Source organism: Gymnogyps californianus, chromosome 2 (genome assembly GCF_018139145.2).
Source record: "Gymnogyps californianus isolate 813 chromosome 2, ASM1813914v2, whole genome shotgun sequence".
Taxonomy (NCBI): Eukaryota; Metazoa; Chordata; class Aves; order Accipitriformes; family Cathartidae; genus Gymnogyps; species Gymnogyps californianus.
The window spans coordinates 33,750,557-33,822,645 of record NC_059472.1 but is presented as its reverse complement, the minus strand read 5'-3'; positions in this window follow the sequence as shown (position 1 = coordinate 33,822,645).

Sequence of the window (72,089 nt, the reverse complement as noted above, 5' to 3'; positions counted from 1 at the left end):
TATCAATCTGTACAAATATAGAAAGAGGACTCAAACCCTAGCTTACATTCTGAAGTTTATCCAAATGAAGGTAGCATATTTCAGACATATGACACTGTCTATGGCCAAGCAAATTTTCACATTTCTTTTTAAATATTACTTTACCCCTGGGTAACTATCAAAGAAAGAGTTTATGACACTTTTGCACTAAAAACTGGTCTGAATACACAGGAGGAGTGAATGCTGTTTGTAATATGCAAACTGTAAAAAGAGAGATGAAGGAAATAATCAGACTTAAAGCTATTTGAGATAAAGTTGTGTGCTAAGAAAAAGTACAGGAAACATTGGAACTTGAAAATTTGGAACAGATGATACAAAATCAAAGAGTAATTCAGGAGATGACTGTGGAATGGGCACCACTTTTTTTTTGTAGTACAGACAGAAAAGAAAACCATCAAGACTGCAAAAAGTGACAAAACTTGGCATCAGTAGACAGTTCAGTGAAAAGCAAGTTTCAAGCCTCACGTAAGAGGAGCATTTTGCCGTTGCTGGTCATAATGTCATCAGGAAAGGGATCAAAAAGCTTTAGGAAAAGAATTAAGGGAATACCACATTGAGATTGCAATAACGACAAATGAGAAATTGTTATGAACTCACTGGGAGTTATGTAAAACAAGGACTGGAGAAAAGTTAAGAACAGCCAAAACATCTGGGAATCATGAACACAGAACCCAACAAAGAATAGTTCAGTGATGACACTAGGGAGAAAAAAAGAGCATAGTGCAAAGAGATAGAGCAAAAAAAGAAAAAACAGAAGTACTGCTAAAATTGAAAATAAACAACTAGTTTGTTGGTTAGATGGGAAGAAGTTAGCATAAACATGAAATTTTGGAAAATAAATGAAATAAAGGAACTGTACAGAAGTAACATTGTCTAGAACAATAGAGTTTTTTTAAACTTTAGCTGCAAAAAATGTAGATAATATGGAAAGAGTAAATCAACTGGCAAGGAATCAAACACAGAGAAATAAAGACCTGAATGCAGAGCTTAACAATAGTTAAAAGTGAAGAATAAAATCAAAAAGTATATAGTTAGAAAATAGGACCACCACTTGTGGTGGAGAAAGAGTAGGGTGATTCTGAGAGGGTATGTTTAAGAAGTTTGGTTTAATGGTTGGTACAAAGCATCAAGGAGATGTATATATGAGGAAAGATGTGGAAAAAAGTGAGAACAAATTGGATAATTTTTACTAAAAGATGTCATATATCCATCATGAGGAATCTGGCAAGACCTTATAGGAACTGAATGTAGAAATAAGACCAAATTGCTTCCTTTCTGTTGTGAAGGAAAGCAGATTGTCATGGTCTTTTTGCATAGAAGCAGAGTAAGAATGGGATTAAAAAAGAAGCAGAAGCAAGATCAGGGTTTGGGATTAGGGAGCTGCATTAGGACTACCTCAAGGTACTGTCATTGGAAGGATTGCCAGGAGAGAAAGTATCTTTTTAGAAGAAGGTGTCTATTAAGTAAAATAATATTTAAAAGTCAGTCTAGCATTTCCTATGAACTTTTACAATTCTTTTGACACTCATTGTTGTGGTTTAACCCCAGCCGGCAGCTAAGCACCACGCAGCCGCTCGCTCACTGCCCCCCCACCCCTGGGATGGGGGAGAGAATCAGGAAAAAAACCCTCATGAGTTGAGATAAAGACAGTTTAATAGGACAGAAAAGAATGAAAAACAATGATAATAATAATAATATGACAATAGTAATACTAAAAGAATTAAACTATACAAAGCAAGTGGTGCACAATGCAATTGCTCACCACTCGTTGACCGATGCCCAGTTAGTTCCCAAGCCGTGATCCCCCCTCCCAGCCAGCTCCCCCAGTTTATATACTGGGCATGATGTCATATGGTATGGAATAGCTCTTTGGCCAGTTTGGGTCAGCTGTCCTGGCTGTGTCCCCTCCCAGCTTCTTGTGCCCCTCCAGCCTTCTTGCTGGCTGGGCATGAGAAGCTGAAAAATCCTTGACTTAGTATAAACACTACTTAGCAACAGCTAAAAACATCAGTGTGTTATCAACATTATTTTCCTACTAAATCCAAAACACAGCACTATACCAGCTACTAGGAAGAAAATTAACTCTGTCCTAGCCAAAACCAGGACACTCATACATGTTTTTCAAAACCTGTTCCAACTTCATAGTTTTTAAAGCTTGCTGAAGTGTTCAGTAGTTTTTGTCCACTTTGTTTTTCTAGTCTTTATATGACAGTCTCCATACATTTCCCATTGCATGAACATTGCAATTGGGTCTGTGAAGATTTGTACTGACCTCATTGTGTCATCAGCTTGACATTATAATTTCATCTCCAGAGAAACATTGAAACACTTTTCATCATAATTTGATATTGTAAATGTGGTGACCATAGATAGTAATAAAAATTCCTTGCAATTGCATTTTGACATCATAATGTAATCTCCATAGTCTTCACTTGACATTGTGATGAGATTGTGGCAATGCTAACTTTGTATGAATGAAGCTGGGGCCATAGATTGAAGAATTTAAAGTACTGTTTTGTGCATGGTGAGCAAAAGGCTATGAATATATATATATATTATCACAATTAAATTTTTGTTAAAAATTAGAACACTCTATCCATCTGAGGAACGGAGATCTAGAACAGTCCTTTAAGTGGAAAGATGAGAAGACTAATCACTTTTCAGATACAGCATTAACAACTCATGCAAGAGAAAATATACCATAGTTTGTGCCATAGCAAAGGCTTGGAATCTATGATTGGAAAGTTCTTTCCAGTTCCATTATCTTCTGAGACATATGCTTCTGCCTTAGTCCTTGAGTAGTATAGGTGTAGGAGCCAAACTTAATATGTTTATAAAGAACTTTTCTATCTAGAAGCTGATGAATTTTCAATTTTAAACGCATCATTGAAAGTATCATGCATGTTTCTTACAACATGGATCTCATGTACATCAGCTATTGTGTAAAAAAGAAAGGCATCCCTTGGAATAAAAAGTCTGGTGCAGGCCTGTTTGATTCTTTAACTTCAGTTTTAGAGTTGTTAAATGTAGTGACAGACTGATTTAAACAGTGACTTTCATGCTCCTAAATTAGTCATTAGTCTAATATGAACTGGAATGACATTTTTTAAAAGTCAAAGCATTGCTGATTTTTGGTGGAATCTGAATTGATGACCTCCTGGTAAAATACATTTATCTTATTATTAGGCCTTTGAGACACTACATCACTTTTAACCTTTACTTAAAGCATTTTCTTGCAGATATCCGTCTGATTTTTGCAATACAGGCAACAGCAAATATTTAAAAAGAAATAAAAGATAATATCCCAAGATTATAACCATGGTACTAGACAGACTGACACCTTGGAGTTTTGATCTTCTTTGTTTATGGACAAGAATGTACCTCTTTGCTAGAGTTTAATTGGTGGAACTTAAATAAGGTATAGATACAACTCCCTATCTTTCACAGCCTGCCTTATTTTTGTATGTTTACTTCACTTGTCTGTTTTTCTTGTAAAGACAGTGTTTGGGCCCTCTTCTTTTCTCTTAGGTGTTAATAGATAATATATTTTAAGTGTAAAAATATGTAAAGCTGTGGTCAGATGAGTAAAGCATGTGCTTAGAACTGTGCAGTTTTAAAGTCTAGTCCTAGCTCTTGAAAGAAATCAACTTTCTGTGCAGTTTTAGATGGCAAAGCTTGTTTTTAGATGGCAAAGCTTGCTTGACCTGCTGGCAAAAGCACACAAAACAGCTGGGCTATTTTATTTGAAAAAAGTTTTAAAAATTATTAAAAAAAAAAAAAATGAACTGTTTTGATCAATAGTCAATAGCCATGATAATGACCTTTTATTCAATAAATCAGGTAAGGTTTTTTTTTTTTATTTCACCTCTGTCTGTGAAACAACTGTTTCAGTCCTCTTCTGTGTTTTATAAGTATAGTCAAGATAATAAGGTTTTCAAATATCATGGTTATCAAGGGTATGAAAATACATGATTACACTGATTTGTTTACAAAGGTGTTAACTGAAGATTATCTTTCTCATGAGGAAAATAATTATTTACCTTTGCAAGACATTTAAAACATAATAGTGTACAGGACAGGCTTAGAACCTTTCAAAAAGTCGACTAGAATAGCATAAATGTATTAAATGTATAAAAATGTATTTAAAAAAATATTAAATGTATTTAAAAAATATTTTAGGATGTAGTTTTGCCATTGAGTCACATTGCTATAGAAAAATCATAAAAAAGAAAAAATGTAGAGTAACATTCGACACTTTTTGAGCAAAAGTGTTTACATTCCATTTTCAGAGGAGGTGAAACTAATTGTGCATAGATTCTGTATATATACGGTAGCTAAATAAAAAAATCTTTTTTCCTAAATGACATAAGAATGATTTTTTTTTAATAATTGTATTTCTCTGAAGAGGTTGTGGGTTTTTATGTTAAAGTGAAATATACTGAGGTTCAAAGCAGAAAGTTGAAATGAGCATAAAGAATGTGTGAGTAAACACTAACTTTGGAGAGAAACTGTAAATTTCCTAGGAACTATTTCTAATTATTTTGATGAAGTTCAGAAAATCAGCTGACAAACTAGCAGATACGTTTTTTCATTTGGACTTACTTTCATGAATAAGGAACATTGTAACACAGGATAGCACCAATACAAGTATACTCTGAGAACTTTTTCTTGCACTATGGAAGGTTAAAATTCTCTTCAAAATTAAGTTGTTTTACTTTTATTAGAAAATAAATTTACTTAAATTGGAAATAAAAGATTATTAGGATGTTGATGACTTAAACAGCCATGATATGAAGTATGGAAATAAACAGCTGATATATCAAAATACAATTTTATTTTAACTTTGAATGCATCATCAGTCTTTTTTTTTTTTACTATTGAAGAATGAAGTGATGATATAATTTTTTTATTATTATTTTGAGTTAGTATTTAATAATTTTGAAGACATGTGTGTAAATATGAACTGTTAATCAAAACCACGTGGTTAGCATTGACTTGAACGCTTAAAAAATCCTATTTAATTCTCATGCAATTACATACAAAAATTGTGGTATATTCTTTGCCCTGAATGAGTAGTAAAGAATTTGGATTTTCAAAATGGAGAGAGAACTTGTCTTCTGAAGAGGAAATGAAATTTTTCAGAAGAACAATTTTAGGCCTTAAGATATTACCTGAATATGCCTCATTTCTTCAGGTAGAGTGTATAATCTATCCAGACCAATTATAGCAACTGGGCTGATGGGTCCTCTGAAAAGTGATCCGTGCTTTTCCCTAATCCCTTTACTGGGGCACAGCTTCTTCACTAGTGGTCTGACAGGTAGTCTGCCAAAAGGAAAGCATTTTTAAATGGCCATTAATTCCAAAATGCTTATCTCCAATGGACAGACATTCTTTCTGCAGTCAGCTGGGAAAAGGGATTGAAGTCTGCTGGACTGAACATTTCTACCTCAGGAATCCCCATTGCACTGATACTGGGTTGAATCCCTCTCATTATTACTTCACAATTGAGATGTGGGCCCAGAAGAGTCCTTGCCAAGATAAATATTTACCTTAACAAAAGTACTAGTGGCTACGAAGTCTATCTGCCACTTCCATCTAGACTGTAGACCTCACAGATGAATGGAGGATGTGGTTAGACTTGAACCAAGCAGAGGGGGGAAATTCTACGGGCAAGTAGTATGTCAGCTCTGGAGTATTATTCCTTCTCATGTTATGCAGTGTGCTGACCTTGTTTCAATAGACCACATACAATTCCATCAGTAAAAATGAAAATTGTCAGACTTTAGTTTGGAAAAATCTTGTGGAGTACCTACAAAATTGTATATGAAGTTGCTTTTACATGATTTCCACGTAAGATGATGATAGTTGATAACGTGCACTGTGATCACGAAGAGTCCAGGCAATAATAGAATTGCTGTTGCAAGTATTTAACGCTGGTATGCTGAGTTTTTATTTTTTTTTAAATATCCTTTCATTTTCTGTGGGATTTGTTATTTTAAATCCAGAATTCTTTTAATAGAGACTGAGAATCAGTTTACATGTGTGATGAAAAAAATATTTGTGCCTGTCAGAATTTGTATACAGTAAACATACTCAGATTTGCAGATCTCAATTTTCTGATTTTTTAGGATAATTTTTTAATTACTAAAATAGTTTAAGACTTACTTCAGTGCTCATACTGCCTTTAATTCAGTACACAAGTAGGGCAATTGATGTGAATCCCAACATCTGGCAATCAGAGTGCTTTAATGAGTTACTTTTTAAAGAAATGTCTGTCTGCCGGAGGGGTCTATAATGCAATTAGACACATTAGCACTTTCTCAGTCATTCAGGGGTATTTTTCATGAGAAAATGTGATTGGTGCAAGCTGTAAAATGTTTGCACTTTTGGAAGATGAAAAGTCATAATATATTTGCATTTCAGCTTTATAAGGAGGATTTTGTTAGAATGATGTTATGTAATACATTTGTTGCAATTTCTTAGTATCTGTTTGCAAGATGTAAGAATTTAGTCTCAAGTGCTAATCTATGATAGTGTACAGAGTTACAGGCTTCTTTGGCCAAAATTTTGTTTTCAGCTGCAAAGTCAGGCAAAAGGTTGTGATTAATAGAATAAACAATTTTGAATATATAAGCTGCTAATGAATTCTTTAAAATTAAAGTCAACTATCCAAATTTAAATAAATTCTTGAGAAATATGGAAACATTTGCATATCATTCTTTGTAACCAGTAATACAATTTGGAAAAGATTCAATTATTTTTATTTTTAAGGTTCTTTTTTCCATTGGTTTTGTTATCTTAGACATATTTTATTGGATTTGTTAACGTACTTATTAATTTCATTCTTAGAGTTACAGTACATAAGTAAAATTTCAGGACTTTTAAATTAAACATATTACTACACAGCATTAATTTAGCAGTTTCATATTTGTATCCACATCCTAAATCTCCTGAATATTCAGTAGTAGGAGCAAAAAGTAATCCTCTTGTTTCACTAGAAATAGTGCTGGTATTAATGCTGAAAATTCTGCACTCATGCTGTGTCTTTTGAGAACACCTAACTTTTGAGAAAATTAGCTTTAGTGGTTAGGAATTAAATGCTTATAACAGTTAAGTTTAAAGATGTACATTTATACATTAACTATATGCATTTTATGCATATTGTAATTTTATATATATATGTACACGAGACAAATATGTACAAGGCTATGATTGTGTGAATAAAGCTTTTGACCTGTAACACAAAGGAAGAAAATTAAGCTTAAAAACTATATTGAATATTTGCATAACGTGGCAACATATAGAAACCTACTTGCAATTATTCCATTAAGAGGTAAAACTATTGTCTTCAGAAATTACATAATTTAAACTTGTGTTACAGAGGAGTTTGTCACAGCATTTTAAAATAAACTCAGTTGTGTGAATAAAATGGAAATTTGATTGTAAATATTTTTTTGCAGTTGAGTTTTTGAAGTGTTAGGGCAGGTTCTAATTGAAACACTGAACTTCATGTGCTTTTTGCCAACAGCCTATGAATATAATTTCTGCTGATTTAAGAATCTGATGTCAGGGCAGTAAGTACGCAATTAGCTTTAGTTTAAGTGATAGCAACATGCTGTAAATAAGATTCTTAATTGTGTTTGCAAGATTAAAATTCAGTCTCATTGTTTTTTTCCCTTACTTCTTTGGTGGCTTTGTGGTATATTCGCATTGCTACCTCTAAATGAATGTCAACTTGTTTTACCTCGACTGCAGCCAATCGATACTTCATTAGGCTGAATTGTCTTGTGCCCATGCAACCTTGAAGCTGTGGCTTAATTACCACCCGTATTATGCAGTGGCTCAGAGAGCTGTGCTCAGCTGTGTCAGTTTTGAACAAAAGCCATGCTGTTGCCTGTATTTAGGAAAAATGGACTTTTGAACTAAAGAACTATAATATTTTCTAAGTTAACAATTCATGATGATAATCTTTTTTATAATGTGTATTGCAGTTTTCAGTAAGTTTACATTTGAATAGATTTCTACATATTGCAAAACTTTAAAAGACAAATACCTTTGCTTTTCATGTTCAACCCATCGTTGATTTAAGATAATTTTAAATTAATGGCAAAGTAACATTCATCTGAAAGAGAAGACAGGAGAAAGTGCAGTCAAATGGCAATCATGACAAATGACATCTCTTGTCTGAGAGTCATTTTTCCTCACTAGACTGATTTGTCATCCCCACTTTTGACATTTTTCATCCTGCTATGAAATCACATTGACAGAATAAGATATTTCTACACTTAACAGTGGGCCATAGAAGATGGTTCTCTGCCTTCATTTATTTTTTGTATTACATATAACAGTTTGTAAAATTTGTAAGCAACTAAATTCTGAAGACAAATTTCATTTGCTTTATAAAATATAAAGTTCACACTACCTTATAATCATAAAGTAAATTTTGTTGTTTCATTTGTGTCAGGTCATTATACAACCTAGAGGAAAACAAACCTCTCTATGAAGAAAATTTTCCACTTGGGAGTATTGTCTTGTTCTACGTGAGGATTATCAAAGCCAGCTGTAACAATGAGTATAAACTACCTAACTTTAATATATTGTGCCCATTGCCTCGGACATGTCTAAAGACTTGTGGATAGTATTTGCAATTTCTTACTTCTGAACTAAAAAATAAGGCTCATCCATTGTGGAATACCTTATGTCCATACAAATAGGTATAATTAGCTTTTACCTCCATATAATACAAACTATACAGAGGTCATCAGCATTTTCTCTTAAGTTATGAACGAGGATAGGCTCAAATACAGTCCAGAACAGCAATTCTCAAAGATTGCATAAATGCAATGGGAAATGTAGTGGTTTGTACACGTGGCACAGACTGTGATTCTTCTTTTTGTTGTTTGCTTGTTTTGTTTGTTTGGTTTGGTTTTTGCTTTTATCAACTGTCTCATGATTATTCTTCTGTAGACAAAAGCATACATAACTACTAGCCTCTGTGCCTAATACCTTAATGAAGGTGAGGCATGCTGATCACAAAATAGGAAGGCCATTGTCTCAAACACAGTTGTGTTTGGATGCTCAGAGCCTGACACTCCCCTTTAAACCTCTTTTACAAAAACCCAGTAAAGGAAAATGAAAGACTACTTTTTGAGAAAATATTTTTTTGATTTGTCTGATTGTTGTGCTTTATGAATCAGATTTGTGGCTAGATATCACTGTTAGTGCAGTGTCTTCCAGCGTTCACATCAGACAATCAACGACTAGTAACCTCTAACGCTGTTTCTAATTATCAGCATGTTGAGAATTTTCACACCCTTTATAACATGTAAATGTTACTTGTTATACATTCCTTCTGTGTACAGTCTAGTATACATCAATTGCAGATCAGGCCTATAAAACATGCCAGAATTTGTACCAATAGTGTGAACCTGCAACTTCATGTCAATATTCATGTATATTCTGTTGTATATTTGCATGTGCTGTCTCTTCTATCATAGCAACAAACAACTTTCAGTTAATTAATTAGCAAAGCTTGTACAATGCATCAGGTGGTTTTAATTATTATTTTCCTTTTTGAATGAAAAGAGGTGGCCACCTTTGGGATTCATGTTTGTTGGAGACTTCAGCTGGCGCTGTTCTTATTCTTCACCCACATTTTTCTCCTAATAGATTTCAGGCAAGGTTCAAATCATCATCTTGTGAGAATGAAGATGACATCTCTGCAGAATTGGTGCCTGTCTTAGGGAATGCAAACACAAAACATGTAGCCTATAAAAATACTTCCTACCTATTATATAGAAAGAAACAAAAAAAAACCCCGGTCCAGTACCATGCATCTGAAGTGCCTATGGGTGAAAGTTTTTATCTTATTTGACGAAAATTTAGAACTGTTAGCATATATACAGAGGTTTGACTAAGTAAAAGGGGACAGTGTTCCTTTCTGCCTCTAGACCTTTCTTAAAGTTGGAAAGAGTTTATCTGGCTTCTGTTAAAACAACTTCTTATTCGAGTTCACATCTCTACAGGTGAATCTGGCCAATCAAAAAGCAGGATAGAAGAAAGGCGCAGTTCACCATTTTAGTCTAAATGAAACAAAGTAAATCTGGGAAATTTCTGTTTGTGCTTAGTGCTTCACAGAGTTGTTCCTCCACATCAATTCTTCTGTCAGTTCTGTTCTACTGAATGTATGCGGGATACAAAGACATTGTAATGAGCATGACTGATTCCATCAAATCTAAAGCAAGGTGTATTGGAATCTGTATAATGAATTACATCTGTTCATAAGAATCTTTTGAGCAACTTTCTTAATATCAAAATGGTTATTATTTACTTGCAAGATTTCAGGAAATGAGTTTCCTACATAACCACACTGCTGTATAACATTATACAGCCACAAGCAATCAGGAATACAACATATAGTAAGTTCACTCTTCTGTCACGCTTTCTGATGATCTCTCTTTACTCTCATAGAGTTTCCTCCAGTGGCAGACCGACTTAAAATGGTAAAACTTTTCCCCAATACATTGTAGGTATATTGATAGCACCTGTCATTCATTATATACTAAGAGGGACGAAAATTTATGCTGTAATATGAAGAAATATGGTGTTCTGTACTGAAATAATGTGTACATCTCAGCATTAATCCAAGTTCAATCTGGTAGGAGGAGCTATGAACTTTTTTTTTTTTTTTAATGATTCAATAATTGGAGGCAACAAAGTACCTGGTCCTGTTTACTAGAACAGTAAACCACATGGGACACAACATTGAAGACCAAAAATGAGTGTTTAGGGACATGTTTTACCAATACTAAAGTTACTGTCAAGGTAGATTTTTTTTTTTGTGTCAGCTGCATTATGTCTTCAAAATCAGTTCCTGAAAAGGTAATGTTATATTGATCAATATTTACCTGGAAAAATGTATGTTTTACAAGGATGAAATAATGAAAAGCTCTGGATTTATGCATTTTCCTTGACAGAGGACAGAGATTAGTAGCGGGCTTTGATGACTAAAACATGAGCAGTAAATGATAAGTTGTCTCTTGATTTTGTGACATCAATATGTGTATATGGGCTGTAACAGTTAATCAGAGCACAAAGGGCCAAACTGAACTGGAGACAAGTGATCTGCTAAGATTGGATGATATGGGGCAAAATTCACCCTTGTTTACTTAATGGAAAAAAGGTGGCCAAAAAACATATAAATTCTAACAAATTACCTGTAACTTCTATTGTTTTCCCACATTTCTTTCCTTGCTAACAAGACAAAATAGAAGAGTTATGACCCATTTTGCTTTTACTGATCATCTTCCTCATCAGAGATGAGAGTGAATTCCGTGAACTATGATTCAACAGGAATGCACATCACTCTCATGAACGTCAGATGTGGCCTCATGTGATCCTTGGAATGTAAAAGCAGGGCAGCAGGGACGAGGGAAGAGATTTCCTTATGTATACGATCATGATGAGAGAGATATAAAATATGTTATCTCAGGGGAATGTCTGCAATTTAAAATTATTAGAGTGGGAGAAAGAACCTTAAAATATTTTTAGAGTAGGAGAAAATATTTTTGAGGGAATAAATAAAGCATTAAATTTGCTTTGTTTCTGGAAAAAAAGATAATAGGGAAAGGATGCCATCATACTTTATAAACACTTGAATGTGTATTTATAAACTTTAATCTAGAGAAAATCCATAAGAAGAAATGAACATCCATAAATTGAAATAAAGCAAATTAGAACTAGAAACTGTGAACTTTATCTAAAAATATTTCTGTGGCAAAACTGAAGCTGTAATTTAAACTAATCCAGGTTATTGATGTCAAGATATGGTTAACTGGGTGAAAACTAAAAGGCCGTCATGTACCTTAGGTCAGACTAGATAATTTTAATGGTTCTTTCTGAATTTAAGGTATATGAATATATGAATCCAACACTCCACATTAATTCTTTTAAATAACACACAAGGCCTCATCGTTGGCAATGATAAACTAAACTCACAACCAAGTACATTGAAATATCTTCCTGAATATCTCACTTTAAACCTCTTCCACTCAAAAACCAAAATAAAATAAAAAATAGTTATCTAGTTGCAAGTTGATCTCAGGATATAAGCCTAGACATATGAACTTTCATTATGAATTTTTTTTATTACATAACTGGCAGTAAACTACAGGAATAGACAATAGTCAGGAGTAAACAGTGCAAACTGAGACAATATAATAGGGTTATTTCATCGCACCTGTCAGACAGGAATGTTTTTATTATTGCAAAAGAAGAATATTCAAGAACTTGTTAAAACATTAGAATTATTTGGGGTACTTAAGAAATCTTGGTAAACAGAAAAACTGTATTCAGAATGTATGTTAGCTACAGTACATCTTCAGTTAAATCATTGAGCAGATTTGAATGAAAAGTCAACATGTAATTTCTAAGTGAAAGAATGCAAATTTTTACCTTTGAAAGCAAAAATGTGTTTAAATCATATAAAACTGTTTTTAAAATATATAAGTGACATAATTTGCAACCAAACTTTAAATTACAAGGACATTGATAATTTTTTTCAATATTAAGTATACCTTAAACAGGCAGTTTATTCATTGATATTAAAACTCAGTTTAATATAAAGTTTGCTGTCATTTTACAGGGCTATTTATTTGTTTTCTTTAAAAAAAGTAGCAATGAAGTGTCGAGCAATTATTATTATATTTAATAATTTATAACATTACAGTTAGAGAGGGGTGAACAAGGCTGTATATAATAAAAACTCTCATTGTTTCATACAGTTTAAGGCCAGAAGGTTCAATAGATCATCTAATCTGACCTCTTGTATATCACCTGAGATAAATCCCCAGTGAATCCTAGCTCAATCATTACAAACTGTGCACTAAACCTACTTTCATTTTCAGTGGCTTAACTGAGTAATTTTCATTTAACTACGTAATTATTTCCAATTAACTAAATAATTTTCTTTGTCTCTAGAACTTCTGATTCTGTTATAGCTGGAGGTGGACCCACTGTGAAGGTGGTTCTTCCTGAATGAAGTCTTATGTTTTAAGAAAACTGGAATATGACATTTTTTTCCAACGCAGGGGCAGGATATGAAGCCACTGTGGAATCTCATTATAAGCACTATTCCAACCAGTTTTGATCATATACTATGTTTCATCTTTTTTGAGTTGTAGAGCTAATGGATCACAGTGCCCATTCCCATGACACATTATGGCAGAAAGGCTATGTGCTTCGGCAATTTTGCAATCTGTGGATGGACTGTAGAGCCTCCTTCCTTGTGGGGTTTTCATAATACACTGAGCCTATAGTTGGACCTTAGTACCCTCATCAAATTTCATCCATTGCAAAGAAACTTTTCCAGACCAATTTTGCAACCTCTAGTTGTTTGGCGTCTTGGCATTCAGGTGGTGTTAAGCTCCTAAAAAGTCACAAAACAGAAAAGGTTTTGGAATGGAGTTCTGGATGTGTTCAGATGAGGAGTAAGGAAGCATTTGATACTGAAAAAGACACTAAATGATGAAGTCAGAAGAAATTTAGGGAAAACTGTCTGTCAGAATAGTTTTGTATGTTTCCAAACCTTTTTTGATGTCCAACTTACCTGAGCAAAATTGCATTTCTCCTGTTTTGTGTGGGTTTGTGACAGATGATAAGGTATTTGTTACTGGTGCTGTTACTGGTATATATACATAATCAATGTTATGTATTGATACCCCCTCACACATGCACCTAAGATTATAGGGGGAAAATTACAAAAATATGAACAAGGCTTTAATCAGAAAAAGGCCATCTTCAACTTTTGAAAGATTTTTCTTTTTAAGGATGTGTTCTTTAAATAATTGTTGTAGTGTAAGCACCTATGGACTACGGAACTTGCTGAGGTTGAATATGTGGTCTTTATGATCTGTCATTTTCATCTTTCCTGCTATTCCTTGACTTATTTTGTTTTCTCTAGTATATAAACCAGCTTTAAAAACAATTTTAAAGAATTGCAAATAGATTTGTCTTTTAAGGTCTTTCTTTTAAAGTTACCTGTGAACTGTTGCATTTAATTGGTGTGCAACTAAATCTGTACAGAGACAGTAGAGTGTACAGACTCATTGGCTCCCTTTATAGTGTATTTCATCGTCAATATTTTTCTTTCCTGTTTTTAAACTAGAGTTGAGTGACTATAAATCTGATGGACTATATTCTAAAAATGGAGAGTAAGAAGATTGGTAAGCAGTGTTCAACACATTAATTCTAGGATAATCATGTGTAAGGAAGGAATATGTAAATATAGTGATGATATACCAAAATGAGTAGTATATGTTGTAATTCAGTTTGTCATATGGTGCTAGAGTCAAGAAAATAAGGAAACCATCATTTAGATATTTAGGGCTAAATTCTGCTTTTGGTTTAAGCAGCTGGATTTAAGCGACTTATTTATACAAAGGCATTATTAGACACTTTGAGTGGCTTAGTGCATTGAAAACCATAGGGAATAAAACACCATATGAAATTTGATCATCATGCAGGCAGTAGATTTTTCTGCAAAAAATATGGAAATAATTAAAAGGTTTAACTTATCATGCAGTATCATGTGAAGCAGATTCTGAATTGGAGTGTTAGACTGGAAGAACTGCCTTAGAGAAATAAAGAAAAGATGTACAACATCAAGAAGTTCGTGCTGATTCTCATTCATTGATGGCAAGCGTGTTAGACTTAATCATTTAAAATAATAATCTTATTTTAATCTTAATTTGTGTATCTAGGCAAGTTGACACTATTTACTGTAGACATTCGACTTGGATGTCTAAGCTATGAGCTTTCTCTCCTAAAGTTCTGTACAAAGGTAATGGAGACAGCCATCTCCAGAAGATCAGAATAGAAGCCTATCTTTATACTCCTTAGATCACTTTCTGGATGAGTCTTTCTCTCCCATCGACTGTACAGAAAACTTAGATGCCTGAAATAGGTGCAATTATTACACCTGGAAAAGCTAACATTATTATTGTTGTATATTATAATTTCATCAAAGATGGAAATGATCAGTAATGGTCATATACATTCTCAGACAGGAGAACACAGATGATGGTCAAAACTTGCTGATCTTCAAAATAATTGTACACTGTTCACTAGTAAGAATGTAGGAATTGGTTATTTAGGTTGGATGAGCTTGGCGACTTTGTGAGGTTTAATTTTTAATAGACTAGCACAAAATTAAAATTGAAATAAAGTTTAATATGAAGTTCTAAGATAGTTTAAAATTAAGAAGTGCTACTGATGACTGTGAACAACTCCGAAGAAACTTACTTCTATTGTTTTATTCCCTTCAATTGTAGAAAACCCAAAGCCTAACAAAGTTTGCAAGCAATAATTCAAGGTATAAAGTAAGTTCCTTTGCTAACATTCTTATTACTTCAGTGTCAGCTTGACAGCTGACCCTCAAACTAGAAACCTATGTAACCATGTCAGTGTCTAAAGAAATAATAACACACATAAAAAATAGTGTCTTTGTCTTGATTTCTAGCACAATATACCACAAACATACAGTACATAACTTCTGTATTTCTTCTATCCGAGGCTCTTAAAGAGTTTGAGGGGTAGTAGACATGCTTTAACATCCAAGTCTACTTGCCTGGGTAAGTGAACTGAAATGCTTCCTTAAATCTTACTTCTGAAACTTTCTTATCATCAGGAAAGGTGTCTTCTATATATCCAGTTTACAGATGGAATTCCCATAAGGTTGAATGCACCCCAAGACAGAAAGGAACTTGAGCCCTTATTATGACAAATCTAAAGTGCTTGCTGACCCTGCCTTTCTCTACATTTTAGATAAAACAGGCAAAATTCTGTACTTTTTTAAAGAATGTTTGTGAGAGTATCACTACTACTGTTTTTCTGGTAGCTAGATGATGCACAGAAGTGGATGGATCTGTAACCGCTTCAGTAGTAATTTCCATTTCTTTTTATCCCATGGGTGATGAGCTGATGTTTTTAACTCCAGAGTCCCAGGCTTGGTCCCTGTATATGACCTAAACTGGCTTGCCTTCTTGGCTTGGAAATGGTGTTACCAACAGTCTTGGGCTCATTCACAAGTCATTGCATAATGCAGTGACAGAGACAGTGTTTTCCCTCCGTAGGCTGCACCTCAAAAAATACAACAATGTATTTCCCCGTAGAATTTACTTCCATAGCTGAAGTGTTAGAGGTCTATAATCTGACACTTATGGGTACAGCTTACTTGAGAATCACTTAGGAAAATGTGAATAAATTAAGATGAGAACCCAGGAAAAGTTTGTGCAATAACTTGACACTACAAAATGTACTTATGGGCACATTTACTGTGTACATATTAGTTCTAGTGCTGACTTTTAACAGTCCTACTTGGTAACAACTGTCTCTTTAAGAATTTGGCATTGTATAATTTGGGACTGAAGTTGATAAAGACATGTGTGAGAGATGTTACTTGTTTGTGTGGTTAAGTGGACTGTGCTTCTGTAAGCTTCAAAAGGTCAGAACTTGATTTAATAAACTTATCTTCCCAGAAAACAAGCTTTCTTCTTGAATGTGTAGCATTGTTAGAGAACTACATGTCTAGAGACATTGCTAATAAGCTTGTGAGACCATGTATGCAATGCTGTCTTTAATACTCATACCTGAGTTTGAATAAGCCAATATCCTTAAAATGTTATTGCCCAATCTATAGGCTTTAGATCACGTCTGCCTTATGCAGTACCACTTATGAAGGTGCAAACCTAGGATTTCCATATATTCCATATGCCTTTATGCTCCACTCTAGCATATCCTTTTATCACTGCTCTAGTAGTGCCCTTGTTGGTTGGCACTAATAATACCTTACAATCCCTCTTCCATTTCTTGCTCACTACCCACCAGTACTGTAGTGTTACTGATACAAATGTCCTTAACCCCTCTGTATCATTTCTGCTTTTGCCACATAGTAATTTTTCAGCCTATGCTGGCTACATGACAGCACAAAACATCCTACTCAGGGTGCTCCTGATGTTTTCCTCAGGTCATGATGCCTCTGAGGCAGTGATTGTTGTCCACTGGAATATATTATTCTCAAATCCTTGGATGACCAATAGGACTTAAAGAATTTTCTGATATGAAGCTCACCTTTGATGTTCTCTGATAAAACACCTACCTTCTTGCTTATTGGACTCTTGCCACTCTCAGCTTCTGTGGCTTCATAGGCAATATACTTGGGATGAGAAATCATTGCTGGAGTAGTAACCACAGGCACAATACTATACTGCAGGCATCATCAGGGGGTCTACATCATATGATCCTTAATTTTGCTGGTATAATGCCTAATTCAGAGGCATGTGACACTAGCAAAGGATATTTCTTTTTCTGCCTGCTCTAGCAGGCTTCAAAAGATGATCATGGGTGCTCAAACCAGTTACGTTGTCTAAATAAGTGATGGCCACATATTCAGGATCTCTAGATTGTTTTTCAATTAGCTTAAAAAGAATCCTTTCCTCCTGAAGCAAGGAGTTTCTAGGGCGTATGGATGGATATTGCCTACAAAGATCATGAGACCACGAATATTTCTACTTTATAACATGCACTTAGATCTAGCAAACTAGTACTTTAAATGTTTTCTAGACTTCTGCTGCTTTAGCTGTGATGTGTGTACTTGGCAAATGCTATGCCTTGCTGCAGCCTCTGTAACCCTTGTTGGGTCAAAGTAGAGGCCTTTTTATAAAAACTGTTTATAACCTAACCTAGGAAGCCATTCCAGGACATCTTCACGACACTTAATGATGGTTTTGGATTCCAGAAGAGAAGACTAGTGAACAAAGACATATTGATCTATCTCAGTATCAAAGTGTTAATCATATCTAAATGAAAACATTATGGTCATCATGCCGATGTGCATTGTTGCCTTACATACTTTCCTCTTGCTTGTTCCCATCTTCCTCCAGACTGGTGACCAAGACAATGACTATCTGAACCATCAAAGAAAGTTCAGAAGAGGGTACTGGAAAAGTGGGCAAGAGGAGGAGAGAAAGCTAGATCTAGTCTGTTTCTACTGTGTGGTTAGGTCCCAGTGAATATGTCCTGATGTTTCACATTCTGCTGGTTCAAAGTCCTCCTTCAGACAGATATAGACATATGAGAAGTCAATTATTTTTCATGTGTAGTACTTGGGGCCAAAATACGTCCATCCCAGATTAGGTTAGCCTGGAGTGCAATAGGCCCTAGTCTGGATCTGTTTCCTGTTTCAGCGTGTTCATTGATTTGCAGATGATAGGACGGTTTGAGGAAGTGTTATGCACTTAGAAGAACTCTGCTAGAGCTGAAAAAACAACCTCTCAGCTTGACCCATCATGAACTGCTGCTCTTAACTAATTTATGAAGCTGCTCATATCCCACATATGGAACAGGGAGAAGGAACTGAGGTTAAGGAGAGGTATTACATATCAAACTCTCCATAGTGTAAGTTTTCAATAACACTTCCAAGATGCCTACATGATTATGAACTGGAGAGGGACTGTAAATAGATTGGGGGATACTCTTGCATATGGCTAAATAGGTAGATATTTTTCTGGGACAAATCCTGTGACAATGGACAGGTCCATGGAGTGTTTTTGAATACCACATTTAAGATTAAGAGTCAAAAGCAGGTATGTCCAGATGTGAGCAGGGAGAAGACCAGAGTTACAACTGGCAGAACCACAAATTTTGAGAGCCTTCACAGGAAGGTACAGGACTGTAGTGAATAATTTTTTGCATAGTATATATCAGTATACCAGATCTTGAATTCCACAAAGTGATCCTGCACTGAGACGGATTCTGATGGTAGCCCCCAAAACTTTAATTGCCTATTAGGCTGGTTGGAGCATGAGTTCTGGTGCCAGCAAGCTGTGTCTACTGAGACAGAAATTAATTCATTAAATTATGTAAAATATCACACAAAGAACTGAGTAAAATGTAGCAGTTTAGGCATTCTGACAGCTACGACATCATTTCAATAGAGATAGTCCTGCTACTGTCCTGGAAGTCCTGTGGACCCCATTGGATTCAGTTATCATTTTTGCATGATGTTATCATGAGGAATTTAAGTCAGATAGGGGAAATAATTATTTTTAGAGCTTATAAGTTAGCTTTACTTGCATAGGTTTTCCTTGGGTAAACACCTTGACTAAATTTCAAAGGCTAGCTTCAAACAGTGAGCTATATTAGAGCTTAAAAATATACCTAGGTGTCTCATATGCTAGGAACTGTTAACAGTCGTAAGATACTGCCTGCTACTCTATAATAATAAAATAAAAGCATTGAATAACTATAACCTAAATATCACTAAGGAAATTACATTTCATCGAGGGTAGCTCTTATACTATGTGTTCCTTTGCTGAATGGAAGACAAAACCAGGGAATAGTCATTGTTAAAAATGGACAGTTTTATAAAGATTTAAGAGAACTGGAAGCAAGAGTGACACTCTTGGTCTAAAGAAAGATTTGGCTACAACTGGAGTATGTGGATTCAAGAGAAATGGAGATGGAACTTAGTCATTTGCTCAGGACAATGTTAGCAAAATATAAACAAGATGGTGAAAATAAAATTAAAAATAGAATTTGTTATAGGCTAACTAACGTAAAGTGTTACCATCTATGAGGAATTCTGTAGTGTAAAATGACAACAGCAAAAACATATTGCTCAAATGATATGTTGGGAAGATTTCACACCACCAAATCAGACTGAAAAAAGAAGGGAGAATGATTAAAGTAAACCAGTTTTAATTGAAAAGTGCAAAGTGAATATCTCTATTATATAAATGTTCTGCTAGCATACAAAAATTCAGACAAAATATGGAGCAAGGGCTTCCGTATTCTAAATAGATTTGATTTTGGGTTTTGACAAGAGAAAAGAAAAAGGAAAATATGACAGACTGACTGTTTGCTAGTTTATAATCAACATATATAATTTTCTTGCAGAATGTAAATATCAGGAAACTGGAGCAAAGGTGATAACGAGGGAAAGAATTATGTAAAGTTTGAAATTGTTTGGCAACAGCTTGTACAAATCAAAAGATTCCCAAGACCAAGTATGGGTTCATGCCTTTTCCCTGTGTGAAGTCCTAAGCACTTCCATGATGCACTAGATCTATTAATTTTTCAAAAAAAGAAAGGAAATTTGACAGTAAACCCTTTATAACTTGCCAACTAATTTCATAAGGTCACTTGAATAAGCCTACGTTGAACTGGCTTGAGTCATCACTCAAGCCATCAAATCATTTGACTTGTATCATGGCCCAGTGGAGCCAAAAGAGACTAAAAGAGACAAGGAGAAGTATTTAGAGGGGAACTTTACCTGCAAAAGAGTTGGAGTAAAACAACTGTATGTATCCCGATTAAAATTTGTTGCGATCCAGCTATGATGATTCATGTTAATAAAAGACTTATCTGTCATTAGGGTTATGTGGCCATGTAGAATAAACTCAGGATTCATCCCTAAGAGACGGAAAGGCTGATAGTGGAGCTACACAATGGACAGCAAACATGGATTATTTCTAGGGAAGAGCAGTATAGAAAAAAGTCAAGAGTCTTCATAAAAGAAGATATATCTATACATATATAGTTTGGGGGTTGGACTAGGTGACCTTTAAAGGTCCCTTCTAACCCAAACTATTCTATGATTCTATAATTCTATGATTCTATGATATTAGGGCATTTGATGGTTAACTTCATATACTGAACAAAATAAATCTCCAAGGAGGGCACAAAGTAGGTTAAACAAAGGATTTAAACAAGAATCAGCAATTCTCTAAGTAAAAAGTGGTGATGCAGGTCTGTTTTTAGGTGGCCTGGACAGCGAGGTCAAAGGAAAGAAAGTTTTGGACTTTGCTTGAAGTCCTTGAGGGTCAATTTAGGCTTCAGATATACCATGTGGTCGTGTGATCACACAAACAGCTTAATTTACTCCTGCTACAATGAGTATTACATTTTGCTGAGAAAAACCACAGTCAATAAAAAGACAGAGATATCAAATTCAAAGTGCTTTCTTTAGAAAATATGCAAATATGTGGGTCTGGCAATTTAATGCAGCTAAGGAATACGGGGTTTCATTACTTGAGTTCATTCAAAGCTGTAATTCAGTTTTTAACTAACAAGATATACAAACAAAAAAGCCTGGTAAATACTGGAAAATGTGGCTGTTACAGAACTTAGATGATGGAAGCAATTCAAATATTAAGTTTATTTGGTGAAAATGAAGCATTGCAATATTTTCTTCATACTACTGGGAAAAAAATGAAGTTACACTAGTGAGAAATATGTTTTTCTTTTTGTCCTCGCCATCACAAACATGAAGAAGATAATGACAAACAAAGAATAAGTAGTCTAAGAATTTGTCTCATCTTGTGCTAGACCTCAGCATGTCAGCTGGTCATCCTAGGATCCCTCTGTAGTCAGGAGTTAGGGGATGATTTGTCTCATATACTTTAGACATTTACTATAGGGATGAAATGGATAGCAACCCGAAAGTGTCTCTCTCCATTTACAGGACAACCCAGACATAGATGACTATATTCTCAGATTGTATATTTTTTGGATCCCAGTTCATCAGTCTCTTATGCTTATGTCTATACCACGAGTATTGCTTCAGCTCCCACATATTTAATGGCATTTCTGCAGTATAAATATGTACCCCAGGAGGGCAGAATCAGGTGCTTTCTGATAATGGTGAGATTTTCCTTCTAATTTTTTCTTGTAAATTGTCTAGTAATTTTCTAGTAGAAGTATCTAATTTTAGATACAGGACAATTTGAACATTATTCTTTGAAGCTGAGAATGAAAATTAGTGTAGTAGTATATGTAGTGTACTCACACTGTACTTATATAGAAGCTGTCTGGGAATGCTGAAGGGCTCCAGTCAAAATACAAAACATAAAGTGATGAATTCAACAAAACAAAATAGAAAAGGGAAAATGCTTTCAGTAAGTTTCAGCTTTCTTGTGAATATAAGTCCTTATAGATTTTGTGAAACTCCATAAACTTTGAAACAGAGGCCACCAGCAATATCAATTTTGGATGGGCTTGAGCAGAAATAATTAATATAAATCAAGAATATACATATATATGTGTAGAGAGAGAAAGAAAGACAGTCAGGAGATGCAGAAGAGTGAAAACTGTCTAGTAAAGAAATAAAATATTTTAGTTATTTAAATAAATCAAACCAGCTCTACTCAGGGGGAAGGATATGAGAAAGGTACTAGAAGCACACGAAGAAGTTGAATATAGACTTATTGAGGTATCCCAAGCAGAACCCTGATTTTTTATTACCTGTAAGTATAAAACTTGAATTGGATCTTGGAACAGTGGTATTGGGCTGAATATGAATATTGCCAAACAGTATGAGGTATGTCAAAAGCAAGAAAAAAGGAACTTGAACTCTAGCTGAAAAAGTACCAGGTATTGCAGGAATGTAGAGATATTCGGGGGCAGGGGGTGGCGGGTGGCTTGTTATACATAGTCATTCTCTGGGATATATTGTGAGGGAGAACACTGAAACCACAAATAAGAATTATTTAGGCTGTAAGTTCTTTGGGGCAAGGGCTGGTTCTTCTTGTGTGTTTGCACAGTGCCTTGACTAATAGACACTTATCGTGGTACACAAATAATAGCAGGATTTCTTTACAGAGTTATATGCATATACATGTATATAAATATATACACATATATATTTATGTAACTGTTTTAAATAAAAAAAGAAAAGAATGACTGATAAATTGGACAATTTAGATAGGATTCCAGGCTTTACTACCTCCTTACTCGCTCACAGTTCCTGGAGGATATAACATACTCTCTTATTCACTTGCAGTTTCTGCACAATATAACAAGGCATTTGTGGTAAGATACATATCTCAAAAGGTTTGGCATTTGGGAATAGATTCAAACTATTCAGATTGTGTTGGTCTGTAAAATTGGTTAGAAATCTCATGAGAACAATGTTCTCACATGAGATTTCTGGTATTTTCTTCTCTGAGTCAGATCATAAATACTGGAAGAACAATTTTTTTTCAGAAGTATTTCTGCAGTTCTGTTCTCAGACGGAAATTAGAAGTATGGAGGTGCATGAAAATGAATAATAATGGAGATATAAAGTTACCCAAACATTTGAGAAAGTTTTTAAAGATCAGTTTTAAATTTTGGTAAAGACTCAAAGACTTTCTGATTTTTTCCAGTGCCACTTGCTCATTGGAAGTAATGCACTCTCATTTTTATTCATACTTCACATGTATTGCAGTAGATCACTAATACTCCATCTATATGTATATGTTATCAGTTTATTAAGGTTTTAATTATATAACTTTTCATGTTTGGCTTGTGATCATCTCTTCGTGCCTTTCAAAATGGTTCTATTCAACAGCTTTTGATCTGCTAGAAGCTTAAGGACTGAGTTGCCACTGATGCTGTTTGCCAGCAGCAAAGGGAGCTTGGATATGGCATGACTTTAACTCCTGACCATGGAGACTGATAGGCCATAAGATATTAAGCTCCCGCCAATTTCTATTTTCTCTTTCAAAGATTGCTAACCTCATCTCCCCAGGGTCTGCAACTCCTGCCAGCCTTTAAACCAGCAGGAGTAATATCTGTCTCTAATAAGTAATTACTAGGGCTCCGTCACAATGAGCTGGATCAAGCATTGTTGGTGCTCGCCTTTATTTAATTAGTGAGTATGTGCATTTGTAGTGGTGAGAAGTACAACTAGGTGGAAACATAACCTCATTGCTTTAAAGTTATTTTTCCATTTCTCTTTTTCATGTGTCTTTCAGTTGCTATATCCATAATATACAGCAGATCATTATCTGTAACGTTAATAACATTCAATGCTGTGCATATTTTTCAACAAAATTTGTATTGCGAAAGAAACAAGGATAGCACCTTGTAGAATTGAAACAGACAGTCTGCTCCTGAATTCTTACCTCTTCCCTGTGCCTACTCCCTATTATTAATGTATATTATTACTTCAAGTATGTCAGAAAAAGAGACAAACAGTCAGAGGCAGAAATTTCTCCCTAATTCACTCTGCCTAGCCAGCAAAATGTAACACAAAATTATTCAGGGGAAAAATACAATTTTCTGTCATCTCTGCCATACACTGATAACAAAGCTACAGGCTAATATGTTTTGATATTTTTGTCACTCGTTTATCATGTGACCTTTCATGCTATCATTAATACAGCTGAGGGACAGAGCAGATACACTGAAATAAGGGTGTGGAGAAGTCAGATTGCTTCTCTAACAACTAACGGTCAGTCACAGCAATTTATGCTTTTCTTCAGTATAGCACTGACTGAAGAAGAGAAATTGTTATTAAAATTTGATATTACTGTCTAGGCTCTGCCATATAGAATTTGCAACTTTTAGCTATGATGGGAATACTGGGAGGGGGAGGTTTAATAAATTTCCCTTTGAATTATGATATTAATACAATACAACATGCTTGCTCAGATATTCAAAGGATATACATGGGGAAAAATCATATTCAGGACACTCCAACACTGGATATTAGTCATAGTCCAGAATTGTTATAGCCAAGAAAAGTATTTTAATAACATGGGTACAATCACCTTGCATCGGCTCAGTTAAAACAGTTGGATTTTGTGGGGGTTTTTTTTGTCTACAAAATTCCGGCTACTAATAGTGTTGTGTACAATTCAGCAATATTTTTAGGACATCCAAGAAAGTGTAATGTGTCTTTTTTAATGTGTGTATATCTTTTATGATAAATGATACCTGCTTTAAATTTGCATTCGGCTTTACACCATTTCTGACAATGGTCTAGCTTTTTATGTTGCCTGTATAGTCTGGTTTGTTAAAATTCCAATATAAAACTAATTTATATTTGACATTAATGAGTTAAGAAATGTTTTATACAGTACATCAGAGCTGAGAGAGAACTTTACAGCATTCTAGTAAAAGCAAATTACTTCTGAGTACAACCATTATGAAAAAAATGAAAAATCTTTCACTAACCTAAGCTACTTGTCCTTTCAAAATCCTGTGATTTTTAATGTTTATATTAAGAAAGGATTGAAAATTTAACAAAGCCATTTTTTCTCTTTTACGTTCTATTGGGGGATTGCAATTTAACTACTTGGAAGAGATCTTTTTCTTCAGTGTGCATGTCTGTGCCAGGTCAGAGTAAATCATTATATTCATTGATAAAACATTATTAAAATAATTTAATTATTTAAAACATTAAATATGCTGCAAACTAATGTATTTAAGAATTAAATAACATTTTTCTTGAGCATGACTTCTTTGGGGAGTGTTTTTTTTAAGTGCACTAGAAAATGACCTTTACATGTGAAAGAAAATAAGTAAGGATGAGTTTTAAATAGGAGGATTTTTAAATAGGTCCCAGAGAGAGGCTTGTACACTTGAAATGAATCTTTTTGCATTAACTCTGATAGCAAAGTGAAAGTTTAAATTTCTTGTTTCAAATGTAAGGACCTGATTTCTGGAAAGCGTATGCAAATGAATAATTGAAATTGCCAAAATATCAGTTGATGTAAATTTGACTATTTCTGTGAGTAAATTCACATGCATTTGCAGAATTGAACCCTAAATATATTCATGAAAACAGTGGATATATTATCACTACTTAGAAATACAATTTGCTGATTGCATTACTTAATATTTTGTAATAAACCCATAACATGTGTTAACATTTTTAGCACGTATATTCAAATTGACTGTATACTGTATGCATGTAAATGTTTATATAGATATATGCATATATATAAAGTGAATTAATCTATTTGCATTCTTAGTATCTGATTGTGTGTATGGACAGTAGTGTTAGATAAAAAATGAAAAGCCTGTTAAAGTCATGCAAACTTTAGAACATTCTATAGCAATACTTTTATAGGAGGTAAAGGATTTTTACCTTCTAGTATTTCTGTAACAATGTTCTTAATAGTGTTCTTACTGCATTAATATCACTTTGTTGGTAATTAATAATAGTGATTTCTGAAGTAATTAATGAGAAAGAATGCAAGGAGGAATAATCTTGTTAATACAGAGAATTCAAAATCGTGTAAACTCGTCATAAAGTAATTATTAATATTGTTAAGACACCTGTAAAAATGCTAGTTAAGTACAAAATAAATACTCAAAAATACTTTCCTGTGCTGATGTTGCCCATTAAATTAAAAGCATATTGTATGCTATTCATATATAAGAAAATTAATTCTCCCTTTTTCTCAAATAATAGCCTTAGAAATGGAATATCATTAAGTGCTTGCTTTCGTTGGTGCACACTTTGTTATAGTGTAAGCAAGACATTAGCTAAGAGGACTTCCCTTTTACCTCTCTATCACTAACAACAGTCCTGACCTGGAGATGCAGCCTCTTTCAGGATAAGAAGAAAATATGTCCATGCATGCTTAGTCTATGCCACTCTTGAACAGATTATGTATTAAACCGAATTATACTTAGTCCTTTTTCCTTTTTTTTTTTTTTTTTATAAGGAGAAAGTAACTGTAGTGGAGGCTTTGGGGAGGTGTGGTTTTGGCTATTATCAACAAAGAATTCAGCTGGACAGAGAATTTCCAACCTGTTTAATACGATGCTGAAGGGAAGATTTGGAACCTTAATCTTAGAATGATGCAGCCTCCACACTTATATATTTTATAATTTATATTTCGCTCAGTCTACTCCTTAATATCAAAATGACAAAGGAAAGAAAAAAGTGGAAGATGAACGAAATGCTGTTTTATGAATAGCTTCCTATTGAAGCATGTTAAAACAACATGATTTTTTCCCTGCAAGCTGGGATCAATTATAAAACATTATCGTTTGCTGTAAGCACAGCTTAATAGCACAAATGGCAGAATTTTGTTGATCTTTCTAACTTTGTCCAAAGTGTATGTGCATGTGTTAAAGTGGAATCACTTATTACTTTAATATTTGTAACAAATTGATTGCAGAACTATGAAATAAAAGTCTTTCATTTCCCACTCTCCTAACATAATGTTCAACAAAAACATACAAATGGACAAAAAAGGAAGAGGGATTTTAAGGCTGACATTCATGTTTGCATGTAAATAAAGCAAGAGCCACAAACAAAGCCAGCAATCTCACATACTTGCCTTCAGTGGTAAAGGATGGAAAGGCTGCCTGCTACCAATCAGCAAGTGGTTGCTATGGTTACAAGGTCAGGAAATATGCCTTTTCCCCAGTTGTCCAAGGCTTGCACATGTCACTTCTGAAACTATGAATTTTATATACAGGTCAGGAGATGCATACCAAAGAAATAAACAGTGAACTGGACCATAATGACAGCTAACGTTCAAACGTCCTTGAATTTTTTAAATTTCTATCCAAACACATTTTGTCATTTTGAATGGGTTGGGGTTTTTTGTATAAAATTGGAGCAATTCTTTCCTGTAATGAAATTTTGCAAAGTAGGTACAAACTATGCCTCATTATTATAAGCTGCATCAATAACTTGCCTCAGAAAGATACTTATGTTCTTTCCCTTTATTTTTTTTAAACTCTTTAAATTACAGCTTTGGAATATTATAAGAATATAATTTGATGCAACTTAAGAACTCAGAGTAATAACTACTTTCTGAAAAACAGATTTAATAATGCTGTATTTATCTGTAGACAAGATGGTGGTTAAGCTGTTAATGAAATGCAGATGGTCCTGTTTTAAAGTACAAATGCTTCTTTACTCAATATGCTAAGCTTTAGGGTAGTTTTAATATAATCTCTAAAGGTTGAAAATGATATAGTATTTGTAAAATGAGTGAATTGTGAAAGAACCTTGATTGTTTATGTGTCGTTGAAGAATTTACTAGGAAAATTAGTCAAAGGCCTCTCGGGGGACTTAGCATTTTGCTACAGATAAGGTAGGTCAAGTAAATTTAGTGATGGCTATTAAAGGGTCTGTATTATTTTTGCTTTGTATTCCATAGTGGTACCTAATAATCTTTTCTTTATTTCAAATCTGTTTAAAATCTAGATTTTGTTTTATTAATATTTAAGAACCGTGATAATTGTTTCTAAACTTTCAACTAGGAACTGCTTAATGGACTTAACAAACAAAAAGTGTACAACAATTTTGAAGTGATATTTATACAATTGCAGTTTGAATATTAAGTTATGTTGCTTCTCTCCAAATCTGTATTATATAGATGTTATAGCTATGTAATTACATCTTGTTTTGTATAGAGTCATTATTTCTTTAATAACTGGGGAATGTACAGTAGAAGTAATGTGCAGCGTTTTAATAACACAATATGTAGCACAGAGAGTTCAGAGCACTTGCAATGTTTTTATTTTTTCTCTATATGCTGTATGTAAATGACATTAAAAGTTAAATTAATAGTTCTTTTTCCTAAAGATTCCATCCCACTTTATTTTTCAAAAAGTTCTTAATACTCTATGTCTGTTGTTTTTATCATGCTTTTTTCCCTTGCTACTTGCTGTGGATCTCAAATTTCATTCATTGATGTGAAAAGCCTAAAATAGACCAAAATAGGCAAGCAACACAAAGAGAATATGTTCTTTCCCTTTTCTTTTGGATTATACTTTTTGTTAAACTGAATATTTTTATTCTTTTTTCTTTTGGTTGTGGGTGGGTTGGGGATTTTTTTTTTGCTTCTTAGGGATTTTTTTGTTTGTTTTTGGTTAGGAAAGCTTAGTCTATCTTGATAGCAATCCTTTCCTTTTCTTTCTTTTTTACCCCTATTTTTCCCTCTTTTTCTTTTTTAGCAGAAAGCAGCATTCAAATGAGAAACTAAGTACATTTCTTTTCAACAGGCAATTTACCCCATGATGAGATATGCTTTCACTTATTTTTCTTTGACATTCTAGCATCTAGCAGCACAGTAGGTATCCAAAGGTTAGGCTTCAAATAAAGGATAACTACATTCTTACATTAATAGATGCCATTGTATGAATATGTCATATTATGCCAGCATTTAGTTCCTTTAATTGTTTTTCTAAAATTATACATAATAACAAAGATATAGACAAAGTGAGAAAGATTTCAAAATTTATTCCTTTATCATTATTGTTTTATTTGTGCAGGTTAGCTTTCTCTGTAGTATTTTTTATATATATATACATGCAATACGGTTTGAAATTAAGAAATTATTTGAGAAATTCTGCTAACGTTTATAGAATCTGCAAGAAGCATATTTTAATTATCTGCTTGCTACTTGAACTGCAAATAATATATTCTGATGTTCTACCTGTAAGATTGAAAACTATTCTAAGCAGTCTGTAATATAATACTGTCCTGGGGAAACTGTAAATATAGGTTTTATAGATGTGACTGAGGAATACAAATCTGTGTTACTAAGAACAGACTGTAGTTAATACACTTTTAAACAGTAAGATTAACGACATATTTCCATTCTTACATAGTTTTACCACGAGACCATATTGTACTGTCTTACGTACTTTTTTCTCCTTCTGTGACCTTTTTGTATGGCCAAATGAGTCTAGGTTATGTGTCTTGTGGCCTGTGAGCAACCTTGCCCATTAGCCAGTCCCCAAACCTTTGATGTGAACCATCAGCACTACGATTTCTGTGGTTCATTCATTTTTGTGGTTCTCTAACGATCTCTGCCCTAGCTCTGAATCCTGCCTTTATTGTAGACAGAGCTGACAACAGGCAGCCTTGTCTTTCATTTCCTTGATGTACTTTGTACTGCAGTATGGCTTTTGTTAGTATTGATGCAAACATTACCATAAACCACCACCTAGGGACTAGAAACAATTGACTAACTGTTTTCAAATCCAATACACTTAAGTTGATCAGACACAAAGTTTAAGTACAGTTAGCTATAACAGCACCAAAGCTATGTGGTTTCAGCCTCTATAGACTGAAAAATAAAGGTCAGTGGAACGAGGATGCTTGTGTCAAGACAAACTGCAATGAAATTTATTCAGGAGGTGAATATTGGACCAAGAACTCATTCCTCCACTTGTTTAACAGGAGAAATATCAGTTTTACTATCAGGATGGTTTGAAATTATATCCTTTTTATCTAATTTAAAAGTTCATTCTTAGCAAGAAAAAAATGGGATTATGTGGAGAGAGCAACCATTTTAGGAGCGAGTTCAGATTGTGATGAGATGTACATTTCAAATTGGCTAATGTTAAAATTTCTCAGTTACGTTCTAAACAGCAGGCTAACAATCACTGAACTCATTATATCTGAGTATTTCTCCGCATATGGAAAAATTTCAAAGTTAGCGATACTGTAGATGCAAAACTGTGCCTGACCCTTTTTGTGTAAGGAGCAGTGGCAGGGTCATTTGCTTTTTGAGCTTCGTTAGATCCTGGATTCAAGCCTTTGTAAAAAGGGCTATTCAGATTCAGTTTCCGTATGATTCTTCAAAGATGTCAGTTGCATCTTTGAAGTTTCTTCCTAAATTAAGCAGTTGAGAACTTAAGAAAGTGAAACAAAAAGACTGAGAAAATGAAGTGGATTCAAGGATCCATGAATATTTCAACTGTCATAAAAAGCTTCATATTGAGCATACAGTAATATGATTATTAACCTCCTGATTTTTTTGAGTATGAATATGTTAAGCTATAGTATTTAAACAGTGAATGCAAATGCGTTAAGTAGAAGCTGAAATAATTTGGGCTTTTAGGGGAAAGAAGGGAGCAGGAAAATAAGAAAGCAAATATTGATGCTTTGATTTTTTCCAAAGTTTTGATGCAGCCATTCATCAGTTATAACTGATTCATTAGTAGCTGTTCTAAATTAGTGTACATTGCCACAAAAAAAGTTGTGTGATACCTTTATAAAAATCTGACTTCAGAGTTAATGTAATTATTTCACAGCAAGCCTCTTTTAATATTAAAATTTACAAGCTGAATTTCTCTATATTTGTTATTTTATATAAATGGCAGTAAAGCTTTTTGCAGCAATATTAATCTAGAAATGAATTGTTGGCATTGTCTCAAAATTGCTTATATTTATATGCTTAGATTATGGTTTTAATTGTCCTGTTTCTTTTACTATGAGTAAGCTCTCTGGGGCAGAGACTGTTTTTCTCCTCTGTTTCTGTAAAACCCGCAAACTACCTTTGAAAACTGTAATAGCAATAATAAGACTATGTGGTTGGTTGGTTGGGGTTTTTTTTTTCGTTTTTTATATTTTTCAGCAATATTAATTATGTAAAACAATGAACAGTAGAAAAATTAATTTCCTTTTTTTTTTTTCAATATGGACAGAGAGGCAGGGGACAACTTATCCCTGAGAGTCTCCAAGGAGAGAGGAGAAGAGACCTGCTTTCTTTTCCAAGTCCTTCAGCATTTCTTCCTTCTCCAAACAACATGATTTTGAGGGAGAGTAGGCATTACTCTACCTCATTTTGCTTCATATTGAATGTCAAAGGAGATTTGAATGGACTTCCTGGCTACATTTCTGTTTCCTTTCACTATTAAAGTCTTCTTCAGTATCTCACAACCAGGTTGTCACTGTGGACACTCCATCCTTTTCCTTCCACTTGTAAATCTGACGTATTGTCAAGTCCTGTTTTCTGGATTTGGTGGTCTAGCCACCACACCCATTGGAAGGAAAAGAAATATTTTTGGTTTTGGGTTTTTTTTTTCCTCCCCCAGGGGACACTATTTTTAAGTTAAAAAGGAATGAGATGTTTGAAAATAAGAAATATTCATTCCTGTTGTGACTTATTATCAGTGTCCGGCACTGACTAAATCTGAAAGGGTCAGCTCTTAGAGGAAAACATGATTAATAATCTCAACATTTCGATAGTGGAACTTTTAGCCCATAAAGAGAAAGAGGGACTATAAGTCTTTGCAGACTAAGAAACATCTCATCTCTGCTTACAGAAAAAAACCCAAGATGATTCAGAGGTGGGCTGAGACCTGAAGATTAGGCTGAATAGAGCCAACTCTGATTTATTGTTTATATCAGATGATGCCATTTAACCCTGTGCTGGACCTAATACAGAGCTTGATATTTTGGGGTGAGGGGAGAAAGGAGGATTGTACTTCCCAGCAATTCACTGTCTAATCCCTCCATGTTTAATAAAGTAACAGCTTTAAATCTATGTGTATCTGTATTTCTTGTGCCTTGTGCATTTTGAACAAAATCTCTTTGTTTCCTCATTACTGTTACAGCCTATATTTAATGATGTGGAAATAAGACAACACGAACACATGCATTGACAAATTTCATAACTTTGACTCTTAAATAAGATACTTTCTGAGGAAAATGTTCTGGCCTTTCATCTATGCACATTGTTTTGATATTTAATATGCTGTAACTTAATTCTGAAACATTTAATACAGCAATGCACTGTTCAAAGGTCTTTACCAAGGCAAAATCATTATTGATGCCAATTATTACACTTTGGTTCAGTGTTTCAATAATTGCAATATGTACTACAGTCATTTTATTGCTGAAAAGATTATCAGTGATAATTGACTGTGAGTCCTGAACAGGCAGCTTATCCAAGTTCAGTTCAGACAACAAAGGTGCAGAAGAGCCAAAGTGATTTAAGTCCTCAGTTCAATGTGTCATACCCTCCCTGACATCACTTTATTTTTTAACCATCATCCAATGGACCGTATAAGATATATAGGGGTTGATGGCTTTGGCTGCTGAATTTATGAGTAGAATCTCTTGCTGAATTGTCCCATAATTGGGTTCTTAAAATAGATTTTCTAAGATAAGTGCAGTTGTAGTTGTGTATTGTAGCCAAGTTCAGAATTTTTTTCGTAAATGTGAACCAGCCATAGGAATTTATAGGGAAAAGTATAATGGCCAGTGATTAATAATGATCATATAGATTAAATGTCATAATTAGACTGGCAAGAAGACTAATAGACCAAGAAGGAAATAGAATTTTATGAAATTTCATTAATACTAGATTTAAGCCTTGCATTCCAGCATACAAGCTGTTTGTAGTTAGAAATGTTGCAGGATTAATTAATTTATTTCAATTTTTTTGCAAAGAGATGAAAGACTGTAGTTTAATACTGCAGCTGATATTTTTGTTTAATGTATGATTAATGAGTAATTGTATTATTAGAATAACCCAGTTCTACTTAAAACATGTATGTACCTAATTCATACCTGCATTTTCGTAATGACCTGGTAATGCTTGCTTAGAGTTTAGATTTTATTTTCCTACTATTGGATGTAAACTGGGTGGGGTTTTCACTTGTTTTGTTTTGGTTTTGATTGTTTGTTTGTTTAATTCTACACATAATTCTTTCAGAATTTATTTTTAGGGAAAATAAATATGTTGAAATATTTTACTAATTATGGTTAAGTAAAGATATTGCTGAAAGCAATTCAAGTAAAAAGTAGAAATGATATGCAAAAAAATAAAACACAAAGAACTGAAATGTTGCACATTTTGTCACAGATATTCAAATAAAGCAGGACAAAAATATCTACTCTGGTTGTGGCAGTTACCAAAGTCCTTGAAGTAATCTGATATACCTGAAGTCATGCTGAAAAGCATTACCAGTGTATTTGGTACCAGTCAAAAGTATCTGGTAATGTTAGTTTCTTTCATTCATTTAGTAATAGCTCATCTGCATTCAGTGTGACTTCTACAAGGTGAAACAGGAAAAAATACACCGAAGTATAACAAGAGGAGGAGTTAAGAGAACAGAGCTAGGGGAAAAAAAGGCTTTCTGAGTGTGAAGTGGACTTGATCTCTCTCAGGGATACTCCTCTCAACCCACTTTGTGTCAAGCAACTAGCATGGGTGAAGTTCTCAAGTTCTGCAGACAAATGCATCACACTCACATCCACAAGCCCTATAGTGACATTCAATTGGTGCACCTGTATTTGATTTTTTCCCCTCAAACTACCTGAAATAGACTAAGTAGAAGCTTCCCCCCCCGCCCCCATTTGTCTTTTAATGGGAGTACAGAGAGGGAAGAGGAGGGAGGAAGAGAGGTGACAACAGTAGGAGGGGGTTGCAGACTCTGTAGGATTGGCAGCAAAGGTTCATTCACATACGTTTATTCCACACAAAAAAGAGAGTATTCAGCCACTTTGAATAGATCATCATAACTGCTTGTCTGGTCAGCTTTCTCCTTAGAGTTTCAAGTTATAGGGGTCGATGTGTAATCTAGGGGTCTTGTCTAGCTGCCTCTATTAAAAAGTGAGGCACTCAATACCAGCTGCACTAAGCAGGGTGCCTCTATCTGTAATAGTGCCATCAACAATTCTGAAGATGTACTTTGAGTGCACACGGGATAGACAGACAGTCTGTTGCAGCACTGAAATTTCCAGAGCTGGCCACAGCTGATTTTATGCTAAATACACTAATCTTTTACATCAGCTCTAGTCCTTTAATCAGGAAGATATTCATTCATTGATATGCTCCTAGTTGAAACAAATTAAGTTTGCTTTGATAGTCCTTTTCCCCCTTCTGAAATAATTAGGAAACAATCCAGAGTTTAACTCACACAGCAGTGCCAAAGGGTATTTTGGGGGTAGGGTGTGTTCTGTCAGTAGTTGGTTGGATTGTTTTCATTGTTTCTCTTTTTCTCCCTCTATTTTTCTAAAAACATTTATTAATTGTATTTCATCTGGTGATTAAATAAAAGAAATTCATTAATGGCTCTGCTTCTTTATCTTTTTCTTTTTTTTTCTCAGTAGGATGTGCAGGAAAAGAAGACTCATGTTAGAAACTGCATTCCCTGTCTTAAAAGAGGGGAATTCTCTCTCTGTTTTGAAACAGGGAGGAACACAAGGAAGTGGGCAGAATCTGAAGCCCTAGGAAGCTGAGTCTAGGTGTCTGAGGATCTGGAGGCATTCCTTTTAAAGCAATAAATGTTGCTCTCCTTTGTCAGCGTAGTTTCCTAGACACATTTGTTACTGCTGGCCCCTATGCCCTTCTCATCTGCTCACCTGAATAAATCTAAAAAGAATGGAGGAAACTAATTGCTCCTTGAATCAAAAAGTCTCATGTAAATTTACTCTTTTTGATATATACTATAGACACAGAATACACTGTGCCCCCCTCTTTTCACATACCTTGCATCTAGACACAATGTGCATTATTTACTTAATCATCCAGTGAAAAGCTGCCAAGGACAGATGTAAAAAAGGGAGAAAGACAATCACAGTTTTTCCTTTCCAGACTCTCAGTCCCATTTCTGTTTGCTTTTGCTCCTCTCTCTTAAGGCTTAAGACTGTAAGCATCAGACCCATGTTATAAAAGCTCTCAAGCTTGGAGGCTGAGAAGAATGTGGAAACTAATAATGACATGGCCTTCAGTGCTTTGTTTGCAATGAACAGCAACAACAAAAGATTCCTCCAATGATCTAAGCCTGCTGGAAACACAGTGCCATTTCTTCCCTTGAGATGTGAAGCAAGGAGTGTAGCAAGAGTAAGTTCTTCCTTTTTAGATTAAGGTGTTTGAATTCTAGGACAATTTTAAACATGAGAGACTACAGCATCTCATCCAGATCCACATAAATTTGGCTCTGCCCTCCCTCTCCCATCCAGGCATGCACACTGGAGATAAGGACTAGCAGAATGGCAGTGCTACAGCTAATAGCAGCAACCAAATACTACCTGCCTTTACTTTTCATTTTGATCTGAATGAACTTGCAAGGCCAAGGTTTTGTTTTTTTAAGGAACAACATCAGACTAAAACCATGAAGTTTATTCTCTATGACATAATAGTGAATTTTGAGCTTTAAAGGATCAGGAACAGGACCCTTAAGAATATTTTCTGCAGAGGAAAGCTTTCCATCTGATTTCAAGGTGGCATATGTCGTCAAACTGGTCAGCTCCACTGCTAGTCCCCAGTGTGTGTTAGGAGCAGAGCCAAGGTTTGGAATAATATTGTTGGCACTCTGTTTGTTCCTTTCTGCCATGGTTCACAGAGAACTAGGGGAAGCAGAATATAGGTTGCAGTAGCTTTGAAACTTGCTCAAATGCTTGCTTATGCCTGTCTGCTAGGTTTTCTCTTTGTTTCGCTTAAGTTCTCCTCTCTGTTCTATGCAACTGTGTGCTTTTTGAAGGATAAAGAAGAGAAAGCTTCTTGTCCTTGCTATTAAGAACTTGCATAAATCTGTCTTCCTTTTTACCTACTTGGTTTTTTTACTGGATAGCTCTCTAACACTTTTGCTCTGCTACATTTGTCTGCTTTGATATTCTATTTCCTTGTTTGTCTTCCCCAAACTACTGCTCTGTTTGCTTCATTATCATTCACAAGACTAGAACATTCTACCTGAAACTAGTCTATCTGAAAGTGGCGTACATTTTACTGGCTGCTGCAAATGTTTGCCCTGTCTTTCCATCTCTGTTGCATTTCACTGTTTTATTACGTGGGCTCTGGCTCTATTCTTCCCCAAATTAGGGTCTGAACTAATAAACAAATGTCTGTGCAATGCTGAGTGGCCAAACGGATGAATCTGAATGTAGGACTAGAGCCTTCACTGGAGTCCTACTTAGCCAGGTGGCCAATATTGTAGGTTCTGCAAAATAAGTAAAGACAGAAAAAAAACCAAAAAAGAGCAACAGCTTAAAAAGTGGCCCGCCTTACGTACCACTTGGAAAGCTGTAGGAAAATCTCCTTTTTCCTACTTTTATTTTGCAGTGTTGTTGATTATTTTATCTTCCTCTTTGACACAAGATATCACATAGTAAAAAAGATATTTTTAAAATATTACTGCTCCCCCAATAATACCACATAAATTATATGGGAATAACTTTACCATTTACATCTTAAATAACAGAGTTCTGATTAAATGTATTATGCAGCTCCTTTCAGATCACCTCCCTGTGAGAGAGGGATCCAATAGCAGATTGGGTTACTATTACCCCTCAGGTCGTAAGGGATCTTTGATGCTGTTCCAGACTTCTTAACCATAACCATAATTTGTATCTGCTAGTCCATTCATAAAAAAAAAAATAAAAAAGGCTTTGTGAATTAACCATTTATTTTTACAGAAGGGAAAAGGTTTTGCCAAGAAATACCTTGTTTGAAGATAGTATTGCACTCAAGGGGACATCCCAGACCGAACCATGAACGTAAAATTTTAGTCTGACTCTATGGCCACTCGGAAGCTGAGCACAGGTCTTCCTGAGAAATCTATCCACCACATATATCTAAGATAACATATGAAGCAATACCAGTCTGAGTGTTATTAATAATACAAGATTAGTAAAAACTGTGGGGATGTTTTTTCCTTCTTTCCTACAATCAGCAGGGTCATGGTAGCAGTGTTCTTTCTTTTCGCCTGGCGCAACTTATACAGTATATTCTGCTAATGTTTTTTGAAACTATGTGATAAAGTGAACCTTGTGTTGTTGCAGGTGAGGATGATTTTTTGTTAAACACAGAAACTTGAAAATCCTCATTCCCTGTGCTGCAGGTTAGTAATGTCAGGTATCCTGTATATAGTCTGGATTGAGACAGGTTCTTGAGACAAATATTTATTTTATTTATTTATCCATTTTTCAAGATAAATTAGAGTTTCTTCATTGATTGTCATTGCAGACCAAGGCTCCTTGTGCTCCTCCTCCTCCCCAGGGTTAGACTGGATTACTTTGTGTTGAAATATCTTATTTGAGTTCAGATTTTTCCTGCCCTGAGAAATACAGAAAGTTTGTTACAGGGCTTTACATTTTTACATGCTATTTCACATTATAGCATGGTTTTGGTTTTTTTGTGAAGCTAGACCATGAGTTTATCCAGAAGCCTAAGTTAATGAAAAAAGTCCTCTCATTAAACATTGTGTGTTGGTGGGAGCACATGGCTCCTGTCCTCACAAGGCTACACTGCCTGCCTATTGATTTTTTTTTGTTGAATTTAAGGTATGTTTTTGACCTATAAAAACCAAAATGGCATGCGACTTTCACAATAGCTGGAGGCATTTGGGGGATTTGAACTGATATCTTGTAAATCTGAGAGGGAGGACTGGCAGCAGAGTTTCCCTGAAGGTGCCTTCAGCTGTGAACTTATTAAAACCATCTTTGTAGACCTTCGGGGTACTCTGTAAGGCATTTCTATTTCCCTGTGCTTTTGGAAGAGAGGGAGGAGCTTGAGAGGACTGATACTATTTTAGAGAGGCAGCCTTTAATAGAAAATTTGTCCAAATAATTTCAGGCAAGTTTGTAAATATGTATCAAAATCAAAATTAGGTGTCCTATAAAGGTATCTGAGTACTTAAAAACACATTTTAGAAATAACTATGTACTGTTTGTCTTGATGGTATGTTGCTGTGTTCAGGGGGAGAATAAAAGAGAGAAGGAAAATCTTCCCCATTTCTCAAGACGGATAAAACTTAACTGCTCTGGGTTGTGGGAATTTAAAGTGGGCTTGGCAGGCCATGGATTTGCTGACTCCTCTAGAGTGCTGTGTATTGACCCATGTACTACCAAGTGTAGAATAGACTTTCTGAAGATGCTACTCTATCAAAAATAGAAAGCAAAGTGTATCTCTTGATATCGCTACTTGTTTAAGCAATGTAGAGAGATATATTAAGGAAGAAGGAAACAGAAGAAGCAGAACAACTTCATCTGTTAGGTTTTTTTCTTTAACAGAAAGGTAAATTTCCATGAAAGAGCACCATAAAGTCACTGCTCATTTTGCAGAGAGATTGTTTAAGGAGGGGGGGGGGGGGGAGGAATGTGCATGGGGTTATGTATGGGTAGATGGATGGTAATGAGAACAAATGGGAGAAGTATAGGTATCAAATATAAAAGAGAAATAGTGGATGTAATACAAGGAAGAAAAGGCAAGAAGAAGAGGAGGGAAAGAAGTACTCAATATATCAAAGGAAGGTTTTTGTGGTAGGAAATATGTGGAAGAAAAATGAGATAAAGCTGAGAAGAGAGTGAATATAAACCAATTGCTGCTATCCAATGAGTTAGATTGTTAATTAATTTACTTTAATGTTGTTAGAGAAGTGCTGGTATTAAATACATTGCACAACAGCACAACAGATGGTTACAATTGTTTCTTTCATATTTTTTTGGGGGTGTGTTTGAGTCTTTTTGGGTCTGGTGGTGTTGGCCATAGTAGAAAGGAATATGGCAGTGCTGACTTCTTCACAGAGTGTAGTCCCTGGACTAGCTGGTGTCAGGTAAATCAAAACAATAACTATCAGTCATTTTACACAGGTCAAGACCTTCCTTGGGGATATGCAAATTATTAGGAATTATTTGGCCTTCTCTATTTTCACCAATAGGTGGCAATATTAATTTTTCCATTGGCCTCCGTAAAGATCTGTTATTCTAAATTTTAAATAATCATCTCTGAGTTCATTATAACATTTTCTTTTGTTTGTCCTACTGCAAGTGTATTAAATGATAGGAAGTGAAAATATATTCATAAGTTTCCAGATCATTTAATCTTGTTTTAAAGAAGTTAAAATAAAAGGGCAAGGGACGTGAGAACTTCTACCAGATCACCAGAAGCCTATCCACAATGCTTTTGCAGTCCAGCACCTCCTTTTTCATTTCCATTCCAATTTGTATTTGTTGTCTTTATGGCAGTGTTTACTTTCATATTGTGTCTGTTCTTCCTTTTTGTGTTTTCCAATTAATTTTCCTTTTCAGCTTCTTAATTAGAAATTGGAGATCATATGTGTAACGTGAAAGATCTAAATTCCTGCTTTACAGTTTGTCAATGCTGTTCTTGTTTATATGTGCTCTGTATTCTTAATCATCTTACTTGTTGTTCAGTATGAGTTTTTCTTAGCATGTTACCATCTTAAGGATCAGAGTTTTCCTGAGGCCATTGTCAATACTTGGTAGTGTTTTTCCTTGAGTTTTAGTCAATTGCCAACACTCGGCTTTCTAGAGCAATGTTGATATGGATATAAGACATGACAGAGGTACTGTAGGTGCATCTTCATTTTCAAACTGAGTTTATTTCAGTCCTATGTTTTATCAAGGTCTCTCTCCACACCCGTTAAATTTCTTCCACTCACTCAGAAGCTAGAAATCAATATTTTTACATGCAGAGGGCCAACAATCTTGTCATTCTTTTTAGCCAAAACTAACACAGAGTAATTGGAAGTTTTATCTGAGTAAAGACTAAAGGATTTGGCTCATGACAAAGATGGTACATGAAAATGTATTTTCTTAAAAAGAAGAGGACTCCATCTGAAAAAATACAATAGCATTTTTCAGTAAAATGAACTACTTGAAAGTGATATATTGTAGTGGGTTTTGTAGCATTGTTGTATCCTTGGACTGATGTATGGTAGCAGTTAATATGATTGTCAAAACAGGAAATGTACAGTACCAGAAACTATCTAGACAAAATATGCACAGTTTTTATGATTGTTTAGCTTGGCTTTGTTTATGAGCTCTTTTTCATTAGGCAGTTTTCTTTGTGTCTCTTGAAATTCTCCACAGCAGTTCTCATGGATTTGTAGCAGCTCACATTGAAAAGTGTTATGCAAACCTCAGTAATATCAGCACTTTCTTTCACTTCCAGCCTGAAAGTCATGCCAGGTTCATCAACTCTCAGCTCACTTGAAATCCATGGTGAATCTAGTGTATGCAGGGGATGAACCACAGAAAAGGTAGTTGGTAGCACCCTATTTATGTTGAAACTGTTCAAACTCAGAGAGCTCACCCCATCCCGCCCCCCTAAAAAAAGTACATGAGAACTTCTACCAGCAGAAATGACAGCTTTTATAAGTAGAGATGGCACACAGAGATTCAACTGCTGCTTAGTTCAGACACGTCACTATCTGTGAGATGTTCCTGCTTCTCAGGCTAGAAGGAAGTTTGTAGCGCTTTCTCTCCTGTCTCTAAGAATCAACCTTGAAAGTCATTTCTTCACTGCAGTATCACTTGTATCTGGTATGAACAGAGCTGATGTGAAGCACTCCCAGTACAGTTTTTCTGAGATACAAGGTACTGCTGTGTGTTAGCCATGACTGAATAGTAGTTTTTTAACGGCCACCATTGCAGCTGAATCAACAAGCAATAAGCTAGCAAAATTAAAGGTATTTAATCTCTGATCCTATGAGTGCTTTTGTTTTTGCCACCCATGATGATGCCAGTAAAATACAGACACATGAAACTGAATGTCAAAGCCTCTAGCTCTAACTGTTTAATTAGTATTTCAGTTACTGTTTAATTAGTATTTGACCACAATGTGTACTGTGTTTCTGAGGTTAGCTGAAGGGCTCTCACTGGTCTTTTAACTTCAATTTTTAAGCCAGAGCTCCTCTCAGAAGGTGGTGGTGTGCCTCAAATTCAAGCTGATGACTTATTGTATGTTATAGCTCAGTCCAAATCCGTACTAAAGGCTGGATAGAAAGAGGACTGTAAAGTAACTGCCTTGTAGTGAAAAGGAACTGTACCTCATTTGGGGCAGATCAAAGAAAAATTGTTCCAAACCCACCACATCTCTGGGTAGTGAAGTCACAAATCAAAACAGGATTAAGAATGACCTATGAAGAACATCTTATGGATTTCCCAAATAACTGAAATACAAAGGGGTCCTGGCATCACACTGAAGAAACCTCTAGGCCATTCTTCTGTCTCCAACAGAGCCGTAGGTGTTTAGGAATACGAGACACAGAGTGTATGTGAAGTTGCCCTTCCCCTGGGAATTCTTCCTAACTAGCAGTGATTCCCTGACAAAAAAAACACCCATTAAGTGCATCAGCCCCAATAGGTCAAAACATCCACAGCTGCATAATTACCTTACATATACGTGAAATATTGCTTGATGTTCTCAAATAGAAATTTTTTTACTGTCAACAGCTGGGTGCTGAGCTGAGGATTTGGTGTTCAAGAACTTACTTGTCCTTCACTTCTTATACATGGGCATCAGTATTAACTTCCCAGAATCAGAATGAGAATGTGACTTTCCTGCAACTGAAATGCAGACTAAGACTTTGCCAAACCTGAGAGAAGCTGAACTCAGGGTCTTGGACTTTCCACAGTCCTGTTAGAGACCTACACACAGGGCTGGTTTTCCTCTTCCTGGGATACTCAGAGGAAGGGCTGATACACACTTGCATCTCATTCCAGGTCTCCCAGTTTAAAATCTTTCTGGACAGCTACGCAGGTGAATTGTCTCCAAAATGACAATGACTGTCTTTAACCCCCTGCCACCCCCACCAGCTTGGGAGTATTCCAGGACAGACCCAGGACACCAGGACAGCCCTCCACTCCACTCAGTTCAGAAGTGGGGCTCGTGGTGTTCTCCTCAACTCTAATTTTACAGCTGTGACAAGCTGAAATCTCCATGATTCCCCTTGGTGCCATTAAATTGGGGCCCAGCTTTGTCCAAGCCCAAAGACATCTTTTCAACTCCATTAAAAGAAAATTAAATAAAGGGAATAATTAAAAACTTTTAAAATAATCTCTAATATCTTAATCTATATGTCAGCTACATTCCTTGACTTTTTGAAAGAAACGTATGTCAGCCTTTTATGAAATCAGTGGTCTCTGAATTTGGCCCTTAATGTTTTAGACAATAAACTTTTCCTAAAAAAGACGAATCGCCAGCAGATGTTTTCTATTACCATAGAGTAACTTTGTTATAATTCACTAGAATTGGTTTGATTTTTGCCATTTTCAACAACTTTTTTAGTGTGTTTATAAAGCTAATAAAAATATTTATCAGAGAGAAAATGTTACTATGCCACATCTCTATTGAAAAATTAGTCAGAAGAGTAGGGCACATAGCCTTCTTGAAAAATTATGACAAATATCATTTTTATATAAATAAAGCAGTTTCAAACCCACAGCTTCTTGAAATAACAACTTCTAGCATAATTAAATGTTAAAACAGAATGGAAATCTGGCATTGAAAGAAAGAGGGTAATGTTTCATCTGCAAAGAATGCTACTTTGAAACTTTGGATTCAGCTGCACGTTTAAGCCTGATGCAGTTACAGAAGTCGCAAAAGGTAAAATGTAAGAGATTGGACATTGGGTTAACTCCTCAGCTTCACTAATTTTTAAACTTTTCAGCTTCTACACATAAAATGGTGACACTAAGCCACAGTTTTTTTTCTTTTTTTTTTTTTTTCCCTGATGGTGGACTGACTGGAAGCTGAAATGATCTGTGCAACTTAGAGCAACGTTAGCACGAAAAAAGAGAGTCTTAAACTGACCAGAGGACAAGAACTTTCCAGGCTGTTATTCCAAAGGCATTTGATGCCATTGTTAGGAATTGTTTCAAAATTGTCAATACAAATTTTCCAGATCTTAATAGCATCTCATTACTTATATTTAAACTACAGAACCACTGTCATTGTACTAATGGTGCTATAGTCCTTCCTCTTTGGTGTTTACTCCCTTCAAATATTTGTAGACTGTTATTTTTCCCTTTTATTCGTCATGACAGCTGGTCAAATACCTCAGAAAATTTTTGCAAATATTTGTGGAGTTCTGAAATAGACCTCCTTATCCTACTTTTTTAAGCCACAGTGAACTTCGTCTTCTTCTTTGTTTAGGAGAAAAGAACTGTTTTTTCAATAACACTTTCTTCCATGTATATTAAAGTTACCTGTATTTTCTCCAGTCCTGTGTGTAATATTAACACATTACTGTGCTTGCTTTTTTCCTTAGAGACTTAACTTTCTGTATAATCTTTATTTCCTCCCTTTTCTGAGGCTTTTTTAACCTCAGACTTCTGAGAGTCTTTCAATGTATACAAATGACCCCCCTTGAATGAATTGGCAAGGCTGTTGAGCCCCATTAATAGACTTTTTTAGCCCTTCAAATAACTAGTCAGTGCATATCTAAAAGCAACATATGCAGTTACAGCATTTCTGCTTGGAGCTGTGCATTTCTGTGTGCAGGCGTGTTTCTTTCCTAAAAAAGAAATCATGAAGTCATGGCACACCGAGTGTGATTACCCGAAACCTGTTAAGCAGTTTTTATTTCTGCACCTATCAGTCATATGATGTGATATGATTAACTTGACTGTAAAGTAGTACCTGATTATGAATTTTTACAGTTCAGAATGGGATGCTAAATTATATAAACAGGCTCCAGGCTTTTTTTTGCTTTGCTTTTTTTTTTTTTTTTTTTTTTAATATTTGGTTTGCACGCCTACATGGGGTGAATACTAAGCCCCAGGTGAGATGACTTAATGCAATTCACAAACTAGTGACAAGGCTCTGCATGCCAAGAAATGCTCTGTATTTTATATTAAACAAAATTAAATAAATAAAGTGTGTTTGTATGTGTGTGTATGTACACATAAAGTGGGGGTAGTGCAGCATGCCTCCAGCTCTATTGTATTATGTTTAGTTTATTTGCTTTGTGAGGACTCAACATCCCCATCATTTTTTGTATTTTCTTGATTCTAGAACACTACCTATTTCCACCCTAAAGCAAAATCTAGCTACAGTCCAATAGTTTCAGCTCTGAAATGTATTGTGTCATGCTCAACAGTGAGGATCACATCAAGTGCCACTCTCCACAGTGAAGAGAGCAGTAAAACACAGAGCTCCTGGGGCTTATCTTTTTCTCCCAAAAAATATTGAATTTCTATCTGTGGCCCACAGCCCTTGCTTTCAAATCCTACTGATGCCTCTGGCAGGAAGATCTGGTAGGAGGAATATAGTCTAAGCAGAGGTTTAGCAGAAAACCTGTTCCTCTTTGGCAGGCCGCCATCATTTCAAGGGGGTGAGGAGAATTAAAGGTTCCTAAACTGTTCTTCTTAAAGTTGAAGGATTGTCTGGCTCAGTCAAATTGACATCAGAACACTGGAACATTTTCTGTTGTTTTTTTTTCTTTTTTTTTCACCATAAGTAGATCAATGTCCTGGAAAATATTTGCAGTCTTTATACTCCTAATGACACTGTATTGCTGTTAGGGCATTGTATCAGCATTGTTTTGCCATAAATGATGGAATGATAGTAGCAAGATATAGATTTCTAGCTTTCACAACTTGGCACTTGATATTATGTTAATTGCTTTAGATGAAGTATTTATGTGTAATGTTTAGATTACATCTTTCTGGAATATTTTTGAAAATAAAATGTGTTTGTATTTCTGACTGTTTAGACACACACTCTCATTTTATCATTTCAACCCACCCTCTGTTCCCTCAGGAATACTCTACACCCCAAGTCATTGATGAAAATTTTTACCCAGACACTAGTGGTATGTGCAATGACTTTAATATACTTGCCCAAGCCACCTCAGCTTCTGCTGGCAACCAGGAGAAATGGTGCAGATGCTCAGCTGATTTCTAGTAGCTAGAACAGCTGTTTGAACCTGTTCAGCTTTAGTCATTACTTAGAACAGCTCTATGAGCACTCTGTACTGGACCAGGAGTGAAATTACACCACTGCCTCCAGAAATTCAGAAACATAAATATGCTTCTCAGTCCATTTTATTATGTTTTTATCAGGAATGCTGCTGTTAGGCCAGGAAATCTGGGCCTCTTCACCTCACCTGGTAGCAAAGTCAAATTTCACTCCACTGCATTTGTATACACATGGCATCAGTATTTTCAATTTCTTTTAAAATAGTTTGTTGGATTATATCTCAATTTTGTTAATGCAGTTATTATTTAAGATAAATAGGGATGGGCATAATAAAATTATTTTATTACTAGAAGTGAAGTTTCCATTTTAGACAAATGATACTTCATGATACTTTAATTTCAAATGTTGTGTGTTACCCAATGCTTCATATTTTTTCATTTAACATTTCATTTGGTTTTTAATTTAAATAGTGTCATAAGACTGATACCATATTACAGTGCACATCTCTGATGAAGCTCTCTGAGTGCAAAAAGAGTCTAAAGCTGATACTTTCAGGCCAAAAGGCTTTTTTTTTTCCTGGCCTAGGGACAATCCTGGTAAGTGATAATCATCTTCAGAGAGAAGGCACGTGGGACAGGAAGTTCCCTGAGAGTATAATGCCTACATCTCTATATCTTATCCAAAAGTCTCCTTCATTAATGTGTCACAAAATAGTGGCATGGTTGATAGTAGTGGGTCTTCTGAAATTATGTCTAAATATTTTTGTAATTCTATTTTGAAAAACTATGGCTGTGTACATGCTCTTTTAGCTTTTTTGAATTCAAAATTGGTCCTCTGTAAAGCCAAAACCCATCCCTCTTGATGGAATGGGTTAATTAACAAGGATCTATACCAATTAGGTAATCTCAACTGTCCGAATAGGTTGGCTTCTCCTGAGTTTCCTACCACAAGTCTGCTTAGTTTTTACTTTAGCTTGCCCCTTGCAATCTGCCATTTTTACTTGCTCCAAACAGGGTGAGGAAGTATGTATGCGTGTGTGCGGCAGGAGAAGACAGGCTTCGCGAATCACCAATACCTGCTTAGCCCTTCAGCAGATGTGTAGCAAACTGCTGACCCTGCCAAGTATTTCAGGCAAATACCGTGCCTTTAAGTGCTGGGGTAAGGGGTGGGTGCTCAGATTGATGGATCCTTTTGGGACTGTCTGTACTTTCTTTCCGGTTTGGGGTTCGATTTTTTTTTTTTTTTTTTTTTTTACATGGGAGGAGTATTTGGTGGGGGAAGGGTTTCAATCATACAAACCATGTGGCTTTGAATACTGACATCTAGAATCCGTCACCTTTTCTCCTGTTAAGCAATGTCTCACTTTGAAAATAGCCCCACAGAAATTATTGTAGAATAAGTTTCTAATCAAAGGGAGCAAGGATTTCAGAAATCAACTGGGAATGATAGAAAATGAAATAATCTGCTCAAATTTATGAGCGTTTACAGTAAGTCATCATGCTCCCTCTCTGGATTTGAGATCTGATCTGAGTATCATAGCACTGGAACCTGTTTCTGTTTTGTTTTATTTTGATCATATTTTATGTACTCTGTTTTCCATCTATGTGAATCGGATTTTTTCTCAAGCTCTTCTTTCAGTCATATTGTATTTTTACAGGGGAAGATTTTTCTCTGCAGTCAGTTGTTTCCATATAGGTTACTATAATTTTGAGTTATTTTTATTCATGTCAATGATCACATTGTTCCACAGTTTTTATTTCTGTGTTCTTAAGCTTGATGAATAAAGCCTAAAAAAAAAAAAAAATCTGTGTGGTATTGATGCTATTTCTGGTTTTGTTTAAAAGTTAAAGGGATTTACATGGAAAAGGGAAGGAAGGGTATGTCATAACTTCTGTGCTAAGTGAAAGGTTTTGTTTGTATAAATCACATACTGTATTCATCATGCTGAAGACAAATGATAAACATTACATTTCACCATTCCCATAAAAATTAGGAATCTGCATCAATAACACTAATTCTACAGTGGACTGATTCCTTTTATTTTTCCTTCCTCCTTCCCTGGCATCATTACGTAGCAGGACTCATGGCATTATTAGTTGCCATTGCTGCTTTTCCACCCTAGGATTGCTGTCTAACTTGAGTAGCTTGCTCTGGAAAAGTTGGCCTTTCATTCCTGAGGTCCATTGTTTCTATTCCTTTTCTGCTTTTTCTGTTTTCATTTCTGATGATGTTGTCATCGTCAGTGGAGTTATGATGAACAAGTTTGGTACTATTTATAGATTCTGGGCTTGTAGCCAGCTATTTTCATGCCTTCAGTGCTATTTAAATCTATTGTTCATTTTCGATTGCAGAGCAGCTTCCTCTCGTTTTGCGCCTAGAGCTGTGAGGTTTCTGAATTTAGCAATAACAAAATGGTGTTTTTAGTCTCTGTTTAACAAGTTCATAAAATGGAAAGAGTGGAAGTTTTGCTTCCTTTGTTTTTGTTGTGGTCTACATGCTATTACTTAATATTAGTTATTAAAGTGGAGCTTGTGCTTCCATTGAAGATAGGATATGGCATTTTAAAAGTTTGATTCAAAGGGGGTTCATTTAGGAGATCGTTCCTCTTTTATTTGATAAACTGCTATGAACATTTGTAGTAACAGTATACTGTTTAAAAACTCTTGACAAATAGGGATAAATATGCAGCATGCTACATGGACAAGTGCTCCTGAGATTGCTGTATTGTTAATACAAAGAGAATACCTATTTTTTTGTGCACTATACTGAAATACATCCCATTAGATTAAGGGTATGGCTCCTGCTCTTGTTCCCATAGGATCTTAGAGTTCTCCTTTTGTGTCTCCTCACTATTTATCTGATTATGGCTCTCTAAAATAGAAAAAAAAATAGAACGTTTCACAGTATCTTCTCCTTAAATTAAGTCCTTCAGAATACAATGAGGATATCTTGCAAGGCTATTGCTGATATAATAAAGCTGTTTAGTTACCTTGAACTGGTGCACCAACACTCTAAATCTAATAAGTCAGATACAAAAGAAGTTTAATATTATGTTTGTGACTTAAATTGATAATAAAAAAGAGATTTGAAATTTAGAATGATGCACTGCCTTTAAGTTAGTCTGTTGCGAATGCACGATACGTTCTTAGGCACAGAAGCATGAGTACAGACAAAAGCATATCATATTGCTGTCAAGTTCCTTCCACAGCCTTCTGAAGCTTAGCCTTTGTTTATGCAGGTGTAATTTGTGTTTCTGGCTTTGCAACTGCAAGTGAAAGATAATCTCAGGCCTTGCATCACAAACTCCCTGATTTGCAAGTACGCTTACGTAGCTGCAGAGGTAAATACTGTAATGCTTAAGACAAGCTGAAGTTTTGCCAGCCCCCAGTGACACTGCTGTTTATTTACCAGAACGAAGTGAGATTGCCATTTTAGAATGTGATTTCTTTGTCACGAACTTAACGCCATTCCAAAGTGCTAACAGAAGTTCCTTATTGCTCTAGGAGAGGATGTTTAGTCAAAAATTATGCAGCTTATTGATTTTGTAGTTAAGTGCTAATATAATAGCTTGCATGAACTACCATAGTGTATACATTTTGAATTATTTGTCTAATTTTTAAAGGATGGGCAAAGTTATTCTGATGTTAATAAAAAGGAATGACATCTTTCTGCAACTGTTGTCCCTTCTTTACATCTGAACTAAAGCACAGTCCACACTGTGAGAAAATCTAAGGATTCCCTTTTCTTTAGAAAGTAATTGGAATGAAGGCTACTCTCAGTGTACGGTCTTTTTCCATGAAAATGTTGCCCAGCCACCTCTGAGGAATGGAGAGTAGACATTTGCAAATGACATAAAAAGAGAGGAGGATTATATGGAGAGCAGAAGGAGAAAAGAAAACCGAACAAGAGAATTCTCCAAAGACTCATGTTGGTGGCTGAAGAGGGATTAAGCGCTAGATGTTGAGGATGTTGAGACTCTCTTGACTTTGGTACATGAGTTCTAGGTTTTACTGTCCTAGAAACTCCCTGTCTGAGAGTTTTGAGTACAGGTCTTAGGCACATAGATTAGTGTTAAGGTGAAATATAGGTATTGATACAATGGAAGCAAGGAAAAATATGTGGGGTACACTCCATCAGCAAGGAAATACATCTGAATTTTGTAGGAACTAGGAGCTGTCATCTCCAGAGAGTCAAGATATTATTTATGTTTCTGATAAATCCACAGTGCTCAGCTTCTGCAGGCACTAAAGGACAGATTGCCTCTCACAATGGGAACCTGATTCTCTGAGTGCTGCTATCTTGTCTCTCTGAAAGGCAGAAGGCAAACAAGGCGCAGACATGTGAGAGACAAGTTTCAGAAACTGTCATAAACCACCTGGAGACTTTTTTTTTAGCTAATAAAATTATCCTGGGCATGCAGGAAATGATTATTGCATACCTTCAGAAAACTGCAACCTTCTCAATACCTAAGTCTATTTGAGATTTACAGATGAGGTGTCTGGGGGACTATGCCCCCTTATGACTCTGGTTTATTAGGCAAGGTCTAATGTTTTACCCAGACTTCAACATGAAATAAAAGAATCACAGCTGTTGTCATTCAAACGCATTTGATGGAGTGCAAGACCTCACCTTTTAAGTAACCAATAATCAGGTTTCAGGTACAAGTGGGTGACATAGGTTCTAGGTCTTCTTCAGCTTGAGAAGACATAAACCATCATCTCTTACCTTCTTAAAGTGACACCATAATAACAAAATAACCTTGAATAGGACTGTTTTTCTGTCATTCATTTGAAAAGGAGTCACTTATGAATAAAAGAAGAAAATGAATGTGGGACTTCTGGGCCCTGGAAGAGCAAACTCCAGAGGAAGTGCTGTTGTTTCTGTGGCTAATAGGACACTGTTCTTTGGGAGACCCCATACTTCCTAGGACTGTTTATGTGTTTTCCATTAAACAGCTGTCAGAAACAATATAGTGTCACCTTCACATTTCCCTCCACCTGTGTTTCAAAAGAAAAAGCCAATCATCCATTCACAAAGGGAAAATGTGGACAGTGACGCCTGGTAGAAAGCTTAGGTTTAGGCATCTAGCCAGAAGGGCTAAATCCATGAGTGAATTGGGGTTTCAGATTCAGCTCTCGTCAATGCTTTCTATCATTTAGCATGGGCCTGCTCTGATTGTTTTGAATCCCAGTTCTAATTCAGTGCATAATTCTCCCTGGAGACTATAGAGAGATTTTCAGGTGGCTAGAACGGGGGACCAGACACCTAAAAATTTATACATTTATAAAGCCAGCAGTACAGGGTATCTGCACAAATCAAAGGGTGAAAGCAATATTGTTTCCTTGAGTACAGAGCTTATAGCTTAGTGTTTCAGTCAGGCAATACTTGTTACACAATTATTTTGGGTTCCAAAACCCTACCCAAAGATAGTTCTGTATTTTAGCTGAGAGTCAAAGATGGAGAATGGCAAAAGGCAGATCTGAAGTCTGAGGCTGAACTGACAAATCTGAACTGATAACGGTGTTTACAAAGGGAAGGACTACCTTTTAATATTGAGAGTGGGGATTTGGGGAGACTAGAGGATTCTGTTTCAGACTTGACCACAAACTCACTGTGACTTTCCTTAGGTCACTTTGGGTTTGTGTGCTGTGGAAAAGAAAATCTTAGAAGACCCCTAGCCCTAGATAAATTTTATACAGAGATCCACTTTTTATCCCTTAACTCTTGTGCTTGGGAGAAAAATATCTGTAAGAATCCGGAGTACTTTTACACTACAGTTCTCACTGGTTCTAGTAGCAGTTCATCAAAACCAGTGAAACTCCCAGAAAAGGGAATTTCTTTGAAATTTCCTTAAACAGACCTAGAATTGTCTGGCCTTGCCTCTGTATACACAAATATAAAAATAGGTATAAACTGCCTGCCTCATTAGTACAGTGTATCTTTTGAACAATAATTAATTCATCTCAGAAAGGATGTTTGCAATGCTCAGATGGAAAGAAAAATGTGTTATTATTATGAATAATTAATTTTCAATGGTTGTGTGGGATTTCATGCCATGAGAGTCTCATTGATTTTAATGGAAGTCACATGGTTAATCCCACTCACTGTTGTAAGTCAGCAGTGTTTTGGGATTATAAAAAGAGATCAAAGAATCGCCACATCAGCTGTAGTAAATTACATGTCCTATTCTGAATAAGTGGGGGCAAAAGGGAAATGCCCATTTAAAACAACCAGGTCATACTTGTCTGGCAAGCTGTTGATACAATCTGTGTTACCCTAGTAAAAAGCTGGACCAATCAGAGGATTACAATAAAACTTTAATGGAAGGGGCTATTTTAATAGACATACTAACAAAATTATTTTCTGGCAAGTTGTAGTAAAACAATACCCGAAACTGGATTGGTTTGTAATGTCAATAGCATATTGAAGTCTTGGCAGGTTCTGAAGTACCATGGCCATATATTTTGTAAAAATGGCTCCTTATTTTAGAGAAGGCCGATACGGGAGAGACTCTCTTCCAAGAGGGGAGTGGAAAATATGATGGACTCAACTGGGTAGGGGTTACAAGTCAGAAGTTTTGATGCAATGAAAAACACTGTCACTGGTGGGAGATGAAGTCTTGAGGAGCTATCATCCAGCTGCCAGGCAAAGGTATGTTCTGAATAGGCAGAAGTGGAACAGGACATAGGACATGCGCACAGCATGTCCAGCACTTGTGGAGGGCACTGGAAATAACATTTGAGATGCCCTATAGCTTTGTTTACCCACTCTAGTACAGTTGTTGATTTGTCCCTTTGCTCTGGTCTAGCCATTTCTACTCACCATAATGAGAGGCACAGGCTAGATTGCTCTCACTGGTCTCCAGATCCTGATCACCTATCCAGCACTTGATTCTGTTTCAGTCAGTACCATGCAGTACTTTTTATTCAGCAGCAACCATCTTCCGGTAACACCGACTTCCTCAGAACTCATCTTACACTAATACACTAATCACAAAACCCTGTAATACCGCCGTTACTTCCCTCAAGCTGCTCAGCCTCCATCAGTGGACTTATCTATCAATGATTACTTCCCTACCAGTCCTTCCTCTGCAGCACCTTGTTCATATATGACCCTTAACTTTCCTTTTGGATTAATGTTCCAGTGCTGTAAATGTTATGGAAATGGTGCAAATAAACCTGTACTGCATTTAAAATCTTTTTAAAGAGAAATTATTTATTTCAGTTTGCACAAAGTCTTAGGTAATTTTGGAAACTAAAGTCCAGATCCTCTGCAGCAGAACACAAGTGGAACTATAGGTAGCAATGTTGCTTTAAACTGTTTCAGCTTGGGTCGCAACAGGGAAAAACATGCTTTGCACTTTTGTCCTAGGTTCTGAAATCCCAGCTCCATTCCTGCCGTGTTCCTGGAAAAAACCATGCTGTTACTCCCTGTGCATCATAGAGTGAGGGGGGCAAGAAATAAAAAAGCATCCTTCATCTCCATCTTCCGTCCATCTTCAAAACGGAGGTAAGCCAGTATTTTTGGCCTCACTGCTGTTGCTGTTGTTCGTCTTCTCAAAGCTGAATGGGGTCAGAGCTACAAACACAAATATATTGGGAAGGAGGTTCCATTTGAGATATATCTCACATGGCTAAACAGAGTAATCTATAGGAAATCCATGGGGAGCTGCAGTTGTCATATGAATCACAGTAAAAGTGCAGGTTAAAGATTCTGAACAAGATTTGGCTTAATTCAGCTTAAACTTAAAGGGTGCAAGAAACAGAACCCAAATGCTTAAACTCTGCGAACTGCCTTTTGCCAATGTGTGATTGCAGAGGATGGAGGGGAAATGCTCAATGTTAGTCTGCCTGTTGTGACCCGAGACAGGGAACGGCATGTGGTGGAGTCATTCCTACTTCTGCCCGCTCAGCCCTGTTGAATGCTGGCTGTGAGAAAAATGAAGATTAAGTTGGGGTAAAAATTGCAGCTTTCTATTCATGTTTGCCTAAAACGATGGTACCTGTAATGGCCTGAAGTACAGTAAATGTAAATTACCTTCATAACAGAGGTTAGCTTAATGAACCTTTTTGAAGTATTGCATATTTTTGTATTACAAAACTGCCACTCTGTACGTGATAAGATATAGAATTGGAGACAGTAAAGCAAACCACTTCCATGAATAAATGCTCTGAAATTGGCTGTCTTGCACAGGTGGATTAAACATTTGATATAGCCGGATACACCTGCTGGAAAAATCAGGCTTTCCTGCTGAGTGTTATAGCAACGAGGGGATTGACTGGGTGGACCAGAGCACTTTCTATATTCTTAAATTTCTATATGCTTGTAATGTACATCTAGGCAAAATACCACTTAAAATATTAATCCAATATATATTTAATAGATCTAGTCCAGTGCTGAAGGGATAATACAACAAAGAATGTAATTGACAGTACCAGTGGATTTTTTCTTATATTTTCAAATATATATCTGTGACACAATGCATTTCTTGCACTGCACCTGTTTATTAAAATATCCAGAAGAGGATACTTTTTAAATATAAATTAGGAAATTTTTAACCAAAATTAATATTTATATCCCTTCATTGTGATGTTATTTAAGTGATTTATAATTTACAGGTACTGGGACTACTTCATACATTGATCTCTTTTGGAAAGTTAGCATAATTTTGTTTATTCAAATAAAGTAAAGAATGGTAATTAAACCTTTTTAAAGACAAACTGTTTCTAATGGATTTCAAATTTATCTTAGTCTTTCTTCTCTGCTTTGTGACATTATGTTAAAATATCCTTTTTTTTCTTTTCTATAAAAAACTTTAGCTATCTTTTAAATTAGTTGTACTAGTGGTTTTGATCTGAAACTTTGGAAAGTTTCGGAACTTTTTGAAAGTTCCATGTGTTTGGCAACCTTTATATCAATCTACTTGAATTTTCTATTTAATTTCCAAAACTTCATGTGATGCCACTGTCCTTATTTCCTCATTCTTGTATATATCTTAGCTTCGGACAAAGTTGTTTTATATGGAAAGCAGACTGCTATAATACCAGGATGATAGTCTTTTCTTCCCTTTCCAATCTTGATATAATTTTTGATATTGATTATCTCGAAAAAACATAGCACAAATTACAATCTGAATTCCACCCTTTGGAGCACATAAAGCAAATAAAATGCTTGTTTCACAAGTGTTTTGTATCATATAAATTAAAAAGTGATTCGAATACATGAACTCATAAGTCTTTGAATTTTATGACCTCTGAGTCATCCTAAATACAATTTGATTGCCTTAGGGTACATTGAGCTGTTGTAAAATACAGGTTGCTTTCAGGAAGAGAAAGGAATCATAGAAATGTGAGAGAATTTAATTTTAATGCAATTTAAAATGTAACCTTGCCAATTGCAATATATATGTTTGTCATTTCTGCTTTTGACTTGTACTAAACAGCACTTTGATTATTACACAGGTAAAATATTCAGTGTTATGTTATGGCTACTGCAAGCATTGATTAAACTCTCCAGTGTTCATGAAGGCTGACAGGGATTCAAAGGAGGAAATGTAAAACTTGAAGGTACAGCAGTATAGTGACATTTCACTCTATAAAGCTGCCAATATTTTAATCCTGCACGTAAATCATTTTCATCAGTTCAATTCCATATCTTAATTTGTGTAGCAAACAAAGTATTGGATTGCATTATGTTTAATAATTAAGAATGTGATATCAATTTCCATATATTTTAAGTTCCTGAACAAGAAATAGAGTTAACATTTTTAGCTTCAATTTGTTTGCTTTACAAAGTAGGAATGATTAAGGATTAGGTCTAATTTTCATGCTGTGATCAACCAAAGTTTCATTATTTGCTTTTATAGAACCTTTAGTTTCTCTGCTTAAGTGATGTCTTCGTCAATGATCATGTTGTATTCATTTAGAGTGATGATTGATACGGTAATAGACACAGTGTGATTGAAAGCAACCTTTGTCAATAGGAAGGCCAAATACTCAAACAGTGTATTGGTCTGAGTTTGCTCATTATTGGAGATCTTTCATAGTCATATTGACTTGCTGTCCAAATGTTGTTACTTACCTGATGCTTTCATTGTTTAAATGGTATAGACGTTGGTATTGAACATGACTTTTCCCAATATTTGTCCTAAAATACACACATGGCTCAATTATCCACTGAAAATGCTTAAGGTCTATTTTCAAGGTATTAAAATGGTATTTGGGGAATATCAACTAAAACTTTGTGGCAGAGAAAAACAAGGTCCTATACTGGTGATGTTAATGCAATGTGTTCTGTGCTGTGACTTTGTATTTCTTGATTTTAGAAAATGATAGGAAGTTTGCTTTTTCTGAAATGCTTTCTTCACAGCTGCAGAAGTCCAGGGAATCACCTGTCTTGTGAAAAGAGCGCTCCAGGGTCACAGAAAATATTACTGTTCCCTTAGATGTGGATTTTGCCATTCAAGAGCTTTGCTATTCTTCTTGGAGGAACTCTTCTGGACTCATTCTGGCCCTAATCATGCATTAGACATGCCTACAAAGTGTGGCTTTCATTTGGATATTAAGGCATTTCAGGAACATCAGGAAAACACAGTCCTCTTCCCTCTTCAGACTCATTGCGCTTTGAAATTTGCCAAGAGACCAGGCACCACTAAACTCTTGAGCAAAAGCTTAGGGGTACAAGATAAACCAAGAGAGAATTTGTTATACAAAGGCAGAAGGTCTTCATGGGACTTTGGAGTTGGATTATGCCTTATGACTTTCAGTGCACACCAAATAGCAGCAGAGAACTAAGATCCCTCTGGGAGGACACAGAACAGAGTTAAATCATGAGTTAGACACAAAGTGGTTTAGATGTGATGGATGGGTCTCCCCCCTAACAGACAGTGTAATTACTACACTGAAACAATATTATGACTCTGTCCTTCCTGTCTTGTTCGTATCTTTCACAAGATATCTTCCATATCTTCCCAAAACTCAAAACTTTTTTTTGCTAAATCCTTTGAATGGCTGAAAAGGTCTTCAATAATGTCCTTTTTCCCCCCTCTAATCTACTCCCAAAAGTGGCTAGTTCTATTGCAGATCTTTCCAGGTCCCTTCTTACTTTTGAAAACCCACTCAAAAATGAGAAGACAACATAAAATAATTAACCTTTGATATATGAAAGACAGGGAAATGGAGAAAATGCAGAAATGTTTTTCTCTTTTATCCTGTGATTATATTTTCCCTAAATAAAGACACACGACTGGAAATTTCATTCATAATTTAAAATTTATAGACTACCACAAGTGATTGTGAGTAGCACTGAATCAAGCTTTGCTTACATAGTTTTCAATTAAATATGTAGTAAATAATTACCATTTTCTGAAGTCTCCTGTGATAGTTCCTTCAGAAAAATGTAATGAAAGACTAGTCTGCAATATTTGCAAGCTAAGGATACTGACACAGCAGACGCACTTTTAAAAATTACTCTTAAAGATTAGAGTTAGATAGACTTCCTTCCAGACCTGAGGAGGTATCTATTCTAGCCATGATAGTGTCTATATTTGTTTAATGTGATTTGATCAGCACTGTTTTCCTTTTAAATCACCTATTACTCAAAGTACCATCAAGCTATGACTTTTTTAAAGTTTGCCAGTATCAACAGTCTTCCTTGCTCAATTTGTTTGCTTTTGTATCTCTGTCTGTACATAGTTCCTGAACTTGTGGCACTAACCATCATCATACCGCAGCTACATTAGAAGGCTGCCAATAATATGCATGCAACTATCCCTTGAGCAATTATACCTTTCTGTATTAAGGTATATAATAATTCTGTATAAGGTATATAATACCTTCTGTATTAAGGTGTGAGAATGGATGGTGGAGAATATTTTGGAAAAGGGTCTTTCTCTTGTGTGTCATAATGCTCTCCCTAGATCCCTGGAAATACATGCAGGTCTGGTGAATGCCAAGGTAAAGTTTCTTTCATTCATTCATTTTTGAACTGAGCAACCTCTTCAAATTGAATGCACACTCTAGAAGGAAATACATATGTCCTTGTTAGGCTGGATACAAAGATAAATCATTTATTTCAGAGTTAAGAGATGTGTTGAGCAATGTCACACCTACATTTTTTATGCCTTTTTTAAAGGTAAATAATGTAAAATGCTATGTTTACTTCTTTGGATTTTTACTTCACTTTTGGTAATGTTCCCTTAATTAAAAATAAATAAGAAAATTCAGACCTGTGGATATTTATTAAAAATCTCAGGAGAGAAGCCGTCCAGCTTCCTACAGCATTTAATTTATAGGAATTGAATGCTGTGCTGTACTCGGCATATTTATTAAAGAAATATATACTCCCTTCCAGAAAAAGAGCAGTAAGTATAAGTTTAGGTATTTGAAGAGGTTTTGCCCTCCCTTCCTTATAATACTAATGAGGAAACACTTCTGTTTAAATAGGAAAACAAAGTAAACAAATCATCAGTGTCACTGTATTCCTGTCTACAGGTCTCTTGCCTTGCCAGTTTATATTGCTCTGAAAGGGAGCCTTTGCGTTGCCCACATTCTAATGTCAGTTATGCAAACTCAAATTTTCCCACATGTAAAATCTGAAACTGTCTGAGATTTAAAATGTCCACTGCCAGTGAGAAAATGCCATAATCAGTGTTGTAACTCCTCGGCTTTATACATACTAACTGAAAATGCCCACTGAGCATCCCAGTAATGCTGGCACAAATTGCAGTGTTTACTGCTAAACTCTTAATGTTTACAAAAAGCTGTCATTGAATAGCACCTGAACACCAAGGCATGTCCTGTTTTAAACAAATGAGAAAAGCATGGCATCACACGCTCTGGTCTGTGAGGGGAAGCTTGAAAGAGGGAAAACTTATAGATGCCGAAATGTAAAGGAGGAAGATTAACATGAACAGCAGACATTGTGAAAGACAGTTCAGCAATGTGGAAAGGAGCCTGGAGAGTGCAATTAGAAACGAAGGAGATGAAAATGTCCCTGATGATAGGCAGGCGATAGACTGAAAATATTCACTTTTCTTTCTAGAGTGATAACAATGTTCCTTTTCTCTGCCCTTTGGGAACATCACACATTATTGGTGGGCAGACACGATTCCAGGCTTCTTCTCTTCTGAGCTGTCAGGCACAAAGCTTTCTAAACTGGAAACTATTCCAATTATTGGGATTTTTCCCAAAAGTTCAAAAAGGAATAGGAAAACAGGAAAATTCAGATCATAACATCTTTGTTCTCCAGTAACATAAGCCAGCAATTGCTATTTTTTACTTGATAATAGTTACTTTCTATTTTGTAAGTCAGTCTGGAATTCAGAAGGCTTTGAAGTGCCTAGCACTTATGAGTAACCTCTTTTGGTGTTGAGAGAGGAAAAAAAACAGCTCTTGTGGAATTCCCACTGGTGAGAGGCCTTCTGGAAGAAAAGGTGTTCCCTTGGCATGGGTTGCACCGTGGGGGAAGTTGACAGGAATCTACTAGGCCTAACCAAAACAAATTTGCACATCTGTTTTATAACTTTACAACTTACCATAACAACAACAACAAGAGCAAAGTTATTTAATGAGAGTGAACAAAATACTCATGCTGGTAAAATGTGGGCAGTCATGAATCAAGGGTAAGAAGTCACTCCAGCTGTGCAACAGTTTGCAATGGGCACTAAAGGCACTATGAGCAAGAAGGTTTGAGAAAGCTGTTCGGATAGTGAAGGAGTTGTTTGTTTTTGCAAGGAAGAGTAAAGATTTTGCCCAAGAAGTTTCCCTTTGGTGGTGAAGCCCTGAAGTACTATGTGCTAAGTTCCTTTTCAAAACAGATGAAACATTGCAGGGACTGCTGAGAAAAGATGGAAGGAGCTAGTTGAAGTATCTGTTTTAAAAACTGAAAAGACAATGAAATAGTGAAATATTTCTCTGTTTAGTTGTGAGCTTATTCCAGAGGACAGAGCTGGGGAATGATAAGGTGGATGTGAGGAAATCTGGTAGATCTGATCTGATCTGCAAAAAGCTGAGATGTTGCATTCATGTTCTTCCTGAGTGCATGTGCAGCACTGGGCACAATGTAACTTTGATCTATGCTAAGGTACTTACACACCATAATAATATTTGCCATTAGTATTTATGAAGATTATTAGAGGAATAAGATGGTTGTTCATTAGCAAGCATTTCAGGTGAGTGGAGTCAACTAATGGAAGAACATAAATCATGTGATAAAAAATAGGAGGATACTTTTGGAACAATCTGACCTATGCTGAAGAACAACAACAACAAAAAAAAAAAAAAACGGGGCAGAGGGTGGAGGATTTAATGTATTAGGCAAGTGAGTCTGAAAGGGAGTCTTTTCAGAAGAAGGGATTCAGAACTATGTTTAGCATTGTGAACGACAGGTACTGGAGGAAACATTTGATTAAAATTTGGAACGTAAAGAGACTAGAGAGCAAATGTGTACACACAGTAGAGAATCTAATAATGGGAGAAATTGAGAGCCAGTAAGAAATAGAAAGAAAATTTTGGATTTGGATATTTGGGATTTAAGTGTAATGATGGAGCTGCAGAAGGAGAAAGGCTAAGGATAGAACAAAAATAATATCTGAAGAATTGAAGGAACGGAAAACTTGTAAAGCCAAACATAGCTAAATCAATAGAAAGAAAGTTTGAAGGAAAATTAGAGGTTCTGAAAGATGTAGGAATTAGGAGCAAAAGTCTTATATGTTTTCTCTTAAGAAAAGTGGGGGGAAAAAAGGATAAAAGGACAGAGAGGGAAGACTGGGACATTTCCTAGGTTCCCTTCAGTAGATGGAGACAGAAACACAGGTGATGAATGCTTGGGTTATTTTAAGGTGCAGAGGAGCAGACAGAATAATATGAAAAAGGGGCAAAGAAGTGAAGGATATAGCTGAAATTAGAGACCATAGTGATAACAGGTGGGAGGGAGGTTAGGGAGGGAAGGACGAACCTGTGAGCATCACAAAATCAGAGAGGATGATAGCTTGGAGATCATAAATACGAATGAATGACAGGTTGTGGAAGAGTGAGGGGTAGTGAAGGAGAACAAGAGGTGATCTGATAGAAAAAGCACGAGAACTTGAAGATAAATAGAATGAGCTGGCTCTGATTATTTTCTTTACTTTCCCATTTAAACAAATAAATGCTTTACCATATGATACAGTTTTCTTCATACTTAAACCTCTTAATTGAACTTTAAATAGTTTTATTTTGCACTTTCAAATATCTCTCTAAAGGTTGCCTCTGTGTACTAATAGGAAAAAGGAACTTACTCCAAAGAAACTGTCAGGAATACCAGTAACCAGAGCGATTTTCTCAGCAGAGGGAAGGATAACTTGATGTCTGCAGCCTAATTAACCAGAGTTTAGCTTTATGTGTTCAATACAAGTGCATAAAAATTAAACATTTTATTGGTGTCTGGCTGTCTCTCATGCATCCAGCTCCACCTGCATGTTAATACTGTTTGTTAATATCTTTTCCTGATGGCATGTGACTATAATTTTCGGAGTGTATCAGATCTGTTTAGCACTGTCCATAATAGAATAGCATGAAGATATAAATACTAACATAGAAAGTGCACCGTGGGGAACACCCAGCATAACATGAAACTAATTGCTTTATGTGCATGAGCGCTAAGCAAAGAATCTTGGGTTTTGTTTGAGGTTTGATTTTTTTCCAGAATACTCATACCCTGGATGGTTTTTTTCACCTTATAGCTTGTCACATGACATGTACAACATATAAAATGAAGCCCAAATTGCTACTTCCTACAAATTAAGCTGAAGAAGATCTGCGTCTGACCATCCTAAAGCTGTGAATTGAGCTTTCATGGATGGATGATTTTATTTCAAGTCACTTCCTTTCATTACAGTTGTCCCAACTATGGACTTCATTTCAGAAGGGCTTAAGATGTGAGTGCAGGCAGTTTTGACATAAGTTATATGAGTAAGTGTCATGGTGGGAGAGTTACCTCAGATGTGAGATCAGTATTTGTGCAAATGGTAACTCCACCACACAAATAAATACCTGAGTGACATGAATATCCTAAAGGGATTACAGAAGAATAGGAGAGTAAATGTACAGAAGTCCATGAAGACAAAAAAAATTCTTGAAAAACACTAAATTCCCATATGAAACACAACTTTTAAAGTATGATATTGCATTTTGATGCATATGGCTTTAATACATACAACTTGGAGATGATACACTGTTATTAGAGACTTATCATGCCTGATGTGCAATGCAGAGGCGTTTGCTTTGATGAATTGGAATTTGCTGTCATGAATCCAATGGCAGCAATGAGACACATCACTACGACTAGCATTCAGAGGCTTATAGCTATAATTACCCTATATTAATACATAGACATATACAGGACAGAAGCAAATCTTTATCTATTGGTGTCCTCCACCACAAAATTCTTATTTCCTTCAATGTTTTATACTGCCTGTGTGTTTCAAACTTAATCCTGCATATCAAAATAACACTTAGTCTTTATAGCTACACTAAGTGTTCATATCACTAAACATGTATATTATACTAGACTTATTTCTGTGAGATTTATGCATACTGTATGAAGAAGCAGAGGAAGAGAGAGGTGAGAATTTCTTCCCTGCTTAAAAAGGATTTTAGCTATTTAAAACATCTGAGAACTGTAGAAAGAAAAAGGAAAAGGAAAACAGTAAATTGTAGGTCATGAATTCTTTGTTATAAGATGCATATTCATTGGAGAAAAAAAAAGCTGGAAACATTTCAAAATTGCACATATACAAGTTACAGCTGCTCTGGCTATTCTGTATGTCATTCAGTTTTAAAACAGACAGCTTGGCTCTGTTTATGCAATTTTAGAACTGTCAGACTCTTCCTTAGAAATAATGTAAATGCAACTTGTGAAAAGGGTCCAGATATGGGAAGCCACAAGGAGTTGTACGGATTTCTAAAGTTTTTAAGGTTCTGTTTAAAATTTTAGGGAAAGGAAAAAACCCTCTTTGTTCATAATTCTAGAAGATCTGAAAAAGTAATTACTAAACATGTCTCTCTTTTTACACAGATGAGCAAATTATTGGGCAAATTATTGGGCAAATTATCACTGTATGATTGCCTTACTCTTTTTTTGTAGGTTTTCATGAAGATCAGAAGCAGGACAGGATCTGACCCAGTTTGGCCATTCACAAGGATGTTATCCACACTTGGGCAAACTGTATATGTAACATACAGGTAAATGATGTAATCTAAGGACAGCCTGGAGACCTTCTTCAAGACCGGGCTTGCCTGTGATATAGCTTGCAAACTGGCAAGTACTGTCTTTGGTAGAGCAGTCTGGATGTTTACCATCTGTCTGGGCATGCCCAGATAGGCAGCACACAAAATACGAGACTTTCATGAACACAGGAGGAAAATAAAAGATGTGAGCACACCACTGCCAAATGCTGTAGAGACCAAACTTTCTGAACAGTTGTAGAAACATTCAGTAATCTGCTGCCTTTTTTCTTTTTTTTCTTTTTTTTTTTTTTAATTTGGAAGGGCTCGATAATAAACTAGTGGATAGATTTAGCTAGATTCGCTACAGGTATTATATTTAAAAGTGCCAAAAACTAGAAACCCTCCTACCTAAGCTGCCTTATCACTATTTATTTTGTACGAAACAACTCTGAAAACTATTGTATTTATCAATTCATGAAGTATGTTACCACTTGATTTCTTTAGTAGTTTGGTTTTTAAAAGTTATCTTCTTGTTTTAATACAAACAGAAAAAAAGCCTAACTGTGGCTTTATGTTTTGGTCTGGTGTTTGTTTTGGTTTTTTTAATGTTGTTCTACTTAATATTAAATGTATGTTACACTACCTGTGTATCCTGCTTGTGACATACTATACCTGGTTCACTTTTTAATTTGTCTGAGCTTGTCTTATCACCAGAGATGTAGTCTGTTATTGATTAAATAATTCATTTAGCTGTCCCCAAGATGACAGATCTGCTTATTGTCACAAGAAAGTTGATATACTATACTTTGTTTACAAAGGTTGTACAACAGTCAGAAAGTAATGTATAACTACAACATTTTTATAGATTTTACATATTATGTGCATTTCATTAACCATTACATCCAGCAAGAAATGTATATTTATTTGATAAAAATTGAAATTGGCACTAAAATAACTCACATTTATTGGTTGTGTTCAAAGTAAAGAGAAAGAGGAAAAACTCACATGGTGAATTAGCTTATGAACCTTTTAAAAATCTTATCAGGTTTGTTAAGCTCTCACGTTTAACTCTTTCAACACTGCTTTGGGAATGCACAGAAATTTCCTCCAGCCTTCTGAAGTTTCATTGTGAGCACATGGTGTATTGCATATAGCCATAGACACATACCAATTTTGCTTCTATGGATGAACTTCTCACACGTATTCAATGGGCTAAGAAGAGTTTATCTTGTTAATCCTGTGCTTTAAAATATAATCCTGCTCTTACTTTGACACTATGTTGAAATAGATATATTTAAAGTGACAGTTCTAAGAAATAGTGTTCTTTCTTCACCCTCCCCTTCTCTGCTCAGAATCCTACTCACAACCTGGATTAACATATTGATTAAAAAAGTGATCATCCTCACCGTCATCTTTTCCAGCTACAGATCTCCAGCCAAGCCCCACTTTTAGTCTCCACTTGTGGAACCCACACTTTGTTCAGGGGTTGTTTCAGAAATGGGTTCCGCAGGGGATTTGAAGATTTGGATACGAGGGGCAACAAGAAGGGAGCATACCAGATTGGGAGGTGTGCTTAGCACCCCACTGCCATCCTGCTGAAAATGCCATATACAACAGAGACATTTGCAAGTAATTATCGTAAAAGAATAGTAGGAATGGTGAACTTTTTGTATTTGAAAATTGTTCTTTCCTGCATTCGGGCCTGATGCACTTCTTCATCTTGTCAGCTAAACCAAAGTATAAAAGCCTTGATTTCAATTTAATAAATTCATAGAAACAAAAAAGGAGTATTGTAGGGATTGTTCAAAGCCTCCAAAATTTTCCTAATTGTCAAGGCATTTCCTTTTTTATGTAAATATGTTTTACAGATGTTAAGTATTTTCTTTTTAGCAAAAAACGCTGAAGAAATTAACAAATATGCTAACTAGCAAAACCATGTGAGTTAGTTAATCTCCAAGTGCAATGTGATAGGTAGGTACAAGAGTTATAGCAATACTAAATGATCAGCAAAAAATGTGCTTAGGCTGCAACAGTAAAATATGAATACTGAAAGTTAAGAAGTTTGGAAATACACTATTTCACTTTCTAGGCAAAAATGTTCATTGTATTTTATTTATGTATTAATTTTGCATTAAATTACTTTGGATGTTCCAAAAATTTGCCCTGTGATGTTCAGTGCTCTATTACAATTCCCAAAACCATGTTAATTGCTTTAGTTTCTAAAGGAATTAAATGAGGATATTTTTATTGTTTGTATCACTCAAATGAAAAATGCATACTGTGGATTTATAAAGATGAATGTTTATGGATGTTTATGTCTACTTACATACTGCATATATAGTGTACCTGATATATATATTAATTAAACATGTAAATAAGCATTTTCAAGCAATAATAACCACCCAAGTTTTTGCATAATATGTCAGTATTTTCTCATAAGTTTTTAGTGTTATTTTCCTCACAAAATTTGAATGTTATTGATGTGTATCATTCTGTAGAACCCTCCAGTGGATTCAAATTATACATACAGATTTTCAGTTCATATATTTGTCATTTTTATAAGACTTCTTATTTTGTTTCAGTAGAAACAATGATTCTTATATGAGGGAAAAAAATTAAAAGTATATTTTCATAAAAAGGGCACAAATTATTGATAAACACATCTATGTTTGCAGATTGGTTATTTCTCAGAGGTTATTTGGGGTCATAATTGTAAATCTCATTACCTTGCTTGAAGGAGAAGGTCTCTTTCATTATTACGGTACTGAGGTCCATATCCCTGAAGCTAATTGCAAGGTATTGCTTCAGAGTTCTAATTGTTTGCCATCAAAATAGCTGTGTAAGCTTGATTAACAGTGTTCAGCAACATTCATAATAGTCCAAGCCTGGTCCTGCATAAAATAGAAACTGGGAAAAAATCAATAAGATTTAATAAGATCAGGAACAATCACTTACAATAGTACATCAATCACACAAAGTAATAGGTGCAGGATTTGATAGGGTCCTGAACTGCCTGAGAGATTCATAACCAGTACTCGTTAATGATTTGTTCATTTGCATTTTATCAATCCAGCTACAGCTGACAAGCAGAAGGAGCAGTAAGGAAATATGTTGACTTAAACTCATCAGAGTTTGCAATTAAAAAAATAACAGATAACATAATAGGAAAATCAGACGTAGCTATAGATGTAGAGTGTGTGTGTATATACATGTGTAGATGTACTCTTTTTTGCTGCAAGATTATAATAAATTACCACACCATAGTGGCTATTAGTATTCCCATAATCCCTCAGAAAGTCTGCTTATGTCTGAGAAAAAGTACAACAAAATATAAATTTTTAAATTCTCCTCGGTGCTTCACAATGTTTCTCTCTCATTGCATTTCACATAGTGTAATGCCATCACAATATTTAATATGAAACACGCATATTGTCTTGTTTTCGTACCCTTTTAAATAAATAAAGCCCTGGGCTTTGCCTTGGGCCAAATCCATATCAAACACAAAACCAATAATAATGAGATGGCTTTCTGGTGATTATTATTTAGCATTATATCCTATATCAGCAGATTTTATGTCTTTCTAAAGTAATTAAGTTTTGTTTACTATCTGAACATTTTTTAAAATTGTCATGAATAAACATCAGATCTCATTTATCCAGACTCTTGCCTGTTTGTAATGCATCAATCTTTTGTTTAAAATAAGAAACCCAGAGCCAAGCCGAACTAAAATGCTACAAAAAAACATGAGCTGCCTTGTGTGTGGATGAGTTATTTAGAGAGCGATCTTGTGAGACTATCTGCAGACTGTGTTTGTTTGCCTGTGTTTGTTGGGTCCATTTTGATGAGTGCCTCGTTATGAACCAGATTACATACCTCCCTTTTCTGAGGAGCAGTTTGCTCTGTTAGATGTAGTAATTCTACTTTATATCCCAATTAACATGTTTCTCTAGTATCTTACCTTTCCATGTCCTTCCACCAGAATTTTTTTTTTCCGGACAAAACCTTAAAATACTATTTTTGGGTCTCTTAAGAGTATCTCTTGACCCAAAACATAGGTTGTTTATTCGTAGGATCCCCTTTGTTGCTCATTTTGGTCAGCTTCTACATTTTAAAAGGAGAGCAGCGAATTCTAAATCCATATATGCTCCTGTCACATTATCTTATACTATGACAGCATCTAATACCAGCACAAAGACAAGGCTTCATAAAGGCATGGTGGTTTAAAATAGAGATTGCCACATGGCAGTATGATATGGCAAGAACTGAATATTGGGTTTCTGTGCTAAATCAGGCCCTTTGGCCTTGGAGACTGTAATGGAGGAGCTTCCCAGGTTAGGTGACACTATGATTTTTGAGGTAAAAGGATGACTGAGTTTACAGGCTGACTGATGCTGTGATTTTAAGGTTGCACCACTACCATCTCAGTTGTATGCATTTCATGGAGAAAGAATTAGCAGGTTGGTGGCTTTGTCAGAAAATTGGCTCAATCTCTAACTGGATTTCAGAAATTATATTCTCTAAACTGCTATTCTGGGACATGTAAAAACTATCAGCTAGTGTATTAATCATGGATTAGTCATAATAACTATTAATTTTATAGAACTTTCAATTTTTTATAACTTTACAAATATATCCTGAACTGGATAATTAAATCCACAAGCTATATTAAAATCAGAGTAGTAATAAAAGAAAGGGAACAATTCACAACAATAATTCTTGTGAAAAGGATATTCGTTTTCTGTTCCTGAGCTGGCCATGAATAATTTGTGATTTTTATGAATATGTTTGTTTCGGTAAATGGATGTTTCATGGAGGAAAACTACAGCCTCTGAATTTGTTAGATATTCTTGGATAAAAATATTAATTTGGCTATTAGATGTGTGTGATTTAACAGCTGTGCTATTCATTTCTCTGAGCAGGTTTGATAAAATAGTTCCCTTGTCAGCTGCTGCTCCAGCCTCCCCCGTAAGTTGCTGCCCATGAGTCACAGATGCCCTGTAGCATCTTCTAAACTGCTGGAGTCACCAACAAACAGTAAGCCAGGGCCTATTTCCATTCAGGTGGAGTCTAGGTTTCAGAGTCTAGTAAGAGCTAAAATGTGTCCCCTTCAACCATTGCTGCAATGAGGACTGTAACCTCAGAAAAGGGAAACACAAATAACTGGAGCAGTTGCCTTTTCAATTTACTGGCAAATGTGAGTTAACACCTTCAGTATCGAGCTATGTTTTCTGTTCCTTGATTAAGCATGTATTGCTCTTTCAGGAACAAACCTTAATCCTTGACTGCTGTACCTGCAATGCAGTCTGCAAACCTCTTTAAAGAAAAATACTTTTAGAAGAAATTTCCTTTCAACTCTGCCTCAGATTACCCAGATCCATGAGAACAAGGCCAGTTTTTTTTAATTTCTAATTAGTTGCTTGTTTTCAGATGTACACATGCATGGTACCCAACTGTAAGCTTTCTGCAATGTGCAAGATCTTTCTGAGGGACAAATGGGTGACTCATGAAATGGGGATGGACTCTTGTCATCTGGCTGCAGCTGAGGGCTGTGCCTTTTAGTAGGACTTCTATTTGTGGGAAACCCTGAGCCACGGAGTCTACTGCAGTACAGTCTGGCAGCATCTCTCTGGCTCTGTGGCCCAGGCCAGATAGATCCTAGAGTGTCCCAACCAGCAAGGCTGGACACATAGGATCAGAGCAAGGAAGAAGCCTCTGTAATGGCCTGGGATGCAAGGAGAGTGACAAGGAACTGAGACATATGTCAGGCATAGGGACTGGAGAGATCTGTGTGATGCAGACACATCTACCATGTGCAGGTATGTCCAGTGACTGATAACATCAAAATGTTAACATTTCTTTTTGATGAGTATATCACTGCTTGGATGCTCATGAAGCAGTAATTATCATTTTGCTTTCTAAGAGCCAAGTCAAGGGCCAGATCCTTTAGAAAAACTTCCCAACCAATCCACTCTATAGAAAGCTTAAAAACAGAATAAATAAAAGATACCCATAATTTCAAGAAACTAGGGGAAAAAAAGGAGATATCACAGAACTTATGATGGAGAAGAACTATCAGAAAACTATGTAAATTGTATTAAAAGTGAGCATAAAACCAAGTCACTAATTGTCTGAGGTGTCTAATAAAAAGTGATAGCTTGTGTTTACTCTGATTTTTTTTTTCCATTCTGCAAGAGCTACATTATTTACCCCATGCTTGTGATGACTCATAGAAGCTAAAAATACTATGTTGCAAAGCTTATGTTTTTGCTCAAAAAAATACACCAGAGCACAGGCTTTAGAAACAGTTTTCCTTGTCTCTTTCCAAAGTGTTATATTAAAAACTGCTTTAATATTGCTGCTGCTGAACTTTTAGATGTGACATGATCACATTATTCTAGACTTTGTGAGTGTCTAAGTGTCTAACGGCACTATAATTCTGTTTCTTTGTAGGAAGAAGTGACTACGGAAAGCTCTCTCAATATTCTGGGTGAATAAGAAGGAAAATACACTGAACTGGGCATTCTTCCACAGGAGGAAAAAACATGAAAGCAAGATCCAATTCTAGGCAACAACTGCTGGTCTGTAAAGACACATCACACTAGAATGATTTCCACCCCCAAAGGAGAGACAGAAAAGAAAGGATTTCAGCAGTATGGCACTGATCTGTGTAGAGTAAAGAAGCTCAAAAAAGTATTATGACCTGTGGCTGACAACTGGTCCATACACTGGTTGTGATACCCACAGACTTGGCAAATGAGGATCAGGGTTTACAATGGCTACAAAGCAGGTTTGCAGATGAAGCTGAAAAAAATAAACTCCTGCTCAGGAAATTCTAAATGCTATGCATGTACTGGCATGCATCTTCAGGGCCTTGTTTTGAAATGAACAGATTAAGAGTAATGCAAATTCTGAAGAGGACATGTTAGATAACACTGATGCCGACCAGAGCCTGAAATCTCTGTCTTTCAGTGAATTCCAGTTTGGAAGACTTTGTTTGACTTCTATTATTTCAAGCTTTTGCCCTAGAATAGTCAAAATATAAGCTTAATCTTCTTCTTCTTTCTTCTTCTTTCTTCTTCTTCTTCTTTCTTCTTCTTCTTCTTTCTTCTTTCTTCTTTCTTCTTCTTCTTTCTCCTTCTTCTTCTTCTTCGTCGTCTTTTCTTTTTTTAAACTTGTCACCATGTTGTCATTTTTTGTCATGTATATTATTCCAGAAGGATTTGATGTCTGGAGTGATTGCATAAATCAACTCAACTATGTCACTACTTATAAGTTTGCAATGTGTTAACTCTCTTCATAATTTACATAATGTTTAAATAATATACCTTCTTTTTCCCTTATCCTTACATTAATGTGATTAGAATCAGTGGAAGCGCTGTAATTTTCTTGTAAGGTGTGCTTTCCACCTACGCTTGCTTATTACAAGAAGTATCATTTCTAAAACTAGCAGCCTCTGATCAGTTTAGCTGTCAAAAAATTATTTTTTCCAAGAACAAAAATACTTTACAAAATATATTATTGTTTCTACTTAAGTATTCCCATTAAGGTAAACAAACAACAGAAAATTGTTACTTTGCCTTATTTATTTCCATGCCTGCATCTAACTGTAAGTAGTGGTGGAATACATCTTCTGATATATTATGCAATTAAATTGATGGATGGTTAATTGAGTCAGTATGGCATACCATATGTGTACTCCTGACCTGAATGTCACTGGTCAGATTAAGGCTTCACACATTTGGCCAAAGAACATATGCTGTTATTGAGAATGTGGCTCTAGATGGGATAAGGATTTTAGTCCATGGAAAAAATCATCATAACTGGCTTTGCTCTTTGGTTGTTGGAGCCCTGGCTTCTTAGGAGTCCAGCTGTAAAGGACTTTAAAAATAATGAAAGTTATTAATTAAAAGCTTACTGACATCACAGCCATTAACTTTGGCAGGCTCTTTCATTAATTTATTTGATCTCTCTCATTACATGACATATCCTCTTCATAGTATTTGTGCCTTTGCACATCAAGCTTTAGATCTTACTGGATTTTAATTTGTTTAGGCTTTTTTTTTATTATTCCAAACACCTTCTTTTTTAAAGAAATAAAATATTTCCCTTATTGGTGGGCATGATACATACGCAAGCAATAAAGTAGCAGGAGGAGGGGAGCTCATACACCTTTAATGACAGTGACACATAGACATCAAAACACATACAGACTCACACAGAAACATGCATGTATATATAGTTACATCACAATTGCAAATAACGGGTATTTTTAGAAGTGCCTTGCTAAAACATTGTTTTCACAATGATTAGTCCTAGTTTTTGGCAGATTTCAATATTTCTGTTTTATCTTATTTATCTAAATAATATTTAATGACATTCTATTTTTTGTCAGCTATTTTGCATATTTTTCTTCTAAACCAGCTATTATGGGAGCTATTTTAGCTTCACAAATGTTTTAAAGTAAATTATGTTATTTTACAAAATTATTGCAGTAGAACATACATCTGAGCAATAATGTTTTATCTGTGACATTGCTTTGATGACTCATCCATTTTGACAGGTAACTGTCTGCTTTAAAGCTATTTAGTTTGCATCAACACTGAGATAAAACGAGACTTGAACAATATGTACTATAGAAGCAAAAAATATACTGTCATTACATGGTTAGAAAAACAAAGATTTGTAATGGGAAAAAACAGCTAATAGGGGAAAATCTTTGATTCAGTCGTTGTTTATTGTTGCAATCTTGTGTATCCTTTGTCCACTGACTTAACCTAGAAAAAGAGTAGTACTGTCTCTGCTGCATAATTTGTTACTGCCACATTGAGGAAGATGATGATAATGTACGTATAACAAAATTGACAACAATGGAGGAGTACTGTAATTGTGAACTAAATTCAAGGAGGCTGCTCTGAGCATAAGAACTAACGGTGTCTTCATTATGATTAGCTTACCTTTTCAAGTGTTCTGCTAGGAACCTCTATCACGTAAATTGAGGCAGGAACTTTATTATCATCACTATAGCAACTGCAGGGAAATTTATTTCAAAACAGTTGGCTACCTGAAAATTTTCTCATGATGGAAAGAACAGCAGATGATATACACATTTTAATTCATTTTCATTTATTCCTGTTTTGAAGTGTTCCATAAATGAGTGTAAGGCTTTTTTTTTTTTTAAGACAAGATGGCCAGTTCCATCTTAAATTATTTTTCTAATCCAGATTTTCTACTAGGAGGAAAAAGTGCTGGTGGATTTTGGTTGTATCATTATATGTAAAATTTTAATTATGCTAAGATACAGAATATTTCAAATTGCCCATTTTATACACGATTTTCTTCATTATTTAATTTTTGAGCTTAGCTGTTACCTGGCTTTTCTTTTGACTTTGATCTTAAATCACATAACCTCTCAGCAAGAATAGTGAAGTGTGCATTTTTTTTTATTATTTTTCCATGGTGTTATTATACTCTGTGCCTAAAGAAAAGGAATAACTACACAGATGAGTTTGTAGAGGATGTGAGTGAACTGTAGATGCATAGAAATTGAATGTAAATACAAGGAGGTCTCTCTTTTTTGTCCATAAAAGGACTGATCACATGTTCACAGCTGGAATTTTTATGCAGAACCCTTTTCTCCTAATATTGC